The following is a 71,782-nucleotide window of genomic DNA, read 5'->3' on the forward strand; positions in this document are numbered from 1 at the left end:
TCCTATCTTTCTCTCCTATCTATTATCCCTCAATTTATCCCCCCTCTCTCTACATCTCCCTCTCTCATCCTCTCACTGTCTCTCTCTCTCTGTCTCTCCATCTTTCCCAATCCCATTTCTCCCTCCCCTTCCCTCTCTTTCTTTACCTCTATCCCCCCCTCTCTCTGTCTCTCTCTATATGCACACTCACAGGTCACTACCCACACAAACAGACACACCTACACTGACACTCTTGCAAATACACAGTTGATACACGCGTACACACACGCACGCACACACACACACACCACTTATGCTGCTGCCATACTGTTAACTATTATCATTATTTATCCTGCTACCAGTCGCTTTCTAATCCCAGCCTATACATCTACCTCAAAATACTCCAGTATCTCTGCACATTGTAAATGTGTTTTCTGGCACTGTCCCATATATTCTCATATTGTTTCTTCCTTTCTTTTTTCTTTTTTTAGTTAATACTATTTTGATGGAGAATACTGTTGGAAAGGGGGTTGCTAGTTCAGATTGTCACCGTACTTGTGCATGTAACAATAAAACGTGAAACTAGTAAAGATAGATTAGACACTTCTCCAAATAGACTGGAGGAGGAAAACATAACCAACATCCTGTATGAGGATACAAATTTAGCTGTACACTATATATATATATATACACAAAAGTATGTGGATAACCCTTATACTGACAGGTGTATAAAATCGAGCACTCAGCCATGCATTCTCCACAGACAAACATTGGCAGTATAATGGCCTTACTGAAGAGCTGAGAGACTTTCAACGTGGCACCTTCATAGGATGCCACCTTCCCAACAAGTCAGTTCTTAACATTTTGGCCCTGTTAGAGCTGGTCAACTGCAAGTGCTGTAATTGTGAGGTGGAAATGTCTAGGAGCAACAACGGCTCAGCTGTGAAGTGGTAGGCCACACAAGCTCACAACATAAAAATCATCTGTCTTCGGTTGCAACACTCACTACTGAGTTCCAAGCTGCCCCTGGAAGCAACATCAGCACAAGAACGGTTCGTCTGGAGCTTCATGAAATGGGTTTCTTGGCCAAGGAGTCACACACAAGCCAAAGATCACCCTGGACAATGCCAAGCACAAGCTGGAGTGGTGTAAAGCTCACCGCCATTGGACTCTGGAGCAGTGGAAACACGTTCTCTGGAGTGATGAATCACAGTTCACCATCTGGCAGTCCGACAGACAAATCTGGGTTTGGCTGATGCCAAAGAACACTACCTGCCCCAATGCATAGTTGCAACTGTAAAGTTGGGTGAAGAAGGAATATTGGTCTGGGGCTGTTTTTCATGGTTCGGGCCCCTTAGTGCCAGTGAAGGTAAATCTTAACGCTACAGCATAGAATGATATTCTAGACTATTCTGTCCTTTCAACATTGTGGCAACAGTTTGAGGAAGGCCATTTCCTGTTTCAGCATGACAATGCCCCCATGCACAAAGCGAGGTCCATACAGAAAAAGTTTGTCGAGATCGGTGTGGAAGAACTTGACTGGCCTGCACAGAGCCCTGACCTAAACCACAATGAACACCTTTGGGATGAATTGGAACGTCGTTTGAAATGCCCAACATCAGTGCCTGACCTCACTAATGACCTCACTAATGACCTCACTAATGACCTCACTAATGCTCTTGTGGCTGAATGGAAGCAAGTCCCCCCCCAGCAATGTTCCAACATCTAGTGGAAAGCCTTCCCAGAAGAGTGGAGGCTGTTATAGCAGCAATGTTCCAACATCTAGTGGAAAGCCTTCCCAGAAGAGTGGAGGCTGTTATAGCAGCAATGTTCCTACATCTAGTGGAAAGCCTTCCCAGAAGAGTGGAGGCTGTTATAGCAGCAATGTTCCAACATCTAGTGGACAGCCTTCCCAGAAGAGTGGAGGCTGTTATAGCAGCAATGTTCCAACATCTAGTGGAAAGCCTTCCCAGAAGAGTGGAGGCTGTTATAGCAGCAATGTTCCAACATCTAGTGGAAAGCCTTCCCAGAAGAATGGAGGCTGTTATAGCAGCAATGTTCCAACATCTAGTGGAAAGCCTTCCCAGAAGAGTGGAGGCTGTTATAGCAGCAATGTTCCAACATCTAGTGGAAAGCCTTCCCAGAAGAGTGGAGGCTGTTATAGCAGCAATGTTCCAACATCTAGTGGAAAGCCTTCCCAGAAGAGTGGAGGCTGTTATAGCAGCAATGTTCCAACATCTAGTGGAAAGCCTTCCCAGAAGAATGGAGGCTGTTATAGCAGCAATGTTCCAACATCTAGTGGAAAGCCTTCCCAGAAGAATGGAGGCTGTTATAGCAGCAATGTTCCAACATCTAGTGGAAAACCTTCCCAGAAGAGTGGAGGCTGTTATAGCAGCAATGTTCCAACATCTAGTGGAAAGCCTTCCCAGAAGAGTGGAGGCTGTTATAGCAGCAATGTTCCAACATCTAGTGGAAAACCTTCCCAGAAGAATGGAGGCTGTTATAGCAGCAATGTTCCTACATCTAGTGGAAAGCCTTCCCAGAAGAGTGGAGGCTGTTATAGCAGCAAAGGGAGGGACCAACTCCATATCAATGCCCATGATTTTGGAATGAGATGTTCAACGAGCAGGTGTCCACATACTTTTGGTCATGTAGTATATGTTCTCATGGCGGGGGGGGGGGGGTATCCCAGTCCTACATGTCTGATAGGGCAGCTAATGTCATGATGGACATTAGAGCAGTCGCTCCCTGGTCCACAGCCATCTACACTGAGCCCTGTACTAAATATAGTTCAACTTCCACCTTTGCCGTGATGGAGAGTAGCTATTATTAGTACACTGACTCAATAAATATGCAAACCATGTCAACTAGGGAATCCAATGATTGCCTACTTATTACATGACACTGGCACAAAAAAAAGTTACCTCTTTTCCCACTTCTGAACTGGCCTACTGCTGATGTATTTCAGATGTTGTCTGGGGGGAAAAAGCTACTTCTGTTGGGTCTATCTACTAAAAAAGCTAGTCATTTGCTCACAAACCAAAGCAGATCCTACTTTCAATTTCACATTCTGATTTTGGCACAATGGCATCGTCACAAATTTGAGAATTGTATATATATATATATATATATATATATATATATATATATATATCATTTTTTTGCATAGTTGAATTTCTAACCAATAACAGACTATCCTGAATATAGTTAAAATTGGAATACACTAGGATTTATATAATGTCCCAGAGGGTTTTTTTCCTGAGTAAAACTGCTTCAGCAAATATTGAAGTAATAGTAGGCCCAAGTCTGCTCTCTCATCACTTCAGATTACTATGTGAGATCCACTTCTCAGCAGAGAGAATCGTTGCAGTCGTCACTCTAGAAAATGGTAAAGGTGAAGAGTTTAGGGTAGCAGGCTAGCAGGCTAGTCAGATTCAGGTCAGGTTTCATTGAGGGGTGTTGAGAGCACAGCATGCACTTCTGGAAAGGTCCTTTGCAATCTACTGACTGAAGGCCTAACGCGGCCAAGCTATAACACTGATGTACTTCACTGTATATAAACTCAGCAAAAAAAATGGAAACGTCCCTTTTTTAGGACCCTGTCTTTCGAAGATAATTCGTTAAAAATCAAAATAACTTCACAGCTCTTCATTGTAAAGGGTTTAAACACTGTTTCCCATGCTTGTTCAATGAACCATAAACTATTAATGAACATGCACATGTGGAACTGTCGTTAAGACACTAACAGCTTACAGACGGCAGGCAATTAAGGCCACAGTTATGAAAACTTAGGACACAAAAGAGGCCTTTCTACTGACTCTGAAAAACACCAAAATCAAGATGCCCAGAGTCCCTGCTCATCTGTGTGAATGTGCCTTAGGCCTGCTGCAAGGAGGCATGAAGACTGCAGATGTGGCTAGGGCAATAAATTGCAATGTCCGTACAGTGAGATGCCTAAGACAGCGCTACAGGGAGACAGGATGGAATGCTGATCGTCCTCGCAGTGGCAGACCATGTGTAACAACACCTGCACAGGATCGGTACATCCGAACATCACATCTGTGGGACAGGTACAAGATGGCAACCATAACTGCCTGAGTTACACCAGAAACGCACAATCCCTCCACCAGGGTTATATCTGGAGTACTTCTCCTGTCCTATTCGGTGTCCTGTGTGAATTTAAGTGTGCTTTCTCTAATACTCTTTTTTCTTTCTTTCTCTCGGAGGACCTGAGCCCTAGGACCATGCCCCAGGACTACCTGACATGATGACTCCTTGCTGTCCCCAGTCCACCTGGCCATGCTGCTGTTCCAGTTTCAACTGTTCTGCCTTATTATTATTTGACCATGCTGGTCATTTATGAACATTTGAACATCTTGGCCATGTTCTGTTATAATCTCCACCCGGCACAGCCAGAAGAGGACTGGCCACCCCACATAGCCTGGCCACCCCACATTGCCTGGAGATGCACTGCAGTACTTAATGCAGCTGGTGGCCACAGTAGATACTGACTGTTACTTTTGATTTGACCCCCCTCCCTTTGTTCAGGGACACATTATTCAATTTCTGTTAATCACATGTCTGTGGAACTTGTTCAGTTTATGTCTCAGTTGTTGAATCTTGTGTTCATACAAATATTTACACATGTTAAGTTTGCTGAAAATAAACGCAGTTGACAGTGAGAGGACATCCGTCCAAAAAACATCAGGGGTGAGTTATTTGAACAATTTATTCCTAAATTAATGTCATCCATTCATATAAGCACTAGGCTACTTCAATAAAGATAATATATGCAAAACCCTCAATACTGCAGATAGGTAGTGTCTGCACAGAAATTTGAGAGAGACAGAGACAGAGACAGAGACAGAGACAGACAGACAGACAGACAGAGACAGAGACAGAGAGAGACAGAGAGAGAGAGACAGAGAGAGAGAGAGAGAGAGAGAGAGAGAGAGAGACAGAGAGAGAGACAGAGAGAGAGAGACAGACAGAGAGACAGACAGAGGAGAGACACAGAGAGAGAGAGAGAGAGAGAGAGAGAGAGAGAGACAGAGAGAGAGAGACAGAGAGAGAGAGACAGAGAGAGACAGAGACATAATGAAGGCGGTAACCAGGGATAAGCAGTGAATAACGGTTGTTTATTTAAGTCCTTTGTCAAACATAACAAGGTAATAAAATCTGTTTGCAAGACAAATATTTACCAGTGACTGGATCAAAAAGTAGATTAAGGCACTTCTTTCATGTGTTTGTGGGATTGCCGACTATGGAAAATGCAACTTACACAAAATAGACCTACCCTTCCCGTCCCAGAAGACAATTCACCTGTTTAAGGCCAAGGGACATTCTTCTAAACAAAATATATTTTTGGAGAATCTGACATATTACCTAGTGGCAACATCACCAATAACTTACGAATCAGTCAGAACAAGGGGTATTTTTGATGATATTGTAGTGGCATATTACAGCAGCCCAGAACCATAGGTAGGTTTGACTGAGAAGTTCTCTTTCTGAGGTGTTTTGTGGTCCACTCCGTATCTTAGTATTTAGACATTTAGATGAGGTGGAATCATCGTCCAACCCGCTCCTCGTCAGCCTCGCTTCCTTCGGCTGGTTCCAACATTTAAAGCGTCCCAGCATCCTTCAGTCAGTCACATGTGTTCAGGGTGGTTCTGCAAACAGGTGATGAACTCTTTGACGGGGTGTCCGTGGAAACAGATCTGGTTGACAGCATTGAACAAGGGGAACCTAGAAGGTGGAAAGCTGGGATATCAGTTTCAGTTTTAAAACAAAAATGCCTGATTCACACCAAAGTGCCAACCCAAACCCTACTGGCTTACAGTATATATATATATATATATATACACAGTGGAGTAAAGTACTCAAGTAAAAATACTTTAAAGTAATAAAGTAGTTTTTGGGGTATCTGTACTTTACTATTTATATTTTTGACAACTTTTACTTCGCTACATTCCTAAAGAAAATAATGTACTTTTTACTCCATACATTTTCCCCTGACACCCAAAACTACTCGTTACATGTTCAATACTTAGCAGGACAGGAAAATGGTCCAATTAACACGCGTTAAGAGAACATCCCTGGTCATCCTTACTGCGTCTGATCTGGCGGACTTACTGAACACACATGCTTCATTTACTTTCCGTAAATGAAAAGAAAACAAGAAAATCTGGTTTTGAATTTGGATTTGAAATTATTTGTACTTTCACTTTTGATACTTAAGTAGATTTTAGCAATTACATTTACTTCTGATAGTTAAGTACCCTTGTAAAACTGACCATCCTACCAATCCTCAACTTCAGCGATGTCATTTAGAAAATAGCCTCCAATACTCTACTCAACAAATTGGATGCAGTCTATTACAGTGCAATCCGTTTTGTCACCAAAGCCCCATATACTACCCACCATTGCGACCTGTACGCTCTCGTTGGCTGGCCCCCGCTTCTTACTCGACGCCAAACCCACTGGCTCCATGTCATCTACAAGACCCTGCTAGGTAAAGTCCTCCCTTATCTCAGCTCGCTGGTCACCATAGCATCACCCACCTGTAGCACACGCTCCAGCAGGTATATCTCTCTGGTCACCCCCAAAACCAATTCTTTCTTTGGCCGCCTCTCCTTCCAGTTCTCTGCTGTCAATGACTGGAACGAACTACAAAAATCTCTGAAACTGGAAACACTTATCTCCCTCACTAGCTTTAAGCACCAACTGTAAGAGCAGCTCACAGATTACTGCACCTGTACATAGTCTATCTGTAATTTAGCCCAAACAACTACCTCTTTCCCTACTGTAGTTATTATTTATTTTGCTCCTTTGCACCCCATTATTTTTATTTCTACTTTGCACATTCTTCCATTGCAAATCTACCATTCCAGTGTTTTACTTGCTATATTGTATTTACTTTGCCATCATGGCCTTTTTTGCCTTTACCTCCCTTATCTCACCTCATTGGCTCACATCGTATATAGACTTGTTTATACTGTATTATTGACTGTATGTTTGTTTTATTCCATGTGTAACTCTGTGTCGTTTTATCTGTCGAACTGCTTTGCTTTATCTTGGCCAGGTCGCAATTGTAAATGAGAACTTGTTCTCAACTAGCCTACCTGGTTAAATAAAGGTGGAAAAAAAAAATATATATATATATATATATTTAAAACCAAATACTATTAGACTTTTACTCAAGTAGTATTTTACTGGGCGACTTTCACTTTTACTTGATACATTTTCTATTAATGTATCAGCTCAGTTTGGCTCAGTAGTGTGAAAAGGTTATAAGGGTGGTTTGTCATTACATGTCATTGGATGATCAATTAAGAACATAACTCACTCTCAGAAGATTCTGAAGGCAAACTCATCAAATGTAACTCACTTGTCCACCAGGCCCTTCTTCTTCAGAATGTGGTTGACTTCAGCTGCAGTGGCCGGACCCTGGAGCTTCTGCCCATTCAACATCTCCTTCTCCAACTCCTCAATAGTCTACACAGGGAGACACAAATACAAAGACAGAGTGAGAGAGAGATATATAATATGACATTTGTAATGTCTTTATTGTTTTGAAACTTCTGTATGTGTGATGTTTACTGTTCATTTCACTTTATATATTATCTACCTCACTTGCTTTGGCAATGTTAACACGTGTTTCCCATGTTTCCCATGTCAATAAAGCCCTTGAATTGAAATTGAATTGAGAGATAAAAATGTAAAAAAGAAGGAAAGAGAGATATATATATATATATATATATATATATATATATATATATAGAGAGGACACACGAGAGAGAAATTTTAACATTTAGAATATCGACGACAACGGGTATGACAAATTCTTTCCACACTCCTCACCGCACCTTTCCGGTTTTGGCGAAGGCCTCTGCGATCTTACGGTTGCGTCCACCGTAGCAAGTTGTGATGAGGTCGGCGACGCCACAGCTCTCTAGGAAAGTGACGGGGGAGACGGTCCCAGCGGTGCAGAATATCCGGGCGAAGGCAATCATCTCCATCAGTCCCAGTCTGATTACCGCCGCCTTGGTGTTATCACCGAAGCCCAGGCCGTCACAGAACCCTGCTCCTACCGCCACTATGTTCTGGGGTGGGAGAAGAAGAGATCGTTTTAAACCATTACGATCTTATCTGTAAATAGAAATCTAAAAAAGCTATTTATCTTAAAAAGATTCTCTGACGATGGTCAACATGACTGAAACACGTCTGGTACATTACACTCCTTTGTTTGAGCACATATTAATACACACGATCAGCAGCCTTTTTTCATTTTTAAATCATCAGTGTCTGTTTCCTCCTTCCACTTTAAAAAAAAAAACTAGGCAAGTCAGTTAAGAACAATTTCTTATTTTTCAATGACTGGTCTAGGAACAGTGGGTTAACTGGTCTAGGAACAGTGGGTTAACTGGTCTAGGAACAGTGGGTTAACTGGTCTAGGAACAGTGGGTTAACTGCCTGTTCAGGGGCAGAACAACAGACTTTTACCTCATCAGCTCTGGGATTCGATCTTGCAACCTTTTGGTTACTGGTCCAACACTCTAACCACTGGGCTTACCCTGCCTCCCCATTCCGGTTAGAACATTGTAACACTTTCCCCCCTCTCCTTCCTGCGTAACTAAAGGCCCACCTTGAGAGCGCCACAGATCTCTACCACATCAGCTTCTTCCACCACGGTAACTCTGAAGTTCGTGGTCTGCATCAGTTTCTTCAGGATGGGGCCCCACTCTTTGTTCTTGCACCCTGTGTGACGAATACAAAACATGGAAAATGATTACACGTGAAAAATAACCTCAATACCATACCTGGGGTTGGCAGGTAGCCTTGTGGTTAGAGCGTTGGGCCAGGTTGCTAGATTGAAATGCTCAGCTGACAAGGTAAAAATCTGTCGTTCTGCCCCATGAACAAGGCAGTTAACCCACTGTTCCTAGACAGTCATTGTAAATAAGAATATGTTCTTACCTGACTTGCCTAGTTAAATAAAATATTAAATTAAATTAAAACAATTATTAAAAAAATAAATAAATCATGAAATACATTGATCTTTACTTATGTAGCACAAAAGCATTGACATGCTATTTTAATGGTCAGAGATATACTGTGTTCTATTTTTCTAAACAACCAAACACACACCCCTTACCGATTGTTGTTTCGCAGAACTTCTCCTCCGCGACTTCGTTGGCTATGTTAGCTCCCATCAGCACCGTCATGGTGACGCCCAGCTTCTCTCTGATGACATCAGAGATCAGCTTCAACCCCTCTGGTCCCTCATCCACACCCTGAAACATAGATCACCATGGATACGTCTATTCATATCATCTCCCTCATCGACATCCTACAACAACCGATCACCAGGAATGTAGGCCTCGTCGTCCTATTTACAGCAACAAACAACAATCAGAAGCAGCAGTATTAAATTCTGTAAATTCAATCAGAAGTTTGCCCTTCAAAAAGGTAATTGTTTGCTGCTGGCTTTATTCAAAACAGGCCCTGAAAGCAAAAAACCACTCACTTTGATAAGAGACATGCCCACAGCATCCTTCTTGATGTGTTCTTTGATGGTGTCACAGATTCTGTTGATGAACTGGTGTGGAATAACGAAGATCAAGATGTCTGCTCCCTTCACAGCATCCGTCACCTCTGGAACTGCCACCTACACGGGCGAAGACAGATTCATCGGGTGGATGTGTGGCAGACTAAAAAATCTAACAGTTGGTAATAATAAATTATTAGGTACTGATTTGTTAATAATCAGGTAATAATCAAATTTGTTTTTTATTGAACCGAAAAGGTGATACATGCATTGTTGTGTTTTCTATCGTGACAAACTGTAAAAAAAAAAAATGTTATGTTAGATTTGAGATTTGGTTACATCTAAAATTATTAATACACTATTTTTTCCCCCAGAGTATTTTGAAGGTCTAAAATGAAATGTATTTATTTTACCTTTATTTAACCAGGCAAGTCAGTTAAGAACAAATTCTTATTTTCAATGACGGCCTAGTGGGTTAACTGCCTTGTTCAGGGGGCAGAACGACAGATTTGTACCTTGTCAGCTCGGGGGTTTGAACTCGCAACCTTCCGGTTACTAGTCCAACGCTCTAACCACTAGGCTACCCTGCCGCCCCAATGAGTCTTACGATGTTTGGGGGAAGCTTGTGTCCAGGCAGGTACTTGACGTTCTCATGGTCTGTGTTGATGATCTCTGTGAGCTTACGTCCGTTCACGGTCTCCTCAAATACCCACATGTTCACTGTCGTGTCGAACACGTCAAGCTTTCCTGCATTGACGCCTACAATCTTGGCAATGGCAGAGCCCCTGTAGATGTGAAACAAAATATGTCCATTTCAAACATTGATATTGTTTCAGTCATGTTCTCCACATTTTAGGATCTTAAGAAATGACTCAGGGTGCAAGATCCAGTGAGGTAATCCCACTTTGAGAGATAAACAGGCTAGCAAGTGAGATGTTAGGATGTTGAATGTCTTGCAATTGTATTTGGTTAGTGAAGCCTGTCTCTAACTGCTGCCAATCAGTTATGCTTTCTAGCACCGCATATTATGTAACAGATGCTGGAGAGAGATCAGGGAAGAAAATTACGTCATAATTAATTCTTAAAAAGTGGACTCAAATCATTATTGAGTCAATAATTTAACATTCACCGTTTATAATGAATATAAACCACACCTAATGAGTGTAATGGCACAGTAGTGATTACTCAAACATTATTTTACGTCAATCAATGAAGGCAAGAGTTATTTTAAAGATCAGACAACTCAATATTGATTCAGCTACTTTCCCCCCATTGTACTAGTAAGCCTACATAACAACACAATACAACACAATCTCAGAGAACATAAGAGCATTCCCGAGGAAGTCAATCCAAGGCCCTACAATGCAGCAGTTCAAAGCGTCTGTTGTTATAGGAGGCGCACAATTAGGCCTAGCGTCGTCCGGGTCCGGGGAGGGTTTGGCCGTCATTGTAAAATAAGAATTTATTCTTAACTGACTTGCCTAGTTAAATAAATTAAGGTTACATTAAAAAAAAATAGAAATAGCAGCACGGCTACTGGACATACCACCACCACCACCCTTCAAGTTCATCACATAATATGATACGATCAGCCCTTGTGTGAGAGAGAAACTATAAGGAGTTGAACTGCATTCTGCATGAGCCAAACGTCCAATGCAGTCACTGTGGCTGAAACGTCAATAATCCAGCAAGTCTACTAGATTAAATCAACTCTATTGAGATTATAAATTAAATTCTGATATTTGCCCCAGTTATGTTGCATTATCACCATAGGCCCAATTGAGACAATTACAAATCGTATTATTATTACTGGTCTAATAAAGCAACAAGGAAATCAGGGAAAATCTAACACGAACAGGGTAACAGCAGTTTACTGTTGTCCTATCTTTCAAACTGTCATCTTTTTCTGGTGAGATCACATCGAGCAAAAAAAAACAACACACTCACAGTTTCAATTCTACGACCTACACAACCGATCCAAAGATTCAGTGTTATCACCGCCTCAAATTAGTCCTTTAAGTGAGGCATTTGAAAACCGCTGACATGCAAAAACTGCCCTCTCGTGTACATTAAGATCATTCTGCATCATCAGCTCAGAAAGAGCTAAATATGTTTAGAATGAATTAATATTTAAAAAATGCTTACCAGTTGCCAGAGCCAATGATGCATACTTTCTTGAGTGCCATGATGTACAGTGCGATAGTCCACGGTGTCTGTAGCTCCTCCTGAAGTGCTTGGTGCGAGACGCGTCTGAAGCCGAGACGAAATGTATTTATACCTAACACGTGGTCTAGCAGACCGTCTGGGTCACGCCCCCTCGTAGCTATTGGTCAGCGCGGTCAGGAAGAGGACCACTTCTAATCCCATTAGGAACAATGTGTTGCGTTAGAAAGGAGTCTCACATCGTGTCCTTTAGCACACCTCAATGTTCGGAGAGGTGAGTCTTTGACCAAGAATGATTAGGATAATGTCAAAGAGCAAAAAAAGTTTGGTGAAGCAATATCTATCATTTCTAAACTCCTTATCCCATGAACACGATATGCTGACCTGCAGGTCAATGACCAGATCGTCCCCCTGGTTGTTATACTATACCCTCTCCTGCATCACCCCACTTCTCACAGCAACGACACAGGAGTGTGTTATCAGAACTAAACGGTGATGCTAACGGTGATGCTGAGGTGAGCACTAGGCAGGTAACATCTTTAAAATGGTAAGAATGCCAGTTTGTGCATCAAATGGTTCAACTTTAAATAATTAATTCACAACCGAGAAGTTATCATTGACGATATCCTTTATTATAGCACAAGGTTCAAAACATACAGGAAGAAAATAGGTTTGGTCCATGAAATAAAAAATACAATTCATGTCTGAAGATTTAAAGATCTGTCAACAGTATCATCCTTTTACAGGTTCGGGGTCAATTCAGCATGAAATCAGAACATTGATTGAAATTACACTCAATATTGGAAAAACCAAATAAAAATACCTATTGAAAATATATGTATTTAAATGAACTTACTGAACAGATACTGAATTGAGCACAACGATAAAGCTTCTTACATCCTCTACATGTCATATCTAAACAGAAATACCTACAAGCCTAAAGCAGTCTACCATGCTAGCAAAAAAAGCTTGAAATTCGTGAATGTCACAGCTAAAGAAAGTGAACCCAGCTCTACGCTTCTCTTCCTAAGGTGTTGATAGCTTCTGCACACTAACAAATAAAGAAGGAACACCCAGAGCAATTGATCTGAACAGAGAACAGTAGAAGCCTAAAACGTTGTTCTCCCTCTTCCACACAGGACCAACAAACAACTGCAACTTGCTGCTAGGTTATAGAGAATGTTCTGGATTAAACCATTGGGGTCACTTGAGGGGGAACGTCTTGGGCAAACGGAGCATTAAGACAATGAGTCAAATTGATGGTATGTCCTTTAAAAACAGACATTTTCCCCTTCACATCAGATTATTCTGTTCATTATTTACAAAAACTAGATCAACTTGAGGTAATTACTACTAAACACTACTTCCTTAATATTCTTTACTTCTAACTAAACAAGACTTCATACTTTCTAAACTTTTTATTTTTTTATACAAACAAAGCTCCACCAAAATAGTTTAAAATGAAAAGGCCACTTAAATGAGTAACTAACCAATATAGTGAAGTTTCACAACATTGTACAGCCTTGCATGTCATTACCATTGCTTTGAAGTGTTCATAGGGGGAATTTTGAAGCACACAAGATTCTAAAAGTAGAATTTTTGAAGCACACAAGATTCTAAAAGTAGAATTTTTGAAGCACACAAGATTCTAACAGTAGAATTTTTGAAGCACACAAGATTCTAAAAGTAGAATTTTTGGAGGTACACAACATTCTAGAAGCATTTAAAATAATCTCGGTAAGAAACGAACAGCCAGCGAGGCAATAAAAGGCCACGGAATACTCACACAACCCTATCAATACCAAACAAACACTGAATATCAATTCCAGACCAAAGGCAGAATGGTAGTGTGCGTAGGTAGTGTGTGTAGGCTATCACCTGATCAGTTATGAGTTAGTTTGGACTCAGAGCGGGGTAGATAGATAGTCCCAAGCATTTAAAATTAACCCAATGCTCTTTCACCTTAGCCAAATGTTACAACTTTAATTTAAGCCCCTTACACTTAAAATAACCAATATTAGTTATTGTGAAGTAGCATCAATACTTAGTTGGGGGTAATTTCAACCTCACTTAGGCCTGAATATATAGATTCAAGATCTGTGAGAGAGTTCAGCACAGAAAATAAATGCTTTGGGGGTTAAACAGAGATAGACCATTGAAAGAAAATAAGTCAAAATATATTTTAGTGGGACAATGGGACAAATATAAAAAAGTAAGTAGCAATCAAACATTTATACATAACCATAACAGCTGCTAGTTGATGTTAAAATATATCCTACAGTTACCATCAAGAGTAAAGCAGTCTATATCTAAGATGTTTTATCTAAGCGTTTTGCAAAAATCAGCGGTGTATTTATAAATATGAATGTCCCAAACTTCTCTTTTCGTCCTCCCAGAGAGAACAGCCACTTCTTTTACTCTGTTGACCTGCTCTTCTTTGACATAATCTTGTCGTCTAGGTGTTTCTGATTCCCAGGGCCTGTTCCAGCTCCTGACGCCTCTGTTGGACCTGAAATACATTTTAAAGAAACACAAAAATTAAGAGATTAAAAATGTAGACAAAGAACGATATTACATTTCAGAAATCCAATTTTCAATTTCATAGAGCACTTTAGAACAGATTAGAGCATGTGTTATAAGTGAAAGGAATAGCAGGTAATGCTAGGTCAATAGCAGGTAATGCTAGGTCAATAGCAGGTAATGCTAGGTCAATTCCAGGTAATGCTAGGTCAATTCCAGGTAATGCTAGGTCAATTCCAGGTAATGCTAGGTCAATTCCAGGTAATGCTAGGTCAATTCCAGGTAATGCTAGGTCAATTCCAGGTAATGCTAGGTCAATTCCAGGTAATGCTAGGTCAATTCCAGGTAATGCTAGGTCAATTCCAGGTAATGCTAGGTCAATTCCAAGTAATGCTAGGTCAATAGCAGGTAATGCTAGGTCAATTCCAGGTAAATACCAGGAAACATAAGTAAATAGCAGGTAAATAGCAGGTAATGCTAGGTAAATAGCAGGTAATGCTAGGTAAATAGCAGGTAATGCTAGGTAAATAGCAGGTAATGCTAGGTAAATAGCAGGTAATGCTAGGTAAATAGCAGGTAATGCTAGGTAAATAGCAGGTAATGCTAAGTAAATAGCAGGTAATGCTAAGTAAATAGCAGGTAATGCTAGATCAATTCCAGGTAAATACCAGGAAACATAAGTAAATAGCAGGTAATGCTAGGTAAATAGCAGGTAATGCTAGGTCAATTCCAGGTAAATACCAGGAAACATAAGTAAATATCAGGTAATAGATTAGGTAAATAGCAGTGGGAACAGTACCGTAAAATAAAGTATAATTAAGAATCTCCCTTAGATAATGATTGTATTTAGTAGGGCAGAAAAACCGGGTGGTATGACTCAGCAATGATGACCCTTCATGGGGAATGAGTGGCAGAGGGGAGGAGGTTACCTTGGGAGTAGAAGTAGCAACATACAGAATGGAGAGAGGTGAGGACGTTACCTTGGAGTAGAAGTAGCGACACACGGCCTCCTGGGCCCAGGGTTGGAAATAGAACTCGGCTCTCCTCTCTTCTTCTGGGTTCGCAACAACATCAGTCATAGTCTGTAGAAAAATAATGACATGTACATTAGAAACTTTAAACTTTTAGCGACACTCCATTAAAAAGTCTACAGGTATAACGTGGTGTTGTTGACGCACTAAAAGCATCATGCATGTTATCTATATTTATCTTTTCATACAAGTAAACCATCTCTGTGTAAAGCATACTAGGTTTGGTTTGCTCCTAGCAGGACTCCCTTAAAATAACTTTGCTTGAAAAAAAAAGCAGCAATATTAATGTTTGTCCCTCGAGACACCGTAGCAACATAGCCAGTATACACTTCCCCAAAATAGTCTTAATTAATCTAAGATAAATCTGTCTCTCGTTGAATGCCAACAAACATTTCATTGCCACTCCAACTAGGAGTATTACTGTTGGCCAATCACAGACGAATGAACGTAGACTTCAGGTACTAAAAACTTAAGACTTTCCTCAATAAATAATATTGTGTGCTCTAACAACCGGAAAAAAATAAACAGCAGAACATCAAAACGAACACAAACGTCACAATTGTCGACATAGTATAATGACCAAACTGTTTCGAATGGGAAGCATGCCACAGGATCATAAAACACATCTGCATTCACTCTGGCATGTTCTTGCATAAGGACAACTAAGGTTACTGGGTGCCAGGTAACCATGCGGAAGGCTGCATTTTCAGGGGGGGGGAGAAGAAATATCCATGAACTTTGGACTGGATTCAGCTAGATTCACCCCTTGGTTTCGTTGTCATTGGCAGTCCAGTCAGTGTGGTGTTTGGTCCTCCTCCAAGAATCAGCTGAACAAAACACTATATGTGGAACATCCATGGCAGTTAGCTAGTGCTAACGGCTAACATACATCCATGGCAGTTAGCTAGTGCTAACATACATCCATGGCAGTTAGCTAGTGCTAACATACATCCATGGCAGTTGGCTAGTGCTAACATACATCCATGGCAGTTAGCTAGTGCTAACATACATCCATGGCAGTTAGCTAGTGCTAACGACCAAAATACATCCATGGCAGTTAGCTAGTGCTAACGACCAAAATACATCCATGGCAGCTAGCTAGTGCTAACGGCTAACATACATCCATGGCAGTTAGCTAGTGCTAACGGCTAACATACATCCATGGCAGTTAGCTAGTGCTAACATACATCCATGGCAGTTAGCTAGTGCTAACATACATCCATGGCAGTTGGCTAGTGCTAACATACATCCATGGCAGTTAGCTAGTGCTAACATACATCCATGGCAGTTAGCTAGTGCTAACGACCAAAATACATCCATGGCAGTTAGCTAGTGCTAACGACCAAAATACATCCATGGCAGCTAGCTAGTGCTAACGGCTAACATACATCCATGGCAGTTAGCTAGTGCTAACGGCTAACATACATTCATCCACGGCAGTTAGCTAATGCTAACATACATCCATGGCAGTTAGCTAGTACTAATGGCTAACATAGATCCATGGCAGTTAGCTAGTGCTAATGACTAACATACATCAATGGCAGCTAGACTGTGTTAATAGCCAACATTCGTACATGGCAGTTAGCTAGTGCTAACGGCTAACTAAGTCTATTACTACACAAGGAAAGGGTCATGTTCAGTAAGACACAGAGCAAAATGCTTTGCAAAAGAAAACAATCTGTGTTTTTATTGGACAAGTTCAAGTAGTACCTCTCCATTTGAGTTTCAATGCATTTTCTTGTTAATGAACATGACCCAGATGGGAGGTATTACGTAAAGTGTAATCAGTAACTGGGCAGCACTAGAGAGCCATTTGATTTACCTTGTAAGTTAAGAAAAGAGGCCTGTACACATAACATTGCTGCTCCCCCACACATGGGGGCCTCATTTCTTCATCTGAAGCACCAGTTCACCAGAGTTCAGTTCATAGTTTACCTTGAGGTCCCATAGAGAGGTGTTTTCCTGTTAGGTTACCTTGAGTTCCCTGCACTGTGACCGCAGCCAGCCATTGATAAAGCCCAGAAGTACCTCTCTCTCTCTGTCTGTGTGGTGTGTGTGTACCTTGAGGTCCCGGCACTGTGATTGCAGCCAGTCGTTGATGAAGCCCTGGGGGTCTCTGGCGAAGCTCAACATGAACTCTCTCTGGGTCTTCAGCTGGTTGATCGTCTCTATGGTCTCATGGATCTACAGGGGAAGAAGAGCGATCCGAGGGTCAAGCCTAGCTCAACATTTAAATACACTATTGTTTTAAGGCGTCTGCATGCTTCCCAGCCTGAAACAGTTCAGTAGAGTTCGACATTGTGTGACGCATTTATTAGTTTAGTACTTCGGTGAGTTTTTCCTGGACGCAAGCTGAAGTTCGGAGCAGACTTCAACTCCCCTTCGTCGGTGATGGGAAAAATACTGCATCAAACACACTTAAGATCTTGTCGCAGAAAAACAAAATTAATGACATATTTCTCGATTTCTTAAGATTAATTTGGACTATTGTGAGGAAATGTATACTGACGACGGCGTTTTAAAAATGGACAAACTACTACTGGCCGCTTTTTTCTTTAAGGTCTTTTTAAGGGAGTATGCGAGCACACTCGTTCGGTTCGTCTAGGCGCCAGCCAAACTGAAGCAAGCTGACGCCTTTATGGATCTGAACGGGGAAAATATTGCTGGATGGACATCCAAACCAAGATGGATTAAGTAGAGTTACTTGGCTTTGTACAGGGACACAATTCAAGGCCCTATAAAATCTGCGATGCAGAGAACACGGACGGAATCCACACAAACATCATCATAAAATAAATAGGCATCGAGAATGCCCCCGTCTGTGTACGGGGGTGCACGCGTCTACCGTTAGCGATGATAGTAATGAAAACAGTCAAGATAGATGGAAAGGCTTTGTTAAACACCATCATTGAAACGTTATCTACAGACGGCATTTAGACCGGCAGCACAATTCAGAGATTTCTTTTAGTAATTGATATTTTGACACACCCCCCCCCCCCCCCCCAACAAAATTTTTTCCCCCTTCTGATGTGATTGGTCAAAAGACCAATTAGTGAGGGAAAGATCAAAATTGGGCTGCCTGTCAAAACGCAGCCGTAGCAGCTCATGATATCATTCTGCCAGGTAAACATGATTATTTTAATCAATCCAGTGGGTAATTGCTTTGCCAACTCGACCATCATGTGTGCTAGAAACACAACTAAACAGCAGCCTCATGCTCGGCGCAAAACCGGAAATGAAAGGGGAACTACAAACTAAAATAAAATATCCGTTTTTTCCCCAGACCTCAAACGTGGTCTCTTGATGTGGTTTTAAGCATTTTTGTGGACTTTCACCATCCAATTTTGTTGTTTATCTATTAACCCCCTAGAGTCGATGTCGGCGCCTAATGATCTAAATCAGCATAATAAAATAAAAATAATAAGATGTGTTTTTTGTATTGGATGATTTCGCATCTGCGGTGAAAGAGGTCGAGCGGTGTTCGTCAGACTACATGAGACTTCTCACAGAAATTGTCTGTAGTGTCTTGAACAGCCTACAAACTATTATGACCCCCCCCCCCCCCCTCTATGGAGAGATGAGACTCCCATGAACACCATGGTGTTCTCCGTTTTGCTCCACGTCCCCCCACAAGCATCTTGGGGACTCGTCTGAAGTCTGTACAGCCGATCTGCCAACGTCTGTAGCGTCCGAACAGCTAGGGCTTCACACTAGTATGATCCATCTGTGATCCACAGGCCTCACAAGACTCGTCTGAAGGAAGGGTCCCCCGGTACAAGATTTTAAAAAATTAATGGAAGTTTATATGGAGACTTTAGTGCCAAAAATATGGGGTTAAATAACAAAAAAAGGGAGATAAGAAAGATCGGGAACCTTTTTGTTTCTCTCTCAGATATAGGACAGGCACTTCAGAACAAACTTACTTTAGTAAGGGGGGGGGGGGGGGGGTCTGTTGTTCCATGTAGTTAATCTGTTCATTGCATTTGTTAAAATGTATGTAATTCTGTCCTTGAGCTGTTCTTGTCTAATGATGTTCTGTATTATGTTGTTGTTGTTGTTGTTGTTGTTGTTTCATGTGGACCCCAGGAAGAGTAGCTGCTGCTTTTGCAACAGCTAATGAGGATCCTAATAAAATAACCCCAAAATGGTATGGGGCTAATAGCAGTAAGGCCAAATGAAAACATTAATCTTTTATTTTTTATATTTTTTTTTAATACTATTTTTTTTTTTTTATACTTCAAGGGGTCTTAAAATTCCAAATCAAATTGCTAAATGATCCTTGGTATGACCTTAAAACAATTACATGTAGTTTAGTAGGATACACCCCCCCCCCCCCAGTTTAGACAGGGCTTAGATTTATGGGCTCATTTTTAAAAGCTAATTTGAGTGTAAAAACATACACATTTTTTGGGGAAAAACTGAAACCTGGAAAAAGAAAACGGAATTTGGTGAAAGGAAAAAATAACAAACAGGCAACAAAATAAATGAATCGGGCCCTAAACAATGCAAATTTATACTTCTTTAAAATTTTCCAGATTTAGCTAGCCACCTGTAGTCCCTGTAGTAGAACATTATGTTATCGAGTGCTCCTCACTCAGTCAAGTAGTACCGTGACAGTTGTCTTGTACATTTGCTGTGTTTCATTGGCCTTTGCCACAGCAGCTAGCCAGGGTCTCTCTGACCTTACTCTGCACTAGTTACCTCAGCTCTGCTCTCTCTACAATCACAGCAATGAGACATGCAGCCAATGCTAGTAACAGTGTGTGTGTTTGTGTGTCAGAGTCCATCCTGTGGGGTCTTGTTCTTTATTAACAGTCTGACCTTGAAGTAGGCTGCTGGAAGTTGTAGAGGGGGAGGAGGGCTGTCTATTGGTTGTTTGATTTCAGGTTCAGTGAGTTTCTCTGTACAGTCTGTTCCTAGTTCACCTCTATTTTTCCACTCTTCCACCGTCTGTACAATAGCAGAGTGTATTAAAAAGGAGTGTGGAAGAACAGCTGTTTATTGCCTCAGTCACACAGCCTCAGAATAGCTTACCATTAGTTCTAGGCTAGATTCAGTCCCTTGAAAACCAATGAAACACGGAAGACTTCAACTATGAGCTCCATACATACCTTGTTGTCCAGACCAGCTATCTCCTGCTGGCTGGCGGTGGAAAGGAGGAAGGAGTTCATCTGGGTCTTTAGAGTGTCGTCCACCTCCACATCGATGTCATAGCAGGCCGTCTTCTTCTGGTCGTTGGGATCCACACTGTAGACACAGAGAGAGAGTTAGATCATGCAGTCGTCTATCTGTAGAGACAGAATTTAGTTCATGCAGAGTCCATTTTATTGGGTTCGTTCCAGCCTGTCATTTCTTGCAGTCACGCTGCACATCTCAGAAGAGTTCTATATCATATTAATGTGGTTCCTGAGACACTTGAACAATTCCTTAGGCATTGATATGATCTGATCTGAGCTTCGAGTTATGAAAAAGGGCCCAGAGTTTTTCCCAGGACCACGCAAACACTCTGGACCCTAGTGACGAGGACAAAACGAGGCGTTGACCCTACTGACGAGGCCTACCTGACGACATGGTTAATGATGGGTTAGAGGCCTACCAGGCCTACCTGACGACATGGTTAATGATGGGGTAGAGGCCTACCTGACGCCATGGTTAATGATGGGGTAGAGGCCTACCTGACAACATGGTTAATGATGGGTTAGAGGCCTACCAGGCCTACCTGATGACATGGTTAATAATGGGTTAGAGGCCTACCTGACGACATGGTTAATGATGGGTTAGAGGCCTACCTGACGACATGGTTAATAATGGGTTAGAGGCCTACCTGATGACATGGTTAATAATGATGGGTTCTGGAGGCATCAGGAGAGCATGGAGACGCTGGGGGATCTCGGAGAACTTCATACGCTGGGCCTCAAAGATCTAGAACAAAATAGATAAACAGAACCTTATTAATTTACTCAAGAACCAGACATGCAAAGATTCAGCATTGTGCGTTGTATGTTTCAGCCTTGGACAGTTCATAAGGATTGCTATTTGTTGGAGGTCTAGAGTGTGTTTAGGCTAAGGACAGTTCATAAGGATTGCTATTTGTTGGAGGTCTAAGAGTGTGTTTAGGCTAAGGACAGTTCATAAGGATTGCTATTTGTTGGAGGTCTAGAGTGTGTTTAGGCTAAGGACAGTTCATAAGGATTGCTATTTGTTGGAGGTCTAGAGTGTGTTTAGGCTAAGGACAGTATTCCCTGGCCCATTTACCCTTAACCATAAAGATTATGAAATGGCAAATTACATTGCATAACGTCCATTAGATTATTTAACTGTGCCTTAACATTACAGATACAAAACGTGGGGAAAAGATACTCTCCCTAAGAAAGCCTTGTATCTTCCAGCTGTGAACATAGGACACGGTTTTGTACTGGTCCCGCATGGGAATCAAACCCACAACCCTGCCGTTACAAGCGCCGTCCCCTACTAACTAAGCCACACGGGGCCATTTGCTGCTCACTGACCTGCTGCAGGTACTTGTCACAGTTGATGAACTCTCTCACCTGCTGCAGGTACTTGTCACAGTTGATGAACTCTCTCACCTGCTGCAGGTACTTGTCACAGTTGATGAACTCTCTCACCTGCTGCAGGTACTTGTCACAGTTGATGAACTCTCTCACCTGCTGCAGGTACTTGTCACAGTTGATGAACTCTCTCACCTGCTGCAGGTACTTGTCACAGTTGATGAACTCTCTCACCTGCTGCAGGTACTTGTCACAGTTGATGAACTCTCTCACCTGCTGCAGGTACTTGTCACAGTTGATGAACTCTCTCACCTGCTGCAGGTACTTGTCACAGTTGATGAACTCTCTCACCTGCTGCAGGTACTTGTCACAGTTGATGAACTCTCTCTCGTGGGGGTCCTGCAGCTTGTGGGTCTTAACATACTGCCAAAGTGCCTGGATGATGACCGGCCTGGTCTGGGTGTGGATCCCCAACATACGGGCCAGGCGAGGGTCCAACTTGAACTGAGGGGGCTGGGAAAGGGGAAGGTATGGAGAGGTGAAATTAGCAGTGACATTACACCATCAAATTGAAAAGTCTCTGAAAAGAGACTCAAATGACAAGAATGTATTTGGGAGAGATATAGAAAGGCCCTGCTGCCAAAACCACCTGGTTCATATTGAATAAAAAAATATATTTAAAAAATGAACAGAACATCAACATGACACCATTTAAAGTGTAACTGAGTGTTTTTTAAATCAACATTAAATCATATATAATGTTATGTATAATGTTATCATATATATATATGTTCATATATACCCCAAAGAAGAATATGATACCTTTGTTTACATTCTGAAGCAAGCACAGACAACGTCATTTACACATTTTCAGAAATTCATTGAATGTTTGGGAATGACGTTATAGTCAGGCATTTGAGGAAATTCTATAGCAATATAGAGTGGGAAAGTGGCCGTACATTTGGACAAATAATAGACACTGCAGTAAATAAAACCTAATAAAAGCCTGTCTTGTCCGGGACCGGACTCAGAGCGGTGCATCATAGCCAATCAGAGCTACAGTAGGTATATATGCAAATAAGCCATTTGCTATAAGGTCCTGCGATCATTCACTTTGAACTGGACTGTGTGTTTACAGCAGTAGGGCCTGTCATCATTCACTATGAACTGGACTGTGTGTTTACAGACAGTAGGGCCTGTCATCATTCACTATGAACTGGACTGTGTGTTTACAGGCAGTAGGGCCTGTCATCATTCACTATGAACTGGACTGTGTGTTTACAGGCAGTAGGGCCTGTCATCATTCACTATGAACTGGACTGTGTGTTTACAGGCAGTAGATCCTGCCATCACATTCACTTTGAACTGGACTGTGTGTTTACAGACAGTAGGGCCTGTCATCATTCACTTTGAACTGGACTGTGTGTTTACAGGCAGTAGGGCCTGTCATCATTCACTATGAACTGGACTGTGTGTTTACAGGCAGTAGGGCCTGTCATCATTCACTATGAACTGGACTGTGTGTTTACAGCAGTAGGCCTGTCATCATTCACTATGAACTGGACTGTGTGTTTACAGACAGTAGGGCCGGTCATCATTCACTTTGAACTGGACTGTGTGTTTACAGGCAGTAGATCCTGCCATCACATTCACTTTGAACTGGACTGTGTGTTTACAGACAGTAGGGCCTGTCATCATTCACTTTGAACTGGACTGTGTGTTTACAGGCAGTAGGGCCTGTCATCATTCACTTTGAACTGGACTGTGTGTTTACAGGCAGTAGGGCCTGTCATCATTCACTATGAACTGGACTGTGTGTTTACAGCAGTAGGGCCTGTCATCATTCACTATGAACTGGACTGTGTGTTTACAGCAGTAGGGCCTGTCATCATTCACTATGAACTGGACTGTGTGTTTACAGGCAGTAGGGCCTGTCATCATTCACTTTGAACTGGACTGTGTGTTTACAGACAGTAGGGCCTGTCATCATTCACTTTGAACTGGACTGTGTGTTTACAGGCAGTAGGGCCTGTCATCATTCACTTTGAACTGGACTGTGTGTTTACAGGCAGTAGGGCCTGTCATCATTCACTTTGAACTGGACTGTGTGTTTACAGACAGTAGGGCCTGTCATCATTCACTATGAACTGGACTGTGTGTTTACAGGCAGTAGGGCCTGTCATCATTCACTATGAACTGGACTGTGTGTTTACAGGCAGTAGGGCCTGTCATCATTCACTATGAACTGGACTGTGTGTTTACAGGCAGTAGGGCCTGTCATCATTCACTATGAACTGGACTGTGTGTTTACAGGCAGTAGGGCCTGTCATCATTCACTATGAACTGGACTGTGTGTTTACAGGCAGTAGGGCCTGTCATCATTCACTATGAACTGGACTGTGTGTTTACAGACAGTAGGGCCTGTCATCATTCACTTTGAACTGGACTGTGTGTTTACAGCAGTAGGCCTGTCATCATTCACTATGAACTGGACTGTGTGTTTACAGCAGTAGGCCTGTCATCATTCACTATGAACTGGACTGTGTGTTTACAGCAGTAGGCCTGTCATCATTCACTATGAACTGGACTGTGTGTTTACAGCAGTAGGCCTGTCATCATTCACTATGAACTGGACTGTGTGTTTACAGCAGTAGGCCTGTCATCATTCACTATGAACTGGACTGTGTGTTTACAGCAGTAGGCCTGTCATCATTCACTATGAACTGGACTGTGTGTTTACAGGCAGTAGGGCCTGTCATCATTCACTTTGAACTGGACTGTGTGTTTACAGCAGTAGGGCCTGTCATCATTCACTATGAACTGGACTGTGTGTTTACAGGCAGTAGGGCCTGTCATCATTCACTATGAACTGGACTGTGTGTTTACAGGCAGTAGGGCCTGTCATCATTCACTATGAACTGGACTGTGTGTTTACAGGCAGTAGGGCCTGTCATCATTCACTATGAACTGGACTGTGTGTTTACAGACAGTAGGGCCTGTCATCATTCACTTTGAACTGGACTGTGTGTTTACAGCAGTAGGCCTGTCATCATTCACTATGAACTGGACTGTGTGTTTACAGCAGTAGGCCTGTCATCATTCACTATGAACTGGACTGTGTGTTTACAGCAGTAGGCCTGTCATCATTCACTATGAACTGGACTGTGTGTTTACAGCAGTAGGCCTGTCATCATTCACTATGAACTGGACTGTGTGTTTACAGCAGTAGGCCTGTCATCATTCACTATGAACTGGACTGTGTGTTTACAGCAGTAGGCCTGTCATCATTCACTATGAACTGGACTGTGTGTTTACAGACAGTAGGGCCTGTCATCATTCACTTTGAACTGGACTGTGTGTTTACAGGCAGTAGGCCTGTCATCATTCACTATGAACTGGACTGTGTGTTTACAGCAGTAGGCCTGTCATCATTCACTATGAACTGGACTGTGTGTTTACAGCAGTAGGCCTGTCATCATTCACTATGAACTGGACTGTGTTTACAGCAGTAGGGCCTGTCATCATTCACTTTGAACTGGACTGTGTGTTTACAGATAGAAGCAACAGCGTGACTTTAGATTATTAAAAAAAGCATTTGGCAAAAGCCACCTGAATGGATTTCTGCAAATATGTAAATACCACCGGAGTCCACTTAGATTTGGGAACTGTACAGTCCTATTGATCAAACAACCATTAAAAAGAGGTAGTTGCTTATGCACATCAACAACAAGATCAACAACTAAATGTTAGCCAGAGCGAGATGAGCTCAAATCTAACGAGGGAACAGTAGATAACGCAAACTTTTCCAGCTAGTTGGCCGTCATAATTGCACTGATAAACGATGGGGAATTAGTAGCCTGCTCGTCCTTCTGCAGCTTGCCTACCAAAGCATGCTTGTCCCAACCAACATTTTGACAACTGAATGGGATCTGCCTGCCCGCCCATTCGATTGATGCCAAATACATTTGATTGACAACTAAGAGATATGTTAACTGTAGATAACAGTTGTTCAAGTTCAGCATAGCTAGCAAAGTGATTCACATTTCTTGCTAACCAAATGAAAAAAGAGACAGAGGGATACGAATGCCTTAAACTGAAATGTGTCTTCTGCATTTAACCCTCAACCCCTCGGAGTCAACTGGCAACTGGACCTCTAGCTGTAGCCATAGAAAAACATTATGGGGGGGGTGGGACTGACGTCCTCCCAGCAGCTAGCTAGCTAGCTAATGTTAGACTCCGTGTTATTAGCTACTAAATAAATAGATATGCTAGCCTATTAGCCATGTTATAACTGACTTGTGATCATTGCCCTTGCTAGTTTGATTGTATTGACATTCCCAGCATTGGGTTACATTCGTCTGTTTTTGTCCAGAATATTGAGTCATCGAAACTGAACCAGTGCATCCCGAATGGAGGCAGCAGACGATGTACCAGGCCAGCTGTGATTTACAACCTGATTGTAATATGTTTTGTACTACCAAGAAATGTATTGGTGAGTTATATGAATGCATTGAACTGCAATCAATCTATTCTGCCAACAATGCCCGACTCTACATCATGGGATTTGGAATAAAATTCGACCCATTTTAAAACCTCTTGTAAAGTTGTTTTGTTGCATGAAGTGGGAATTTGATATTTTTGAGAGATTTTTACGATTGTCCGTTTCATATCTGTAAAGTAGTTAAAATTCTGTCAGTTTCCCTTTAAAAGGAAAGATTACCTAATTTTTTATGTTGTCGTTATGCAAAACTCGTCATACCGGCTGTATTTCTGCCTGCTTGAACGGCAGATGCTGAAATACACATGAAATGACCCTGGGAATAAATATAACATCGCTCAAAGATGCACAATAAGAGTAAAATTCAAAATGGCCGAATCTTTCCCGTTAAGAGATGAATCGTTTTGTTTTTGCCGAAGTGTCTCTTTAAAACTACAGTGACACCTAGAGGATGTATATGAGAGGTCCCAAGTTGCGATTATTATAAAATGTTTTTACATGGTAGTCTAGTATGAGTAGGACAGAACTAATAGGATGGTTATTACCTGGTAGTCTAGTATGAGCATGACAGAACTAATAGGATGGTTATTACCTGGTAGTCTAGTATGAGCAGGACAGAACTAATAGGATGGTTATTACCTGGTAGTCTAGTATGAGTAGGACAGAACTAATAGGATGGTTATTACCTGGTAGTCTCGGGTGGGCTAAAGAGGGAGGCTCTCGGGTGGGCTAAAGAGGGAGGCTCTCGGGTGGGCTAAAGAGGGAGGCTCTCGGGTGGGCTAAAGAGGGAGGCTCTCGGGTGGGCTAAAGAGGGAGGCTCTCGGGTGGGCTAAAGAGGGAGGCTCTCGGGTGGGCTAAAGAGGGAGGCTCTCGGGTGGGCTAAAGAGGGAGGCTCTCGGGTGGGCTAAAGAGGGAGGCTCTCGGTTGGTACTAGCAGATCAAATACACAGCTGGAACTCCGATTAAGGTATTTACATGTCCTAATCATTTGAAAGAAAACCAGGTGTTTAACTTCAATTTTGACCGAACGCCGATTAAGATAAGCCGAGTAAGGTGTTAAAGACTATCGCATAATCTGTTTACTGCCATAATCAGTTTAATATGGAATTATTACTGTGCATGTAAACGTACTCAGTGTAATGATGTGTGTTTACCTGGTAGTCCAGCATCAGCAGGACAGTAGTAATAATAATGTGTGTTTACCTGGTAGTCCAGCATCAGCAGGACAGTAATAATGTGTGTTTACCTGGTAGTCCAGCATCAGCAGGACAGTAGTAATAATGTGTGTTTATCTGGTAGTCCAGCATCAGCAGGACAGTAATAATGTGTTTACCTGGTAGTCCAGCATCAGCAGGACAGTGCAGCGTACCCCGACATCACCTGGCCTCTTCACCTGGAACCCATCTGTCTCCTGAGTGGTCGCAGTCCGGTGCCACTATTAACAATAGAAATAACTTTAGTAGTTATTTTTTGGTTTTTTTAGAACACAATCTCATTACTAAGACTACAATAGAGAAAGTGGTTAAGAAGGGTGGAGGTGGCAATTCGCTTTACAATGTTCATGAAAATACATTTGAATCATAGATTTTTGTTTTATATCTGAACATTAAACCGTTTTTTATTTTTATTACCTCGACCAAGTGATTGTCAGGCCCATAGAGGTCCTTGTCCAACTCGATGACCAGAGACTTGAAGAAGGAAGAGAACTTTCTCTTCTGCTTGGTGGCTTCATACTTGGACACAGCAGTCTGAGAAAGAAAAACATTTTTATCAGACACATTTCACCAAGTTACATAAAAAACACACAGACACTAACCGTCAACACACAAACATATACAACTAGTAAATTAGTCTTACATCTTCAAGCAGGCGTCCTTCGACACGCAACTCCCACGATGCTACAGTGCCATCCCCGTCTTCTGCGTCGGGCTTGGCAGGGTTGAACGTGTTGGATATGAAGATACGAAGCTTTCGCTTTTGCTGAAACACACAAAACAAGTTCAGTCGTGTTGAAATTTCACTATGAACATGTGTATAATCTTCAGAGGGAAACGTGGGAAATGATGAGCAGGGAAAACTCAACCCGGACTTGAGCCTTGATCCGAAAGAGAAAAAGGCGACGAAAAAAAAAGGCCGACGTGGCGGGCGCCCTGACAAAACTACTGCCTCTACCCTCCATTCTATTGGCAAACGTACAAATCACCGGAGAAGAAACTGGATGAGCTCCGTTCGAGACTATCCTATCAACGGGACCTGAAGAACTATAATATTCTGTGTTTCACGGAGTCGTGGCTAAACAAACACACACACGCTGTTTTTTTGATGCAGCGGCCGGACAGACCGGCAGTGCCGGGTAAGCCCACCGGTGGACATGTCTTTTGAGATGCGATCTCTAACATTAGGGATTCTCGAGGTTCTGCCTGACTAAATTAGAATATTTCTTCATAAGCTATACACTGTTTGCCAAGCGAGTTCATCTAGATTTTCACGTAGCCGTCTATTTTCCACCACAAACTGATGCTGGCACTATAAGACCGAACTCAACGAGCTGTACAGGGCCATAAGCAAAATATCTAATCCTCATCGAGGCGGCACCCCCTAGTGGCCAGGGACTTTAATGCAGGAAAATGTAAATCAGTGTCACCCAATTTCCTCCAGCATGTTCACGTGTGCAACTAGAGGCAAAAAAATAATCTATATCACCTTTACTTTACACACAAACTCATAAAACGCTCTCCCTTGCCCTCCATTTGGCAAATCTGACCACATCTCCTGTTAACAAGCAAAAACAGGAAGTACCAGTGACGCGCTCAATACAGAAGTGGTCCGACGAAGTGGTTGCTAAGCTACAGGACTGTTGTTTCGCTAGCACTGAATAAAATATGTTCTCGGGATTCATCCGATGGCATGGAGGAGTTCACCACATCAGTCACTGGCTTCATTAATAAGTGCATTGACGACGTCGTCCCCACAGTGACAGTAGGTACACGTATATATATATATATATATATATATACACACACAAAAGTATGTGGACACCCCTTCGACAACAGACACACCAGTCTCTACATTGCTGATGAGCTGAAGGCAGGCATCAAGGACCTTGGACCATAGAAGGTATTTGCACTGGTGAGACAATGCTGCGAACATGAAGGCTGCTTGGTCTAAAGTGGAGGAGTCCTACCCTCACATCACACCCATTGGCTGTGCTGCTCATGCATTGAATCTGCTCATCAAGGACTTCAATGGATACACTCTACAACATAACCAAGGAAATGGATAGGTATGTGAAGGGTCATCAAGTTATATAACAGCAATCTACCTCACCAAGCAAAGTGAGAGGAATAAGAGCACTACATTGAAGCAGCCCAGCAACACCCGTTGGGGTGGTGTTGTCATCATGTTTGACAGTCTCCTGGAGGGGAAGGACTCTCTCCAAGAAATGGCCATATCACAGTCTGCCGATTTGGACAGCCCCATCAAGAGGATCCTCCTGGATGATGTATTTTGGGAGAGAGTGGTAAGCACCCTGAAACCTATAGCAGTAGCCATTGTATGGATTGAAGGAAACAATGCCATCCTGTCTGATGTTCAGACTCTGTTTGCAGATGTAAGAGGAGAAATATGTACTGCCCTGCCCACTTCACTGTTGCACCAAGCAGAGGAAACTGCAGTTCTGACATACATCAGAAAGCGTGAAGAACTCTGCCTGAAGCCCGTACACGTCGCAGCGTACATGTTGGACCCCAAGTCTGCTGGCAAGAGCATCCTGTCTGGTGCAGAGATCAACAAGGCCTATGGTGTCATCACTACTATGTCTCACCACCTTGGCCTGGTAGCTAGGCAGGGTAGCCTAGTGGTTAGAGTGTAGAGGCGGCAGGGTAGCCTAGTGGTTAGAGCGTTGGACTAGTAACCGAAAGGTTGGAAGTTCGAATCCCCGAGCTGACAAGGTACAAATCTGTCGTTCTGCCCCCTGAACAGGCAGTTAACCCACTGTTCCTAGGCTGTCATTGAAAATAAGAACTTGTTTTTAACGGACTTGCCTAGGTAAATAAAAGAGGGGGGAAAGGGCAAGGTTCTTGGCAGTCTGGCGAAGTACACTTCCAAGCAAGGGCTTTGGGATGGAGATGCAATATCTCTCCATCTCTTTGGGATGGAGATGCAATAGATGTTGGCAGTCTTGCCAACATATCTCCTCAGCCACCTGGTGGAAGGGACTTTGCTTTCCCCTGTTGCGTCCATCATCCTCCAAATCCCACCAACATCAGCAACTGGTCCTTGTTTGGGAACACACACACCAATGCATGCTGAACAATTAGTGGTAATCCAGGCAAATGGGGCTTTTTGAGACTGACAACGAGCCATCCAAGGTTGGAAAGTGACAGTGAAGATGAGGCCTGATGTTCAAGAGGTGCTCCAGGGAGAAGACATTTAGTTTCTAGACTATCATTTTACAGATGTATGTTGAAAAAGTTTTTGGGGGGAGATGGCGTGGATAACTGGGGATCATTCAATATTCCTTTTTGTTCAGTGAAATCGTCCCATGTGCAGAGTCAAGAATTGAACTTTAATCAAATGAGTTAACTAAATGTATTTCTATAGGAAGGATTTAAACATTTGCAATTATGTCTACTTATGATAACGTAAAAGGTTTATGTTTCTGTCTCCAAATGATATGGTAAATATATCCAATGCAAAAAAACATCTACATGTAAATGGTAGTAATATTAATTTGCATATGTTCCTGTTAGTTTATATGAGAATTATCACAGATTACAAAGGGAAACCCAGCCGTGAGCAAGCAACACCAAAACATGCATGAGAGCAGCTGCTGTTCCAGACGGATGTGTGATCAGACGTTTAAACAGGTTAACATTCACAAGGCCGCAGGGCAGACTGATTATCCGAGTAAGTGCTAACCAGCTGACAAGTGTCTACACTGACATTTTCAACATCTCCTTGACCCAGTCTGTAATACCTACATGTTTCAAGTAGTCCACCATAGTGCCTGTGCCCAAGAACGGCAAGGTAGGCTGTATAAATGACTATCACCGTAGCACTCACATCTGTAGCCATGAAATGCTTTGAAAGGCTGGTCATGGCTCACATCAACACCATTATCCCAGAAACCCTGGACCCTCTCCAATTCACCTACCACCCCAACAGATCCACAAATGATGCAATCTCTATTGCACCCCACACTGCTCTTTCCTACCTGGACAAGAGGGACACCTATGTGAGAATGCTGTTCATCAACTACAGCTCAGCATTCAACAGCATAGTGCCCTGTGAAGCTCATCACTAAACTAAGGACCCTGGGACTAAACACCTCCCTCTGCAACTGGATCCTGGACTTCCTGACGGGCTGCCCCCAGGTGGTGAGGGTAGGTAACAACACATCCGCCACGCTGACCCTCAACACGAGGGGCCCCTTAGGGGTGCTTGCTCAGTTCCCTCCTGTACTCCCTGCTCACCCACAACTGTGCGTCCACGCACGACTCATTAAGTTTTCCAACGACAACTGTGGTAGGCCTGATCACAGACGACGATGAGACAGCCTATAGGGAGGCGGTCAGAGACCTGGCAGTGTGGTGCCAGGACAACCTGTTCCTCAATGTCAGCAAGACAAAGTAACTGATCGTGGACTTAAACCCTGTTCATATTATGTTATTCCGTAGGATCTAAAAGGAAACAATGATCCTAGATCAGCACTGTTACTTTGAAGTGCTTTATGAATACAGGCCTTGGCCCCTAGTGAGGAAATAAGCCCATCGGTTTACCTTGATGGGTCTCTTGAGTGCCTCCTGGATGTCCAGACGTTTCCTCATGATGGTCTGATCCAGCTTCCTCTCAAACGCCAGCAGGTCCATGTAGGCCTGAGACTCTGGCACCAGCTCCCGGATCCTCTGAGGTAAAATCTTATCCGCCATCTTCTTCTTCTTGGTGCTGCAACAGAAGATAACAATAGTGTGAGTTGATAAGAAATGAAGAAAAAAAAAAGGCCAATATGCATTATGTATACATGTTCATTTCCCCCTACAAAAGACACGGTCAACTCTTAATGAGGACAAATAATCACAGTAATCTAATAATCATTTTTAACGTCCCTCCCTTATACCCTGGTAACAATGTGAAAACCTGCTGTTGAAATGAACACAGTCAAGCCTAAAATAATACGTAGTCAGATTTTACTGTTGGTTGCGCTGCTGTTGGACCTGCTGGATCTGCTGGGGGGCCGGCCTTTTACGGGAGGGGTCCATGACACTGGGCATCCCTGGTCGGGACACAGGGCTGGAGCCGTAGCCTGGAGGCCCCATGGGCGGGCCCTGGGGGGTCATACGGCTGGATGGGGGCATCCCACCTGGTCTCTGGAAGAGAGGCGAAAAGAGACAGGGGAGGGGTTAGAGTCTGGAAGAGAGGCGAAAAGAGACAGGGGAGGGGAGAGAGTCTGGAAGAGAGGCGAAAAGAGACAGGGGAGGGGTTAGAGTCTGGAAGAGAGGCGAAAAGAGACAGGGGAGGGGTTAGAGTCTGGAAGAGAGGCGAAAAGAGACAGGGGAGGGGTTAGAGTCTGGAAGAGAGGCGAAAAGAGACAGGGGAGGGGTTAGAGTCTGGAAGAGAGGCGAAAAGAGACAGGGGAGGGGTTAGAGTCTGGAAGAGAGGCGAAAAGAGACAGGGGAGGGGAGAGAGTCTGGAAGAGAGGCGAAAAGAGACAGGGGAGGGGAGAGAGTCTGGAAGAGAGGCGAAAAGAGACAGGGGAGGGGAGAGAGTCTGGAAGAGAGGCGAAAAGAGACAGGGGAGGGGTTAGAGTCTGGAAGAGAGGCGAAAAGAGACAGGGGAGGGGTTAGAGTCTGGAAGAGAGGCGAAAAGAGACAGGGGAGGGGTTAGAGTCTGGAAGAGAGGCGAAAAGAGACAGGGGAGGGGTTAGAGTCTGGAAGAGAGGCGAAAAGAGACAGGGGAGGGGTTAGAGTCTGGAAGAGAGGCGAAAAGAGACAGGGGAGGGGTTAGAGTCTGGAAGAGAGGCGAAAAGAGACAGGGGAGGGGAGAGAGTCTGGAAGAGAGGCAAAAAGAGACAGGGGAGGGGTTAGAGTCTGGAAGAGAGGCGAAAAGAGACGGGAGGGGAGAGAGTCTGGAAGAGAGGCGAAAAGAGACATGGAGGGGTTAGAGTCTGGAAGAGAGGAGAGGAAAAGATGGATGGCATTTGATGGTAGGAGAAAATAGGATTAAAGAGACGAAATGTAGGACAAGAGGCAAAGAAAAAGAAGTAAAGAAAATGTTTTTTATTGTGGGAGAGAAGACGAAGGTTGTATGGATGGTTGAGATGTGAGAAACAAAATGGCTTATTTTCCATCATCTACAGGTATATTATATTTCTCCTTGCAGGTGTTATTGCTGCCTTACACAAAACAGAGCAAGGTTGTACTCTCCTGACGTGGCGTACCGAATGTGTTCTGTTCTGTCCCGCAGTCAGGGTCAAGGATGTGTTCTGTTCTGTTCCGCAGTCAGGGTCAAGGATGTGTTCTGTTCTGTTCCGCAGTCAGGGTCAAGGATGTGTTCTGTTCTGTTCCGCAGTCAGGGTCAAGGATGTGTTCTGTTCTGTTCCGCAGTCAGGGTCAAGGATGTGTTCTGTTCTGTTCCGCAGTCAGGGTCAAGGATGTGTTCTGTTCTGTTCCGCAGTCAGGGTCAAGGATGTGTTCTGTTCTGTTCCGCAGTCAGGGTCAAGGATGTGTTCTGTTCTGTTCCGCAGTCAGGGTCAAGGATGTGGCTAGGTGAGGACGGTAGTGGAAGGAATTACTACTAACAATGGCCCAGCCCCTGACAAATCATTTTATGTTTGAGCCAAGCATCATCTATCGCAGGGATGGACAACTGGCGGCCCTTGGATCCATACTGTTTAAGGAACTCAGTCGGAGTTTCAACTTACTGTGGTGCCTCTCTGTTTTTTTATTGTGGGAGCCTCTCTGACCGCTAGGGCTACCTGCCTCTCTGACCGCTAGGGCTACCTGCCTCTCTGACCGCTAGGGCTACCTGCCTCTCTGACCGCTAGGGCTACCTGCCTCTCTGACCGCTTAGGGCTACCTGCCTCTCTGACCGCTTAGGGCTACCTGCCTCTCTGACCGCTAGGGCTACCTGCCTCTCTGACCGCTAGGGCTACCTGCCTCTCTGACCGCTAGGGCTACCTGCCTCTCTGACCGCTAGGGCTACCTGCCTCTCTGACCGCTAGGGCTACCTGCCTCTCTGACCGCTAGGGCTACCTGCCTCTCTGACCGCTAGGGCTACCTGCCTCTCTGACCGCTAGGGCTACCTGCCTCTCTGACCGCTAGGGCTACCTGCCTCTCTGACCGCTAGGGCTACCTGCCTCTCTGACCGCTAGGGCTACCTGCCTCTCACCGCTAGGCTACCTGCCTCTCTGACCGCTAGGCTACCTGCCTCTCTGACCGCTAGGCTACCTGCCTCTCTGACCGCTAGGCTACCTGCCACCCCGACCGCTAGGCTACCTGCCTCTCTGACCGCTAGGCTACCTGCCACCCCGACCGCTAGGCTACCTGCCTCTCTGACCGCTAGGCTACCTGCCACCCCGACCACTAGGCTACCTGCCACCCCGACCACTAGGCTACCTGCCTCTCTGACCACTAGGCTACCTGCCTCTCTGACCGCTAGGCTACCTGCCACCCCTATCACCAAGGTCAGGACCCTACTGATTCTCTAGATAGAGGATGGTTCAAAGGCGTGAAAATGACATTTAAAAAAATCGCCGTTATTTATGAATAACTATAAGAGACTAGTAAATAGAGAACATTGGTAAGCAGCAACAAGTGGATAAAGATCCATGTGTTGAAATACAGGCAGGAGTGCTTTGTGATAGATCGGAACTGAACGATCATTGAAGGACACCATAAACATCGGCACTAGCCAACAACAACAGATTGAATTAAAAACAACCTTGTATTGAGAATAAAGGCCACCTTATTTTGCATTCACAAAACAATATCACTCACCATCCTAAAAATGTGCAATTTGCATCAAAGTTTTTTTTTAAGAAATCAAATGCATGTAGTACCCCATACAATGCACATACTTCCTAATATATATAGGGGTATAGATGAATTTATAACCTGTAAATATTATACCAAATTCACCCTTAAAAAAATCATACCAAGCAATGGTTACGGAAACAGGCACGACTTGCAGGTGCACAATAAAACCCCCCTCCACATCACTCACCAATCCATGTGCTAGGAACTCAAACAGGCGACTTCGTGTTTCTGAATGCATGAGTGCTTCTAGAAGTTGTAGCGACAGTAGCAGGCTGAAGAATAAAAACAGATCAGCGAGGCTAAAGCCAGAGACACACCCCTCTCTCTCCCTCTCCGACAGCCTTCAAGGGGAGTGCTGTGTTCGGCTGTCATCAACGCTGATGCACTCTACCCTCTCCTGTTCTCTACTGTAAGGCAAGCTACAGCCTCACACTGTCTGCAGATCACAACACACCTGGGTCGTGTTCATTATGCAATGACGTAACAAAACATTTTGAAATGGAACAATGCATTTCTTATTTGACAAGTCCAGGTAGTCCGCTCCCCGTTTTCAGTGTGTTTGGAATCTCATGACCCTGCTTTCAGCACCCCGCCTTCAGCCTCTGCACCCCGCCTTCAGCCTCTGCACCCCGCCTTCAGCCTCTGCACCCCGCCTTCAGCCTCTGCACCCCGCCTTCTGCACCCTGCCTTCTGCACCCTGCCTTCTGCACCCTGCCTTCTGCACCCTGCCTTCAGCCTCTGCACCCTGCCTTCAGCACCCTGCCTTCAGCCTTCTGCACCCTGCCTTCTGCACCCTGCCTTCAGCACCCTGCCTTCAGCACCCTGCCTTCTGCACCCTGCCTTCTGCACCCTGCCTTCTGCACCCTGCCTTCTGCACCCTGCCTTCTGCACCCTGCCTTCTGCACCCTGCCTTCAGCCTCTGCACCCTGCCTTCAGCACCCTGCCTTCAGCCTCTGCACCCTGCCTTCAGCCTCTGCACCCTGCCTTCAGCCTCTGCACCCTGCCTTCAGCCTCTGCACCCTGCCTTCAGCCTCTGCACCCTGCCTTCAGCCTCTGCTGAAAAGCTGCCATCTGGCCTCTTCTATTTATTCCTTAGTTTTCACAGCAGAGAAGGTATTCTCACATTCGTCACCATAGTGATTTCAATGAGACACGTAGATAGAACAGGTTCTAAAGCAGAGGTTTGTAAAAAAAATTTAAAAAAAGATTTTTAAAGGGTAGCTGGAAGAGAGCTAGCCACTGAAAAGGGTAGCTGGAAGAGAGCTAGCCACTGAAAAGGGTAGCTGGAAGAGAGCTAGCCACTGAAAAGGGTAGCTGGAAGAGAGCTAGCCACTGAAAAGGGTAGCTGGAAGAGAGCTAGCCACTGAAAAGGGTAGCTGGAAGAGAGCTAGCCACTGAAAAGGGTAGCTGGAAGAGAGCTAGCCACTGAAAAGGGTAGCTGGAAGAGAGCTAGCCACTGAAAAGGGTAGCTGGAAGAGAGCTAGCCACTGAAAAGGGTAGCTGGAAGAGAGCTAGCCACTGAAAAGGGTAGCTGGAAGAGAGCTAGCCACTGAAAAGGGTAGCTGGAAGAGAGCTAGCCACTGAAAAGGGTAGCTGGAAGAGAGCTAGCCACTGAAAAGGATAGCTGGAAGAGAGCTAGCCACTGAAAAGGATAGCTGGAAGAGAGCTAGCCACTGAAAAGGATAGCTGGAAGAGAGCTAGCCACTGAAAAGGATAGCTGGAAGAGAGCTAGCCACTGAAAAGGATAGCTGGAAGAGAGCTAGCCACTGAAAAGGATAGCTGGAAGAGAGCTAGCCACTGAAAAGGATAGCTGGACGAGAGCTAGCCACTGAAAAGGGTAGCTGGAAGAGAGCTAGCCACTGAAAAGGGTAGCTGGAAGAGAGCTAGCCACTGAAAAGCTGGTTTCTAATTATTTCTTTATTGCCAATGCCATTTTGTTTGAAAACCTCTTGCCCATTGTGTTCAAGGTAGAAGGAGATTGGAGTTAACATACGAAGACAAATCCAAGTGGGATGCATCTTTTCACTAATAAACTGCCCACACATTTGTAAACGTGGCCATTAATGTGTGCGAGGCGACTGAAGAATGCAACAAAAAATCCATTAAAATTTCTATAAATCATTTTTCACTCAATTCACCACATCTCTGTGCAACCTTGGTCTTCTACAGAACAATTGGGGAGTGCTTCTAAGGCTAACAGAATGTGTGGCTGAGTGACTATGAAGTGAGGCTGGCGTTTGTGTTCCACGTAGTCAAGGACACGAGAGAAGATTAGAACATCCTTTCACTGAGAAATGTTTTTCCAGTTGAATTGTTGTAATAACAACAACAAAATGGGTGTGTGTGTGTGTGTGTGTACACTGTGTCAAATTCAATGACCACATACTGACCCCCCCCCTCCCCAAACGTTTAGCTAGCAGTACTTCTGTTTTTTACGTTACTAAAGCACCGAACACATTTTTGCTCTGCCAGAATTACCCCCTCTCATCTGCAACTGTAGCTGACGGCATCAAACGGTTTGCATCGTTAGCTGTGATAACCATTGATATCAAACAGCTGTATAGCCGTAGGAGGAGATTCTTTTTTTTCCCGACCAACCTTTTCTTGCCAATACTCAGTTAAAAATACTCGATTTGGAAGTCACCGTTTTGCCCCATGAAGTAATCCAACGATGTACACGTCCTGCCATTTTGTCTATTTCTCATCTTCTCTCATTGAGACAGGTGCAAAGCCATCAATGATTTCTGAGTCTCACTCAGTGTATCACACCCACACGTCTCAACCAACGGGAGAAAGTAAGAAATAGACAAGATGGTAGCGTATACATTATTGGATTACCTCATGGGGCAAACATTTGATGAATTAAGGTTGTTTCGAGGGGATAAGTGATGGGAGCAACTCAATATTAGGAAGGTGTTCCTAATGTTGTGTACTCAGTGTGTGTGTGTGTGTGTGTGTGTGTGTGTATATATATATATATAAACAAAACAAAATAAATATCTAATACAAAATGTTTATAATGGTCAACATTTCATATTTATTAAAACAATGTTTAATATGGAACAAAATAAATAATTTTTAAAAATGTAAATGATTGGTGGTATTTATATTGTCTATATACTATAATTATAGTACACAGAGAAAATAGTACATTTGATGTTTCCTCCCCCCTTGTGGCTGTGACATACTGTGCTGCCAACAATATAACACTGTTCCCCCAAAGGTATACAAAGTTTACCTTTCTTTGATTGTTTCAAAATGTGTAGACATTTCCATTGTGACTTTGGGGAAGGACTCTAACTAATATATATGTAAGACTAGAACTTACATTCACCGAACACAACAGGTGAAATACTTACTTATATATAAGCCCTTAACCAACATTGTTGCTGAGAAAATACCTTAAAAAAAGGAGGTAAGAATAACAAATAATTAAAGAGCAGAAGTAAATAACAATAGTGGGGCGATATACAGGGGGCAATGATGGGGGGGGGGGGTAGAAGCTGTTTAGAAGCCTCTTGGACCTAGACTTGGCACTCCAGTACCGCTTGCCATGCGGTAGCAGGCAGAACAGTCTATGACTAGGGTGGCTGGAGTCTTTGACAATTTTTAGGCCTTCCTCTAACACCACCTGGTATAGAGGTCCTGGATGGCAGGAAGATTGGCCCCGGTGATGTTCTCGGTCATGCGCACTACCCTCTGTAGTGCCTCGCAGTCGGAGACCTCGCAGTTGCCATTCCAGACAGTGATGCTGTAAAATATTTTGAGGCTCTGAGGACCCATGGAACATATTTTCAGTCTCCTGAGGGGCAACAGGTTTTGTCATGCCCTCTTCACAACTGCCTTGGTGTGTTTGGACCGTGTTAGTTTGTTGATGACGTGGACGCCAAGGAACTTGAAGCTCTCAACCTGCTCCACTACAGCCCCGTCGATGAGAATGGGGGCTTGCTCGGTCCTTCTTTTCCTGTAGTCCACAATCATCTCCTTTGTCTTGATAACGTTGAGGGAGAGGTTGTTGTCCTTGTACCACAGGCAGGTCTTGGACCTCCTCCCTATAGGCGGTCTCATCATTGTCGGTGATCAGGCCTACCACTGTTGTCATCAGCAAACGTAATGTTTTTTTTTGTCGTGTCTGGACGTGCAGTCATGAGTGAACAGGGAGTACAGGAGGGGACTGAGCACGCACCCGAGCAGCCCCAGTGTTGAGGATCAGTGTGGCGGATGTGTTGTTACTTACCCTTACCACCTTGGGACGGCCCTCCAGGAAATCCAGGATCCAGTTGCAGAGGGAGGTGTTTAGTCCCAGGACCCTTAGCTTAGTGATGAACTTTGAGGGCACTATGGTGTTGAACGCTGAGCTGTAGTCAATGAATAGCATTCTCGCATAGGTGTTCCTTTTGTCCAGGTGGGAAAGGGCAGTGTGGAGTGCAATATAGATTGCATCATCTGTGGATCTGTTGGTGCGGTATGTAAATTGGAGTGGGTCTAGGGTTTCTGGGATAATGGTATTGATGTGAGCCATGACCAGCCTTTCAAAGCATTTCATGGCCACAGACGTGAGTGCTACAGGTCGGTTTATCATTTAGGCAGGTTATCTTAATGTTCTTGGGCACAGGAACTATGGTGGTCTGCTTGAAACATGTTATTACAGACTCAGACAGGGAGAGGTTGAAAATGTCAGTGAAGACACTTGCCAGTTGGCCAGCGCATGCTCGGAGTACACGTCCTGGTAATCCGTCTGACCTCGCGGCCTTGTGAATGTTGACCTGTTTAAAGGTCTTACATCGGCTGCGGAGAGAGTGATCAAACAGTCGTCTGGAACAGCTGATGCTCTCATGCATGTTTCAGTATTACTATCCTCGAAGAGAGCATAGAAGTTATTTAGCTCGTGTCACTGGGCAGCTCTCGGCTGTGCTTCCCTTTGTAGTCTGTAATAGTTTGCAAGCCCTGCCACATCTGACGAGCGTCGGAGCCGGTGTAGTACGACTCAATCTTAGTCCTGTATTGACGCTTTGCCTGTTTGATCATTCGTCGGAGGGCATAGCTGGATTTCTTATAAGCTTCCGGGTTAGAGTCCCGTACCTTGAAAATGGCAGCTTTACCCTTTAGCTCAGTGCGGATGTCGCCTGTAATCCATGGCTTCTGGTTGGGGTATATACGTACAGTCACTGTGGGGACGACGTCCCCAATGCACTTATTGATAAAGCCAGTGACTGATGTAGTGTACTCCTCAATGCCATCGGAAGAATCCCAGAACACGTTCCAGTCTGTGATAGCAAAACAGTCCTGTAGTTTTGCATCTGCTTCATCTGATCACTTTTTTAATAGACCGAGTCACTGGTGCTTCCTGCTTTAATGTTGCATTTGTAAACAGGAATAGGGAGGATAGAGTTATGGAGAGATTTGCCAAATGGAGGGTGAAGAAGAGCTTTGTACACGTCTCTGTGTGTGGAGTAAAGGTGGTTTAGAATTTTTTTTCTCCTCTGGTTGCACATTTAACATGCTGATAGAAATTCAAACTGATTCCCTGCATTAAAGTCACCGGCCACTAGGAGTGCTGCCTCTGGATTTGTGTTTTCATGTTTGCTCATGGCGGAATAGAGCTCATCGAGTGCGGTTTTAGTGCCAGAGGTCGGTCTGTGGTAGTAAAATGAAAAATACAGAAACTCTAGGTAGTTAGTGTGGTCTACAGCTTATCATGAGATACTCTACCTCAGGCGAGCAAAACCTCGAGACTTCCTTAGATATCGTGCACCAGCGGTTTACATAAATGCATAGGCCCCCGTGTCTTACCAGAGGCTGCTGTTCTGTCAATGGAGTGTATAACCTGACAGCTATATGTTCTTAATGTCGTCGTTCAGCCACGACTCAGTGAAACATAAGATTATTATCATTTTTTATGTCCCATTGGTAGGATATACATGCTTTCAGTTCGTCCCATTTATTTTCCAGCGATTGAACATTAGCTAGCAGAACGGAAGGCAAGGGCAGATTAGCCACTGGTTGCCTGATCCTCACAAGGCATCCTGATCTCTTTCCGGGAAACCAGTTTCCTTTTCCAGCGAATCACAGGGATCTGGACCTGGTCTGGTGTCTGTAGTATATCTCTCACGACAGTTTGAGGTGAGTAATCCCAGTTCTGATATCCAGAAGCTCTTTTTGGTCATAAGAGATGGTGGCAGCAACATTATGTACACAAGTTACAAACAACGCGAAAAGACAAACAAAATAGCATGGTTGGTTAAGAGCCGATAAGACGGCAGCCATTCCCTCCGGCGCCATCAAAAGATCTTACCCTCCAAAGGGAATCTATGCAGCCGGCTATACACTTGTATCCCCCGTGGACCTGTTCGTAGATAAAACATGCAAAGGCGTCGATTTCCTAATTAACCCGATATAATGGCAAGTAGGTGGGGAAATATGCTTACTTTCTTTATGAAGCACCATTTTCCACCATGCTATGGTGGCTAATGCTACTTCCTGACATTACAACACGCAACATCTGGGACTAGCATTTAGCCCCTCTAGCATGGTGGAGAATATCGTTTCATAAAGAAATTACGCATAATTTCCATCTTGTCATCGTTCAAATCGGGTTAAGGAGGAAATCGATGCATTTTCAGCCTGAATGGAGACTGTTTTATGTAAGAACCGGTCCACAGGGGATACGAACGTATAGCCAGCTGCATAGATTCCCTTTGGACGGGAAAGATGAAAGGACTCAATATCGCCAACTTAGCTGGTTCATTGTTGCTCATGTGAGGAAGTTAGGCTACCTAGCTAAAATGCTTGCTAGCCTATGAGAGCAACTAAAAGCTAACAGAGCCGTAGCCCGCTTTGCCAACATGAAAGAGTTGAGGACAGCATTGTCATTCAACTAGTCTACAAGTAGGGTGAATCCCCAAAACTGTTGTTTTACTTGGGCACCCAGACCGAAATCAGTACCATGGACAGCCACATGATATTTAGTAACATTAATTGGACTAAATTGTCTCTGGTATCTTTAAATTTGTTTTCAGTGTATTAAACTAAGCATATATAGCCCTTGTTGATTTGATGTGAATGTTTAAGTTGAAATGGTGCTGGAATAACAGAGTATTGGAATAAATGAGGCGATACTCTCGTCGTCTTTGTGCTGACTTGCGGAAACTCTGTGGTTCTAAATGAGTAGTAAAACTGTCAAACATTAACTTGTTGGACCATGTTCCAGGTCATGTAACTGTTACATGCAATATTTGCTTTGTGGACTTCACAGGACAGATGTTGCTCTCCAGTTTTTGTGATGAAACAAACTTGTGTGTAGTTGAATTTATTCCGCCACCGCAAACATTGCAATTATCGTTGTAATATGGCTGTTTCACTGGCTTGGCCACGCACCGCTACTGAAAAGAAGAGTCCATGGTTATTAAGACCAGATCGTTCTTCCAAGATGTTTAGACCTTCATTACATTTAAGTCATTTTGCAGACGCTTTTATCCAGGGTGATTTACAGGAGCAATTAGTATTAAGTGTCTTGCTCAAGGGCACATCGACATTTGTCACCGAGGCAGCTCGGGGATTCGAACCTGCGATCTTTCGTTACTTTAAGCTATGAAATATGAATCCGTGGTTATTCAAGGGTGCAACAGGTCACCTCAGGAGTAAAATGTCAGTTCGCTTTTCATAGCCGACACAGAGCAGAGGTGGAGACAGCAGGTGCGGTAGAGACCCACACACCATCCACTTTTCATTCAAACTAACGTAACTTTACAAGCTTAATGTTATCTGTGTAGCTAGCAAGCAAACAAGCGCCAAACAACTAGCAAATGGGCTAGCTAGCTAGCTACTGTACCACTTGCAGACCGAACAGCTCATCATACTAGGTGGTCATCGACAGTGTAGTTAGCTAACTAATTATGCATAACCATGCCACTGGAAAAAGCCACAAAAACAATCAACCAACAACGACAATCAGTAAATTAGGGGGTCTTTACGAGTAAGGGCCCACATCGCTAACTAGATACTGTTAGCATAGGCTAGCTACCGCTTTGACAAAGGCTTTGTTCTAGCTTGCAGCTAGCTAACGTAACGTTAGCCGTTAAGTCGTGGCTCACCGGGTATCCAGGCCCGGGCATCGGAGAACGATAGAGGTGGTTCTGTGCGCCCGATGAGGGTCCCATCCTTCCTCCAGGAGTTCCAGGTCCCATGCCTGGTCCTCCACCTTGTACCGGGGGTCCGGGTCCCATTCCCCCGCCACCACCTCCCGTTGAAGCTGATTGAAAACTACCTCTGGCCGCCATCTCTTCTGGGTATCTCCTTCGCCGGATAGTGGAATGGAACTATCGCGAGAAGAGTGGAGTAGCGGAGTGATTATTTTAACAACAACGACCTCTGGTGTTTAATTTAAATTCCAACCAACCCTTATTGTGGTATAGATCGTTACATTCTACATTTTACATTCTACATAAAAGCAGTCTCTCAAAATGAAAGCAACCAAAATCTTTCTGTATGGGGGCATACTAATATGTCTTTGCCAACCGGTCTCTGGACCTTTACAATTGGCACCAGGCATGCCAGGTGTTGACTGGGAACTGGTGTGAACTGACTGGGATATTTTTTATTTATTTATTTATTTAACTAGGCAAGTCAGTTAAGAACAAATTCTTAATTTCAATGATGGCCTAGGAACAGTGGGTTAACTGCCTGTTCAGGGGCAGAACGACAGATTCGTACCTTTTCAGCTCGGGGATTTGAACTTGCAACCGTTCAGTTACTAGGCCAACACTAACCACTAGGCTACCCTGCTACCCTGCCACCCCAATTAACCTTCAAACAGGTACAGGTTAAAATGTTAATATTATTGTATCTCTAGTATCTCTACTGTATTGAGAGGTAAAGAAATCCTATTTTAAAATGGTAAACATACACATGGATACACGTATTTGACAAACATCTCATCTCATGAGGTAATTCTGGATTATTGACTTGTTCTTTGATTAGCACTTTTAAAGGCACTTGATCAGCCTGCATGGCTGCCTGCCATCGGTTTCATTATAACATCAATGAGGGAAGACAAAGGGGGGGGGGGTAGAAAAAGAGAGGGAGAGTTGTAAGTTCTAGTCTTCTCCCCCATATATATATATATATTAGTTAGAGTCCTTCCCCAAAGTCACAATGGAAATGTCTACACATTTTGAAACAATCAAATAAAGGTAAACTTTGTATACCTTTGGGGGAACAGTGTTATATTGTTGGCAGCACAGTATGTCACAGCCACAAGGGGGGAGGAAACATCAAATGTACTATTTTCTCTGTGTACTATAATTATAGTATATAGACAATATAAATACCACCAATCATTTACATTTTAAAAAATTATTTATTTTGTTCCATATTAAACATTGTTTTAATAAATATGAAATGTTGACCATTATAAACATTTTCTATTAGATATTTATTTAGTTTTATTTGTTTATATATATATATATATATACACTGAGTACACCAAACATTAGCAACACCTTCCTAATATTGAGTTACTCCCAACATTGACCTTGTTATTCATGCCATTAAAGCCTTTGAAATGAGAATTTGAATACATTTTTGAATTTGAGAGAGACAAAGATAGAGGGACAGAGAGAAATGGCTCTGATGGAGAGAGATAGAAAGAGGGGGAAGGAGAAAGAGAGAGGGGGAGAAAGGATTAGGGAGGAGTTAATTGTTTGTTAACAAACAGTCAGTTCAGCTTGCTTGGTCAGCTTGTTTGATCACCGGGCTGGACATGACTCAACACGGAACATCTGGCAGCTGAAATATAATCTTGGTTGGGAAAACATTGTATACTGTATGTACTTTTATTAATCCAATAAATGGCACAGCGAGAGAGAGATAGAGAGGATTGGGGACTGAGTGTTGTTTATTAACAAACAGTTAGGTACTTTCTCTCTCTTCCTGTCTGGAACAAGACTCAATGCTGAAACAGCGTGCAGTGGCTGAAATAAAATCATTGTTGCACACTGTGTTCATTTTCACAAAAACAACAGGATTTATTGGTTGGCTAACCACGCGGAAAGTATCATAGATTCATGGTACGTATGCAGAGAGAGAGACAGAGACAGAGACAGAGAGAGAGAGAGAGAGAGAGAGAGAGAGACAGAGAGAGAGAGAGACAGAGAGAGAGACAGAGAGAGAGAGAGTTAGACAGTTAGACTTCAGCAGGCAGGTGGGCAGACAGAACAATGTTGTCATTCTCCTGCCCAGTGAAACTCTTTGTTCTGCTTGGCTGATGAAACTGTCTGCTAGCTTCCTTCCTGTAGGCGGAGCAGAGCTGAGAGTGCACCATACCCATCAACGTGACTTGAGACGTCAGGTGATGGTTGGGCCCCGTGTGTGTGTGTATTAATGGCAGGCCAGTGTCCAGACTGGACCTAAGTCAGCATTGAGTCTTGTATAACTCACTATAGTGTAATGGCCGGGAGTTAATCAACACAATATACACCCTTTTACAGACTCACTTTGATGATGTCCTTAATGATGTCATGAAACTCCCGGCCCATTAGCAGGCTTGCAGTCTTTAAAAAAAATCAATACCATTTTCTCTTCTCCTGGGCCGTTTTACACTGGGATAAACGTGTGTGTGTGTGTGTGTGTGTTGTGTGTGTGTGTGTTGTGTGTGTGTGTGTGTGTGTGTGTGTGTGTTGTGTGTGTGTTGTGTGTGTGGTGTGTGTGTGTGTGTGTGTGTTGTGTGTGTGTGTGTGTGTGTATGTGTGTGTGTGTGTGTGTTGTGTGTGTGTGTGTGTTGTGTGTGTGTGTGTGGTGTGTGTGTGTGTGCGTGTGTGCGTGTGGTGTGTGTGGTGTGTGTGTGTGTGTGTGTGTGTTGTGTGTGTGTGTTGTGTGTGTGTGTGTGTGTGTGTGGTGTGTGTGTGTGTGTGTGTGTATTAAAGCTTCAACTACCTGCATTTACAGTAACAAATCATACTACTGATTTTAAACGAATGAACTGAAAAGAAGAACCCCAAATCTGAAATAATAGAAAGTCTCTCCCTATGCACACTTGGAAGGCGGTCCCAAATGGCTCCCTCTTCCCTATATAGTGCACAGTAATGATTTTTTACCAAGGCTCTGCACTATATAGGGAAGAGGTTGCCATTTTATTTTAAACATTTATTCAACTAGGCAAGTCAGTTAAGAACAAATTCTTATTTACAAAGATGGCCTACCCCAGTCGACAATGGGCGCACCACCAGCATGTGTGTACGAGACTACCAATCACAGCCAGATGTGATACAGCCTGGATTTGAACCAGGGACTGTAGTGACGCCTCTCGCACTGCAATGCAGTGCCTTAGACAGCTGTGCCACTCGGGAGCCTGCCTATATAGTGCACAGTAATCCAGGCTGAATCACATCCGGCTGTGATTGGGAGTCCCATAGGGCAGCGCACAATTGGCCCAGCGTTGTTTGGGATGGCCAGGGGTAGTTCGTCATTGTAAATAAGAATTTGTTCTTAACTGACTTGCCTAGTTAAATAAAGGTTTAAAATAAAATGGCACCCTCTTCCCTATATAGTGCAGAGCCTTGGTCAAAAGTAAGAGGGTGCCATTCAGAATGTATACCATGTCCCAATTGTAATTGCTAATCCTCTTATCTACAGCTCTTAATGAACAGGATGCAAAGTCGAGCCTCTGTGACCACTAGAGCACTGCTGCCGTCTTATCTAAGACATACGGCTGGGCCCACTAATTGCACTGCGAGATCTGACAGGATAAATTAATACTTAGGTGGAAACGATTTTGCCTGGAAAACTGACAAATATTATGAGGTCGGAACCTGGGATACTTGTTTCTGTCCTAAAACACATCAATTCCACTTGTGATCAGAAAAGGGATGTTGAATAGTCTGGTACAGTATATGAATGTGAATGTACCGCAGCAGTGAAGAGAATTTTACCATTCCTAGATAGGCTTGGAAGAAAACATTAGACATTACCTCTGTAGTTATCTATTCTATAATACAGTACAGTATATTAACACTAAATTGAGTAGACAACTGCATAAATCATGTAGCCTACATACAAAACTCACAAAGCATATGATTGTATTCTCTGAAAAACTTCATAAATAGAATAATATGTTCTGGAAAGCGTGTCGAATGCACTAACATAGACCCCTAAAAAAACATCAATCATTGAAAAGTGCGATGCTACAGTTCAATGGATGTATGTATTAAAGTAATGCATCCATAATACATTATTATAATTTAATTTTTTTATCTTTATTTTACCAGGCAAGTCAGTTAAGAACAAATTCTTATTTTCAATGACAGCCTGGGAACAGTGGGTTAACTGCCTGTTCAGGGGCAGAACGACGGATTTGTACCTTGTCAGCTTGAACTTGCAACCTTCCGGTTACTAGTCCAACGCTCTAACCACTAGTAGTCTTTTATTCAAGGTAAGTCTGGGGTATGATGATCACTCGGTTGTAGGACAGTCTTTATTCAAGGTAAGTCTGGGGTATTAATATCACTCGGTTGTAGGACAGTCTTTATTCAAGGTAAGTCTGGGCTATTATGATCACTCGATTGTAGGACAGTCTTTATTCAAGGTAAGTCTGGGGTATTATGATCACTCGGTTGTAGGACAGTCTTTATTCAAGGTAAGTCTGGGGTATTATGATCACTCGGTTGTAGGACAGTCTTTATTCAAGGTAAGTCTGGGGTATTATGATCACTCGGTTGTAGGACAGTCTTTATTCAAGGTAAGTCTGGGGTATTATGATCACTCGGTTGTAGGACAGTCTTTATTCAAGGTAAGTCTGGGGTATTATGATCACTCGGTTGTAGGACAGTCTTTATTCAAGGTAAGTCTGGGCTATTATGATCACTCGGTTGTAGGACAGTCTTTATTCAAGGTAAGTCTGGGGTATTATGATCACTCGGTTGTAGTAGTCTTTATTCAAGGTAAGTCTGGGGTATTATGATCACTCGGTTGTAGGACAGTCTTTATTCAAGGTAAGTCTGGGGTATTATGATCACTCGGTTGTAGGACAGTCTTTATTCAAGGTAAGTCTGGGGTATTATGATCACTCGGTTGTAGGACAGTCTTTATTCAAGGTAAGTCTGGGGTATTATGATCACTCGGTTGTAGTAGTCTTTATTCAAGGTAAGTCTGGGGTATTATGATCACTCGGTTGTAGGACAGTCTTTATTCAAGGTAAGTCTGGGGTATTAATATCACTCGGTTGTAGTAGTCTTTATTCAAGGTAAGTCTGGGGTATTATGATCACTCGGTTGGAGGGCAGTCTTTATTCAAGGTAAGTCTGGGGTATTATGATCACTCGGTTGTAGGACAGTCTTCATTCAAGGTAAGTCTGGGGTAGCAACATGTGTGCTCTCCCCCCGTGCCATCATTCACTTCCCTCCCGTTATAGATCTGATAGGACTGGGCAAGTATAAGGGCACAAGGCGAGACTGAGATGCAGACACGGGAGGAAGATGGTTTGAGTCTTTGATATTTATTACATCCAAAAGGGGTAGGCAAGAGAATGGTCGTGGACAGGCCAAAGGTCAAAACAAGTTCAGAGTCCAGGAGGTACAGAGTGGCAGACAGGCTTGAGGACAGGGCAGGCAGACTGGCCAGGCCGGCGGGTACAGAGTCCAGGAGGTACAGAGTGGCAGACAGGCTTGAGGACAGGGCAGGCAGAATGGTCAGGCCGGTGAGTACAGAGTCCAGAAAACAGGCAAGTGTCAACACCAGGAGGACTAATAAAAGAGAATAGAAAAGGCAGGAGCACGGGGAAAAACACGCTTGTTGACTTGGAACATGCAAGACGAACTGGCACAGAGAGACAGGAAACACAGGGATATATACACTGGTACAGAGAGACAGGAAACACAGGGATATATACACTGGTACAGAGAGACAGGAAACACAGGGATATATACACTGGTACAGAGAGACAGGAAACACAGGGATATATACACTGGTACAGAGAGACAGGAAACACAGGGATATATACACTTGCACAGAGAGACAGGAAACACAGGGATATACACACTGGTACAGAGAGACAGGAAACACAGGGATATATACACTGGTACAGAGAGACATGAAACACAGGGATATATACACTGGCACAGAGAGACAGGAAACACAGGGATATATACACTGGTACAGAGAGACAGGAAACACAGGGATATATACACTGGTACAGAGAGACAGGAAACACAGGGATATATACACTGGTACAGAGAGACAGGAAACACAGGGATATATACACTGGTACAGAGAGACAGGAAACACAGGGATGTATACACTGGTACAGAGAGACAGGAAACACAGGGATGTATACACCAGGGATAACGAGTGACACCTGGAGGGGGTGGAGACAATAACAAGGACAGGTGAAATTGATCAGGGTGTGATAGTGAGATTAATATGGTAGGAAACTAGGTGGAGCTATTATGGTAGGAAACTAATTGGAGCTATTATAGTAAGAAACTAGGTGGAGCTATTGTGGTAGGAAACTAGGTGGAGCTATTATAGTAAGAAACTAGGTGGAGCTATTATAGTAAGAAACTAGGTGGAGCTATTATAGTAAGAAACTAGGCGGAGCTATTATAGTAAGAAACTAGGTGGAGCTATTATAGTAAGAAACTAGGCGGAGCTATTATAGTAAGAAACTAGGTGGAGCTATTATAGTAAGAAACTAGGTGGAGCTATTGTGGTAGGAAACTAGGTGGAGCTATTATAGTAAGAAACTAGGTGGAGCTATTGTGGTAGGAAACTAGGTGGAGCTATTATAGTAAGAAACTAGGTGGAGCTATTATGGTAAGAAACTAGGCGGAGCTATTATAGTAAGAAACTAGGCGGAGCTATTGTAGTAAGAAACTAGGTGGAGCTATTATAGTAAGAATCTAGGTGGAGCTATTATAGTATGAAACTAGGTGGAGCTATTATAGTAAGAAACTAGGCGGAGCTATTATAGTAAGAAACTAGGCGGAGCTATTATAGTAAGAAACTAGGTGGAGCTATTGTAGTAAGAAACTAAGTGGAGCTATTATAGTAAGAAACTAGATGGAGCTATTATAGTAAGAACTAGGTGGAGCTATTATAGTAAGAAACTAGGTGGAGCTATTATAGTACGAAACTAGGTGGAGCTATTATAGTAAGAAACTAGGTGGAGCTATTATAGTAAGAAACTAGGTGGAACTATTGTGGTAGGAAACTAGGTGGAGCTATTATAGTAAGAAACTAGGTGGAGCTATTATAGTAAGAAACTAGGCGGAGCTATTATAGTAAGAAACTAGGTGGAGCTATTGTAGTAAGAAACTAGGTGGAGCTATTATAGTAAGAAACTAGGTGGAGCTATTATAGTAGGAAACTAGGCGGAGCTATTATAGTAAGAAACTAGGCGGAGCTATTATAGTAAGAAACTAGGCGGAGCTATTATAGTAAGAAACTAGGTGGAGCTATTGTAGTAAGAAACTAGGTGGAGCTATTATAGTAAGAAACTAGGTGGAGCTATTATAGTAAGAAACTAGGTGGAGCTATTATAGTAAGAAACTAGGTGGAGCTATTATAGTAAGAAACTAGGTGGAGCTATTGTGGTAGGAATCTAGGTGGAGCTATTATAGTATGAAACTAGGTGGAGCTATTATAGTAAGAAACTAGGCGGAGCTATTATAGTAAGAAACTAGGCGGAGCTATTATAGTAAGAAACTAGGTGGAGCTATTGTGGTAGGAAACTAGGTGGAGCTATTATAGTAAGAAACTAGGTGGAGCTATTGTGGTAGGAAACTAGGTGGAGCTATTATAGTAAGAAACTAGGTGGAGCTATTATGGTAAGAAACTAGGCGGAGCTATTATAGTAAGAAACTAGGCGGAGCTATTGTAGTAAGAAACTAGGTGGAGCTATTATAGTAAGAATCTAGGTGGAGCTATTATAGTATGAAACTAGGTGGAGCTATTATAGTAAGAAACTAGGCGGAGCTATTATAGTAAGAAACTAGGCGGAGCTATTATAGTAAGAAACTAGGTGGAGCTATTGTAGTAAGAAACTAAGTGGAGCTATTATAGTAAGAAACTAGATGGAGCTATTATAGTAAGAAACTAGGTGGAGCTATTATAGTAAGAAACTAGGTGGAGCTATTATAGTACGAAACTAGGTGGAGCTATTATAGTAAGAAACTAGGTGGAGCTATTATAGTAAGAAACTAGGTGGAACTATTGTGGTAGGAAACTAGGTGGAGCTATTATAGTAAGAAACTAGGTGGAGCTATTATAGTAAGAAACTAGGCGGAGCTATTATAGTAAGAAACTAGGTGGAGCTATTGTAGTAAGAAACTAGGTGGAGCTATTATAGTAAGAAACTAGGTGGAGCTATTATAGTAGGAAACTAGGCGGAGCTATTATAGTAAGAAACTAGGCGGAGCTATTATAGTAAGAAACTAGGCGGAGCTATTATAGTAAGAAACTAGGTGGAGCTATTGTAGTAAGAAACTAGGTGGAGCTATTATAGTAAGAAACTAGGTGGAGCTATTATAGTAAGAAACTAGGTGGAGCTATTATAGTAAGAAACTAGGTGGAGCTATTATAGTAAGAAACTAGGTGGAGCTATTGTGGTAGGAATCTAGGTGGAGCTATTATAGTATGAAACTAGGCGGAGCTATTATAGTAAGAAACTAGGCGGAGCTATTATAGTAAGAAACTAGGCGGAGCTATTATAGTAAGAAACTAGGTGGAGCTATTGTAGTAAGAAACTAGGTGGAGCTATTATAGTAAGAAACTAGGTGGAGCTATTATAGTAAGAAACTAGGTGGAGCTATTATAGTAAGAAACTAGGTGGAGCTATTATAGTAAGAAACTAGGTGGAGCTATTGTGGTAGGAATCTAGGTGGAGCTATTATAGTATGAAACTAGGTGGAGCTATTATAGTAAGAAACTAGGCGGAGCTATTATAGTAAGAAACTAGGCGGAGCTATTATAGTAAGAAACTAGGTGGAGCTATTGTAGTAAGAAACTAGGTGGAGCTATTATAGTAAGAAACTAGGTGGAGCTATTATAGTAAGAAACTAGGTGGAGCTATTGTAGTAAGAAACTAAGTGGAGCTATTATAGTAAGAAACTAGATGGAGCTATTATAGTAAGAAACTAGGTGGAGCTATTATAGTAAGAAACTAGGTGGAGCTATTATAGTAAGAAACTAGGTGGAGCTATTATAGTAAGAAACTAGGTGGAGCTATTATAGTAAGAAAGTAGGTGGAGCTATTGTGGTAGGAAACTAGGTGGAGCTATTATAGTAAGAAACTAGGTGGAGCTATTATAGTAGGAAACTAGGCGGAGCTATTATAGTAAGAAACTAGGCGGAGCTATTATAGTAAGAAACTAGGCGGAGCTATTATAGTAAGAAACTAGGTGGAGCTATTGTAGTAAGAAACTAGGTGGAGCTATTATAGTAAGAAACTAGGTGGAGCTATTATAGTAAGAAACTAGGTGGAGCTATTATAGTAAGAAACTAGGTGGAGCTATTATAGTAAGAAACTAGTTGGAGCTATTATAGTAAGAAACTAGGTGGAGCTATTGTGGTAGGAAACTAGGTGGAGCTATTATAGTAAGAAACTAGGTGGAGCTATTGTAGTAAGAAACTAGGTGGAGCTATTATAGTAAGAAACTAGGTGGAGCTATTATAGTAAGAAACTAGGTGGAGCTATTATAGTAAGAAACTAGGCAGAGCTATTATAGTAAGAAACTAGGCGGAGCTATTATAGTAAGAAACTAGGCGGAGCTATTATAGTAAGAAACTAGGTGGAGCTATTGTAGTAAGAAACTAGGTGGAGCTATTATAGTAAGAAACTAGGCAGAGCTATTATAGTAAGAAACTAGGCGGAGCTATTATAGTAAGAAACTAGGCGGAGCTATTATAGTAAGAAACTAGGTGGAGCTATTATAGTAAGAAACTAGGTGGAGCTATTATAGTAAGAAACTAGGTGGAGCTATTATAGTAAGAAACTAGGTGGAGCTATTATAGTAAGAAACTAGGCGGAGCTATTGCTTAGTTCCACTTACCCAGTTGTCTCAGATCCACTAAAGGAAGGGAACGAGGGTAGAAGTAGAGGGGGGAACATCTTGGAATGAAACACAGCCGAAGTGATGAAGAAGAGGCAGTGCCTCATCAGAATGCAACGCAGGGCACCCACTGAGTTTTGGTTGTTGACAGCATCTCCTCTTCTGCTTCCAAAATGAGCCCCATGGGCTTCATGGGCAAAAGTAGTGCACTTAATAGGGAATAGGATGCCATTTGGGAAACTCCCCTCCTCTCCTCACACTCCTCCCCCCCAGTCTTCTGAGAAGCAGAGACGTTTAGACAAAGACACAGACGCCAGCAGAAAACTCATAACATCATAATTTATCCTTTACTCTATCTATTTGCTTGGCTAATGTAATAGGGGGAAAACAAATTAATGTTGCGAGGTTAAAAATAACTGAGAAAGGACATTTCCCTAAGTAATTCTATTGGAGCCTTAGCTTGGTTGAAGGAAGCCCTGTACAAGTGTTTGTTTTTGTGTTTGTGTGTGTTTGTGTTGGTGTGTGTGTGTGTGTGTGTGTGTGTGTGTTACAGGAACCTAATGAATGATGGGCTGTGGTATATATATCATATTCAGTATTGTCATACCTTGGTGGTTCCATCCGGAGTAATTGCTAAAATAATAATCAGTCACACTTGAACTACCTCTGTGAGTTATAGTGGAGGGCTGACTATAGCAGTCTATAACAGACTACAACAGACTATAGCAGTCTATATCAGACTATAGCAGTCTATGATAGACTACAACAGATTATAACAGACTATAACAGACTATAACAGACTATAACAGATTATAACAGACTATAACAGACTAGTACAGACTATAACAGACTATAACAGATTATAACAGACTATAACAGACTATAACAGACCATAACAGACTATAACAGACTATAACAGACTATAACAGAGTATAACAGATTATAACAGACTAAAACAGACAGTAGCAAGGTATAGCAAAATATAACAGACTATAACAGACTATAACAGATTATAACAGACTATAACAGACTAGTACAGATTATAACAGACTATAACAGACTATAACAGACTATAACAGATTATAACAGACTATAACAGACTATAACAGACCATAACAGACTATAACAGACTATAACAGACTAAAACAGACTAATAACAGACTATAACAGACTATAGCAGACTATAGCAGTCTATAATAGACTATAACAGACTATCGCAGACTATAGCAGACTATAGCAGTCTATATCAGACTATATCAGACTATAGCAGATTATAACGGACCATAGCAGACTATAGCAGGCTATAGCAGTCTATAACAGACTATAACAGACTACTTTCTTTTAAGACTCTAAGTAAAAGTTCTGGATTTATTCCTACCTCTGCTTGCTGTGTTTCTCTGTACCTGGGTTCGTGTTCGTACAAGCATTTCTGTCACAGTACTTCCTGTTTGAGTTTCTGCATATAGGAAGGGAGGAGCAAAAAGGAGTTGTGATCTGTTTTCCCGAAGGGAGGGCAGGGGAGGGCCTTGTAGGCATCCCCGAAGGGGGAGTAACAGTGGTTGAGTATTTTAGCAGCTTGAGTACCTCTGTCAATGTGTTGAAATAACTTTTGTAGTGTTTTCCTCAAGTTTGCTTTGTTAAAATCCCCAGCTACAATAAATGCGGCCTAAGGATATGTGGTTTTCAGTTTGCACAAAGTCCAGCATAGTTCCTTGAAGGCCGTTGTGGTATCAGCTTGAGGGGGAATATACACGGCTGTGACTATAACCGAAGATAATTGTCTTGAGAGGTAAAACGGTTGGCATTTGATTGTGAGCTATTCTAGGTCAGTTGAACAAAAGGACTTGACTTCCTGTACGTTATCACAATCACACCATGAGTAGTTAATCATGAAACATACACCACTGCCTTTCTTCTTCACGGAGAGTTCTTTATTCCTGTCTGAGCGATGTACTGAGAACCCAGCTGGCTGTATGGATGGGGACCGTACATCCAGAGAGTTCTTTATTCCTGTCTGAGCGATGTACTGAGAACCCAGCAGGCTGTATAGACAGGGACAGTATATCACGGAGAGAGCCATGATTCCGTAAAAAAGAGTATGTTACGGTCCTTGTTGTCTCTCTGGAAGGAGATCCTCGCCCTGAGCTCGTCTACTTTATTCTCCAGAGACTGAACATTAGCGAGTAATATACTGGGAAGCGGTGGATGGAGGTCACGCCTCCTGAGTCGGACTAGAAGTCCACTCTGAATACTCGGATTAGCCTCTGGGATAAGTTCAATTGCCCTGGGGGGTACGAACAAAGGATCCAATTCGGGAAAGTCCTATTCCTGGTCGTAATGCTGGTGAGTTACCGTCGCTCTGATATCCAAAAGTTATTTCTGGCTGTAAAAAAACAAAATACTGCAAAGTTCCTGAGGAGCTAGAAGCAGAGCTGTCATGTATGTCGGCACCATTGGTTTAACTAATGTTGTGGTGTACCAATATACTAACCCCCACCCCTCAAATACCAATGTTGTGGTGTACCAATATACTAAACCCCCCCCTTCAAATACCAATGTTGTGGTGTGTCAATATACTAACCCCCCCTCAAATACCAATGTTGTGGTGTGTCAATATACTACCCCCCCTCAAAAACCAATGTTGTGGTGTACCAATATACTAACCCCCCCCTCAAATAACAATGTTGTTGTGTGTCAATATACAAAAATCCCCACCTCAAATACCAATGTTGTGGTGTGCAACTACACTGAAATGCCCCTGTTACAGGTTTTTGTTTTCCCACTTATGTTTTGAGGTTGGACTTTCAGCACGTTAGCACGTATAGCACGTTAACGCGTATAGCACGTTAGCACGTTTTGCATGTTAGCACATATAGCATGTTAGCACATATAGCACGTTAGCACGTATAGCACGTATAGCACATAGGGCGCACCGATTGCTGTCACCTCGTTAGCCAGCATGTGCTGGCTTGTCCATCACGTTAGTGGGAAGGTATTTGACCTGTGCTGGCCCAGGTGCTTTTTAAGAGTGGCTGGCCCAGTGTTCCAGCTGTCTTGAGAGATGTGGAAGGTCAACACATTTAGTTGGTGCTCCCTATTTGATTTCGAGAAAACAGTCCTTTGTCTGGTCTTCCTGTTTTTGTTTTGTAAGATGTTTTATTTGTTTATTTTCTTTAGGTTTGGTGTGTGTATTGTTTGCCTGTGCTTGGGCACATTTAGTGGGTCTCATTGTGGAGTTTTTTTAGGACCCAGATGTTGTTACTAATCAACTTTCAGTGGACACCCCTATGAGTGTCTTTCAGAACCCCTCCTAAAACCACACCTGTTTAGTTTTGGTTGTAGTCAGTGACTCTTTGTTAGTTCCCCTTCTGTTTGAGTGACATTTTCGGTTTTCTTGCTGGGGAATGTAACACCCCTCAAAATACCAATGTTGTCTTGTGCCACTATTGCACCGGTGTGCAATTACTGAAATGGTGTGCAACTACTGAAATGGTGTGCAACTACTGAAATGGCTTTCAACTACTGAAATGGTTTGCAACTACTGAAATGGTTTGCAACTACTGAAATGGTGTGCAACTACTGAAATGGCTTTCAACTACTGAAATGGTTTGCAACTACTGAAATGGTTTGCAACTACTGAAATGGTGTGAAACTACTGAAATGGCTTTCAACTACTGAAATGGTTTGCAACTACTGAAATGGTGTGAAACTACTGAAATGGTTTGCAACTACTGAAATGGTGTGCAACTACTGGAATGGTTTGCAACTACTGAAATGGTTTGCAACTACTTAAATGGTTTGCAACTACTGAAATGATTTGCAACTACTGAAATGGTTTGCAACTATTGAAATGGTTTGCAACTACTGAAATGGTGTGCAATTACTGAAATGGTATGTAATTACTGAAATGGTATGTAATTACTGAAATGGTATGTAATTACTGAAATGGTATGTAATTACTGAAATGGTGTGCAACTACTGAAATATCCACCCTTCCCCTCAAATGAAGCAGAGTTTAAAAAGATAATCAACTCAGTCTGATGTCCCACTCCCTCTCTGTCTAATGGAACTGGAGGGGGTAATAGGTGACTCCCTCTCTGTCTAATGGAACTGGAGGGGGTAATAGGTGACTCCCTCTCTGTCTAATGGAACTGGAGGGGGTAATAGGTGACTCCCTCTCTGTCTAATGGAACTGGAGGGGGTAATAGGTGACTCCCTCTCTGTCTAATGGAACTGGAGGGGGTAATAGGTGACTCCCTCTCTGTCTAAGGGAACTGGAGGGGGTAATAGGTGACTCCCTCTCTGTCTAATGGAACTGGAGGGGGTAATAGGTGACTCCCTCTCTGTCTAATGGAACTGGAGGGGGTAATAGGTGACTCCCTCTCTGTCTAATGGAACTGGAGGGGGTAATAGGGGACTCCCTCTCTGTCTAATGGAACTGGAGGGGGTAATAGGTGACTCCCTCTCTGTCTAATGGAACTGGAGGGGGTAATAGGTGACTCCCTCTCTGTCTAATGGAACTGGAGGGGGTAATAGGTGACTCCCTCTGTCTAATGGAACTGTAGGGGATAATAGGTGACTCCCTCTCTGTCTAATGGAACTGGAGGGGGTAATAGGTGATTCCCTCTCTGTCTAATGGAACTGGAGGGGGTAATAGGTGACTCCCTCTCTGTCTAATGGAACTGGAGGGGGTAATAGGTGACTCCCTCTCTGTCTAATGGAACTGGAGGGGGTAATAGGTGACTCCCTCTCTGTCTAATGGAACTGGAGGGGGTAATAGGTGACTCCCTCTCTGTCTAATGGAACTGGAGGGGGTAATAGGTGACTCCCTCTCTGTCTAATGGAACTGGAGGGGGTAATAGGTGACTCCCTCTCTGTCTAATGGAACTGGAGGGGGTAATAGGTGACTCCCTCTCTGTCTAATGGAACTGGAGGGGGTAATAGGTGACTCCCTCTCTGTCTAATGGAACTGGAGGGGGTAATAGGTGACTCCCACTCTGTCTAATGCAGATTGAAGGGCTGGGTGAAATACTATAATCGCAACATGTAAAGTGTTGGTCCCATATTTCATAAGCAAGTAAAAGATCTCAGAAATGTTCCATACGCACAAAAAAAGCTTATTTCTCTCAAATTTTGTGCACAAATTTGTAAACATCCCTGTTTGTGAGCATTTCTCCTTTTGCCAAGATAATCCATCCACCTGACAGGTGTGGCATATCAAGAAGCTGAATAAACAGCACAATCATTACAAAGGTGCACCTCGTGCTGGGGACAATAAAAGAATACTCTAAAATGTGGAGTTTTGTCACACAACACAATGCCACAGATGTCTCAAGTGTTTAGGGAGTGTGCAGTTGGCATGCTGACCGCAGAAATGTCCACCAGAGCTTTTGCCAGATAATTTAATGTTCATTTCTAAGCCGCCTCCAATGTCGTTTTAGAGAATTTGGCAGTACATCCACCAGGACTCACAACCGCAGATCACGTTTAACCACGCCAGCCCAGGACCTCCATATCATAGCTTATTCACCTGCAGGATCGTCTGAGACCAGCTACCCGGACAGCGGATGAAACTGAGGAGTATTTCTGTCTGTAATGAAGCCTTTTTCGTGAGGAAAAACTAATTCTGATTGGTTGGGCCTGGCTCCCCAGTGGGTGGACCTATGCCCTCCAAGGCCCACCCATGACAGCATCCCTGCCCAGTCATGTGAAATCCAGAGATTAGGGCCTAAAGAATTTATTTCCTTATATGAATTGTAACTCAGTAAAATAAATTGAAATTGTTGCATGTTGTTTTTATATTTTTTTGTTCAGTATAAATGACCCCCTCTTTGTCTAATGTAGATTGAATGGAATTGGAGGGCTGAGTAATTGCAGATAGGGTGGAGAATGCGATGAACATAGTTAATGAAGTCAAATGCTTTAGCTACACAAATTGTTGCATATTGAAATCAGTTAAGGGGCAACTAAAAGTTGAAATCAATTCAAGAATGGGTCTGATTCAATCAAATGTGCTTTGGCAAGGTGTTTTATGCATTCACACACGCACGGATGCAAGCACACTATAACCTTCCTCTGCTTATATTGAAAACATAATTTCCATAACAAGTCAGAAAACACGAGAAATGAGACCTCCATTAAAATAACAAATGTTAAAAATGATATTTTGAAATTTATTATAACATGTTTTATTAGATAAATAGAACAGTCTGTCAAATGTTTCTGTAGTCGGGTTTGAAATTCCCAGGTCTTCTGAAGATCCCCGGTCGGCGGGTTCCCAACAGGAAGATCCCTCCTGATACCGGGAATCTTCCAACTGGGATTTCTGAAAACACCTGGACATTTTGGGGAAATTTACTGCGAATTTTGTAACTCTATTCTGTAGTAAAGAAAACAAAAGCTAAAAAGTCTATACAGTAATAATAATGAGATTGGTAATATGAGAATATCCATAAGAATTAATCTCCTATTTATTTTACATCACCACCTCTACATTTCGGTGTAATTGTGCTTTGATAGAACAACTAGAACACAGTTACAGAACATTTCAAAATCCTCACAGAATTACAAGACTGAAATGAACAGATTTCTCAAACTCCCCTCACACCCCTATGTCAGTTAAACTACCCACACACCCCTATGTCAGTTAAACTACCCACACACCCCTATGTCAGTTAAACTACCCACACACCCCTATGTCAGTTAAACTACCCTCACACCCCTATGTCAAACTACCCACACACCCCTATGTCAAACTACCCACACACCCCTGTCAGTTAAACTACCCACACACCCCTATGTCAGTTAAACTACCCACACACCCCTATGTCAGTTAAACTACCCACACACCCCTATGTCAGTTAAACTACCCTCACACCCCTATGTCAAACTACCCACACACCCCTATGTCAGTTAAACTACCCACACACCCCTATGTCAGTTAAACTACCCACACACCCCTATGTCAAACTACCCACACACCCCTATGTCAGTTAAACTACCCACACACCCCTATGTCAAACTACCCACACACCCCTATGTCAAACTACCCACACACCCCTATGTCAGTTAAACTACCCTCACACCCCTATGTCAAACTACCCACACACCCCTATGTCAAACTACCCACACACCCCTATGTCAGTTAAACTACCCACACACCCCTATGTCAGTTAAACTACCCACACACCCCTATGTCAGTTAAACTACCCACACACCCCTATGTCAGTTAAACTACCCTCACACCCCTATGTCAAACTACCCACACACCCCTATGTCAGTTAAACTACCCACACACCCCTATGTCAGTTAAACTACCCACACACCCCTATGTCAAACTACCCCACACACCCCTATGTCAGTTAAACTACCCACACACCCCTATGTCAAACTACCCACACACCCCTATGTCAGTTAAACTACCCACACACCCCTATGTCAGTCAAACTACCCACACACCCCTATGTCAGTTAAACTACCCACACACCCCTATGTCAGTTAAACTACCCACACACCCCTATGTCAGTTAAACTACCCACACACCCCTATGTCAGTTAAACTACCCACACACCCCTATGTCAGTTAAACTACCCACACACCCCTATGTCAGTTAAACTACCCACACACCCCTATGTCAGTTAAACTACCCACACACCCCTATGTCAAACTACCCACACACCCCTATGTCAGTTAAACTACCCACACACCCCTATGTCAAACTACCCACACACCCCTATGTCAAACTACCCACACACCCCTATGTCAGTTAAACTACCCACACACCCCTATGTCAAACTACCCACACACCACTATGTCAGTTAAACTACCCACACACCCCTATGTCAAACTACCCACACACCCCTATGTCAGTTAAACTACCCACACACCCCTATGTCAGTTAAACTACCCACACACCCCTATGTCAGTTAAACTACCCACACACCCCTATGTCAGTTAAACTACCCACACACCCCTATGTCAGTTAAACTACCCACACACCCCTATGTCAGTCAAACTACCCACACACCCCTATGTCAGTCAAACTATCCACACACCCCTATGTCAAACTACCCACACACCCCTATGTCAAACTACCCACACACCCCTATGTCAGTTAAACTACCCACACACCCCTATGTCAAACTACCCACGCACCCCTATGTCAGTTAAACTACCCACACACCCCTATGTCAAACTACCCACACACCCCTATGTCAGTTAAACTACCCACACACCCCTATGTCAAACTACCCACGCACCCCTATGTCAGTTAAACTACCCACACACCCCTATGTCAAACTACCCACACACCCCTATGTCAGTCAAACTACCCACACACCCCTATGTCAGTTAAACTACCCACACACCCCTATGTCAAACTACAAACACACAACCCTATGTCAGTTAAATACCCACACACCCCTATGTCAAACTACCCACACACCCCTATGTCAGTCAAACTACCCACACACCCCTATGTCAGTTAAACTACCCACACACCCCTATGTCAAACTACCCACGCACCCCTATGTCAGTTAAACTACCCACACACCCCTATGTCAAACTACCCACACACCCCTATGTCAGTCAAACTACCCACACACCCCTATGTCAGTTAAACTACCCACACACCCCTATGTCAAACTACAAACACACAACCCTATGTCAGTTAAACTACCCACACACCCCTATGTCAAACTACCCACACACCCCTATGTCAGTCAAACTACCCACACACCCCTATGTCAGTCAACTACCCACACACCCCTATGTCAGTCAAACTACCCACACACCCCTATGTCAAACTACCCACACACCCCTATGTCAAACTACCCACACACCCCTATGTCAGTTAAACTACCCACACACCCCTATGTCAAACTACCCACGCACCCCTATGTCAGTTAAACTACCCACACACCCCTATGTCAAACTACCCACACACCCCTATGTCAGTCAAACTACCCACACACCCCTATGTCAAACTACCCACACACCCCTATGTCAAACTACCCACACACCCCCATGTCAGTCAAACTACCCACACACCCCTATGTCAAACTACCCACACACCCCTATGTCAGTCAAACTACCCACACACCCCTATGTCAAACTACCCACACACCCCTATGTCAAACTACCACACACCCCTATGTCAGACTACCCACACACCCCTACTTTATGTCAGGAATATGGTACATGAATTGGCCGATCACATCTGATAACTCATTATTTTTAATTCAAAATATGAATATAATAATACTAACATAATAATACTAATATAATAATACTAATCTGTTGTTGTTATGATGATTGTTATTTTGATGATTATTGATCTAAATCCATATATCTACCTGTAGCCCCTATCACTACTCCCATTGTGTTGAACAGAGGATTGGATAGCTGTACCAATGTCAAACCTCTATTAAGCCAGGTGACCAAGTGATCAGGTGACCAGGTGATCAGGTGACCAAGTGATCAGGTGACCAGGTGATCAGGTGACCAAGTGATCAGGTGACCAGGTGATCAGGTGACCAAGTGATCAGGTGACCAAGTGATCAGATGACCAAGTGATCAGGTGACCAGGTGATCAGGTGATCAGGTGACCAAGTGACCAGGTGATCAGGTGACCAAGTGATCAGGTGACCAGGTGACCAAGTGATCAGGTGACCAGGTGATCAGGTGACCAAGTGATCAGGTGACCAAGTGATCAGGTGACCAGGTGATCAGGTGACCAAGTGATCAGGTGACCAGGTGATCAGGTGACCAAGTGATCAGGTGACCAAGTGATCAGGTGACCAGGTGATCAGGTGACCAAGTGACCAAGTGACCAGGTGATCAGGTGATCAGGTGACCAAGTGATCAGATGACCAGGTGATCAGGTGACCAGGTGATCAGGTGACCAAGTGATCAGGTGACCAGGTGATCAGGTGACCAAGTGATCAGGTGACCAGGTGATCAGGTGACCAAGTGATCAGGTGACCAGGTGATCAGGTGACCAAGTGATCAGGTGACCAAGTGATCAGATGACCAAGTGATCAGGTGACCAGGTGATCAGGTGATCAGGTGACCAAGTGACCAGGTGATCAGGTGACCAAGTGATCAGGTGACCAGGTGATCAGGTGACCAAGTGATCAGGTGACCAAGTGATCAGGTGACCAGGTGATCAGGTGACCAAGTGATCAGGTGACCAAGTGATCAGGTGACCAGGTGATCAGGTGACCAAGTGATCAGGTGACCAGGTGATCAGGTGACCAAGTGATCAGGTGACCAAGTGATCAGGTGACCAGGTGATCAGGTGACCAAGTGATCAGATGACCAGGTGATCAGGTGACCAGGTGATCAGGTGACCAAGTGATCAGGTGATCAGGTGATCAGGTGATCAGGTGACCAAGTGATCAGGTGACCAAGTGATCAGGTGACCAAGTGATCAGATGACCAGGTGATCAGGTGACCAAGTGATCAGGTGATCAGGTGACCAAGTGATCAGGTGACCAAGTGATCAGGTGACCAGGTGATCAGGTGATCAGGTGACCAAGTGACCACGTGACCAGGTGATCAGGTGACCAAGTGATCAGATGACCAGGTGATCAGGTGACCAGGTTATCAGGGGACCAGGTGATCAGGTGACCAAGTGATCAGGTGATCAGGTGATCAGGTGACCAAGTGATCAGGTGACCAGGTGATCAGGTGACCAAGTGATCAGGTGACCAAGTGATCAGGTGACCAGGTGACCAAGTGACCAGGTGATCAGGTGACCAGGTGACCAGGTGACCAGGTGATCAGGTGACCAGGTGGAATTGTCTCTATACAAGTACGTACAGGCATAGTTGCTAGGGCATGATTTGGGATTATGGGATAGTACACACATTCAACATGAATAAAATATAAAAAAGCATATTGATGGGATGAGGTACAGCTAGCTGGTGGATCCAACCAGGGTGGTCACACAAACCAACACTATTCATTACACACGCACGCACGCACGCACGCACGCACGCGCACGCACGCACGCACGCACGCACGCACGCACGCACGCACGCACACACACACACACACACACACGCACACACACACACACACACACACACACACACACACACACACACACACACACACACACACACACACACACACACACACACTTAATGAATATGAGGGGAGCATCATATTCCTTTACTTGTATCATTGAGGCAAACTTGGCAATAATTATAAAATAAACTAAACTAAATACAAAATGGAATACATGCAGAGGACCATATACAGGCATGCGCTTAAAAGATCAAACCTGAAAAGTTTACCATATGTTTTATTTCTCCTCTAAACGGTAGATCTCTCTACCATTCTCTCCCTCTGAATGTTTTCACTTACTCATCTTGGTTGTAGTTGATTTAAACCATTGTAGACAGAGCTACATCATTCAAGATGAGATACAGCAACACTGGATCTGAGGAGCAGCATTTACACTGCTACATTTACACTGGAGTTCAGTGAAGCATTACATTTCTCTACTGACCAGGGTTGGGGTCAATGGCATTTCAATTCGGTCAATTCAGGAAGTTAAAAGGCTACATTTAAATGGAATTGATCCCAACCATACTACTATCCTAATAGGATACTCAGTGACATCTGAGTGTTGCTGATACCGTATACAGTAAAGGCATGGGGCTCTGTTGATGTTGTCTGTACAGTGTTGTGTCTGTACAGTAGTTAGTTACATTTCCCATATCTGTCTGTTTTGAGTGAGTGAGTGAGAGGACCATATTTGCAGTGTGTTCTTGAAGAGTAGAGTCTTTGCTTCCTGGTTCTATTCCAAACATAGACATAGAACATTCAGGATTTACTTCTAGGATTCCAAATTCCCCAAAATGTTCCAGAACAAACTTTTACAGATATTTAAGTTTGGAATAAGTCTTTATCTTCTCTACTTCTTGCCATTGTTGATATTTTCCCCCTCCTCTCAGATAGTAAGAAACGTTTCCATATTGACAATCCGTTTTTCATTTCAATCCCTTATATAGAGTGTTCACGTCAGATATTCTTGTTGTATAGTTGACTTTGGTTGCATACTGCCAGATTCTTCCTCCTTCTTCCTCCTGCCCTGATTGGCTCAGGTACTTGGCTCAGCACGTGAAGTCTTCGACGTTGCCCTGCGCTGGATGGTGAGGTAGCATGTTGGCAGGATATGTACCCGGTGTATGCAGGTTCTCACAGGGCGCCTGAGTGAAGAGAGGAGAGAGAGGAGGGAGATAGGGATAGAGGAGGGAGAGGGGGGAGAGAGGAGGGAGAGAGGGAGGAAGAGAAAGTTGAGGGAGGGAGAGAGGGAGAGAGGAGAGAGAGGGGGGAGAGAGGAAGGAGAGAGGGAGGAGGAGAAAGTTGAGGGAGGGAGAGAGGGAGAGAAGAGCGAGAGGGGGGAGAGAGAGGAGGGAGAGAGAGGAGGGAGAGATAGGAGGGAGAGAGAGGAGGGAGAGAGATAGAGGGGGGAGAGAGGAGCGAGCGAGAGAGAGGAGGAAGCATAGTGGGAATGAAACCAAAGAGAAAATAGTCTACAAAATCACCCTATTAATTTTATAGTGCACTACTTGGTCAATGTTTTTTATTTATTTGTATTTACCCCTTTTTCTCCCCAAGTATCCAATTGTTTTTAGTAGCTACAATCTTGTCTCATTGCTACAACTCCCGTACGGGCTCGGGAGAGGCGAAGGTCGAAAGCCATGCGTCCTCCGATACACAACCCAACCAAGCCGCACTGCTTCTTAACACAGCGCGCATCCAGCCCGGAAGCCAGCCGCACCAATAAGTTGAGGAAACACTGTGCACCTGGCAACCTTGGTTAGCATGCACTGTGCCCGGCCCGCCACAGGAGTCGCTGGTGCGCGATGAGACAAGGATATCCCTACCGGCCAAGCCCTCCCTAACCCGGACGATGTTAGGTCAATTGTGCGTCGCCCCACGGACCTACCGGTCGCGGGCGGTTACGACAGAGCCTGGGCGCGAACCCAGGGTCTCTGGTGGCACAGCTGGCGCTGATCTGCAGCTGCACCACCCAGGAGGCCACTTGGTCAATGTTTTGGGGGCAGGATGAAGGGAAGAAAGAGGAGAGGAAAGTAATGATGCAATGAAGAAAGATGATAAGATGCAGAGACGTACAGGCTGGACTGGATGAAGGAGAAGATTATCTCTCACTCTCTCTCTCTCTCTCTCCCTCTTTCTCTGTCTTTTTTCTCTCTCACTCTCTCTCTCTCTCTCTCTCTCTCTCTCGCTCTCTCGCTCTCTCTCTCTGTCTCTCTCTGTCTCTCTCTCTCTCTCTCTCTCTCACTCTCTCTCTCTCTCTCTCTCTCTCTCTCTCTCTCTCTCTCTCTCTCTCTCTCACTGTCTCTCTCTCTCTTTCTCTCTCTCTCTCTCTCTCTCTCTCTCTCTCTCTCTCTCTCTCTCTCTCTCTCTGTCTCTCTCTCTCAACACTGAAAATACTTAGCCTACTGACATGGCGTTTGACGTCGTCCAGACTCAGCACTGCTCCCCGGTTATTGTTGTTGTTGTGTTTGTGTTTCTTATTTGAGCATCGACACAGCTTGTACTTGATCACCTGCAAACAAGCAAACATAGTTGCTCGTCTTTGAAGCAGTGCCTCAGAGGACCACACGTTTGGAATGCAGCCAACTGACTGTTGGCAAATGGTTTTCTTTTTTAAAATCCTATGCTAGATTTCAAATTGAGACCAATCGAGAGCATGGGACTTTAAGGTTCTATCTGCAAAAAACAGGATTCTGGGATAATTGTCTTTAAAGTTCCCGAAACCTCATTGGTTTGAATGGTGTCAGCATTCAATCTTGCATTCTTTTGAACTTAACAACAAGAATTAGGGGCTATTTAGAGTACTATATAGGTAGAGAACATTGAACAAAAATGTAAATGGAACATTTTAGTCCCAAGTTCTCGTAATGACTATTGTAATGAGAAAGTTTTATAATTCAAAGAAGACTGATGGTCCACATTTATAAATGATTATCAGTGATGTGTCAAATAATAAGATGAGCTACAGATCCCAGTTTATTTAAATTGAAACATTTTATATAATTAATCATGAGGACATGAACAAACTGTAAACAGAAAGAGCAAATCTGGAAACAAATCCTTGCAGAACAGGCAGCTAGCTATTCTACACACGGAGGTTGTTACTCTGATACAAATCAACAGGAAGAGAAGCATCCTAACTGAATCCCAAATAAAATATGGCTAAAATGGTAATGTATTCAACAGTGGTGCAACAGTGCATGTGCCCGAGAGATGAGCTGCTTTTCAGACACCTGGAAATGAATGATCTGCAAGCTCATTTTACGTTGGCTGGATAGTTTCAAAGGGATAGGAAATAATGTGAAGGATATTTACATACAGTGACTCTAAATTAATCTGGGGGTGAACTTTCTCTAGGGAGCCTAGATGCATGCAACAAAAAAAACAAGACTTAGGCAAAGAACTAAGTTTGTCTTCAGGGAACATTCCGGATTCGAGAATGAAGAAAGATCTGACAAGAAACATTAGACGGAATGAAGGCTCACCTCATATAGGTAGTCAAAGAGCTCCAGGATGGTGAGGATACTGGCTCCTATGAAGAGACCCATCTGACCACCGATATCACCTGAAAACACATGGAGAGACCCACCTGACCACCAATATCACCTGAAAACACACGTAGAGACCCACCTGACCACCAATATCTCCTGAAAACACACAGAGAGACCCATCTGACCACCAATATCACCTGAAAACACACGGAGAGACCCACCTGACCACCAATATCTCCTGAAAACACACAGAGAGACCCATCTGACCACCAATATCACCTGAAAACACACGGAGAGACCCACCTGACCACCAATATCACCTGAAAACACACGGAGAGACCCACCTGACCACCAATATCACCTGAAAACACACGGAGAGACCCACCTGACCACCAATATCACCTGAAAACACACGGAGAGACCCACCTGACCACCAATATCACCTGAAAACACACGGAGAGACCCACCTGACCACCAATATCACCTGAAAACACACGGAGAGACCCACCTGACCACCAATATCACCTGAAAACACATTAAACATGAAACATACCTGACACACAAGATGAGAACACACACGATGAAACATACAGAACATAGTACAGACGATCAAACATACAGAACACGGTACAGACGATCAAACATACAGAACACGGTACAGAGGTTGAAACATACAGAACACGGTACAGAGGTTGAAACATACAGAACACGGTACAGAGGATGAAACATACAGAACACGGTACAGAGGATGAAACATACAGAACACGGTACAGAGGATGAAACATACAGAACACGGAACAGAGGATGAAACATACAGACGATGAAACATACAGAACACGGGAACTCCTGAAGAAAGCATTAGGTTCATGGAACCTGAAACATACAGAACACGGTAACTCCTGAAGAAAGCATTAAGGTTCCTGGAACCTGAAACATACAGAACACAGGAACTCCTGAAGAAAGCATTAGGTTCCTGGAACCTGAAACATACAGAACACGGGAACTCCTGAAGAAAGCATTAAGGTTCCTGGAACCTGAAACATACAGAACACGGGAACTCCTGAAGAAAGCATTAGGTTCCTGGAACCTGAAACATACAGAAAACGGGAACTCCTGAAGAAAGCATTAGGTTCCTGGAACCTGAAACATACAGAACACGGGAACTCCTGAAGAAAGCATTAAGGTTCCTGGAACCTGAAACATACAGAACACGGGAACTCCTGAAGAAAGCATTAGGTTCCTGGAACCTGAAACATACAGAACACGGGAACTCCTGAAGAAAGCATTAGGTTCCTGGAACCTGAAACATACAGAACACGGGAACTCCTGAAGAAAGCATTACGGTTCCTGGAACCTGAAACATACAGAACACGGGAACTCCTGAAGAAAGCATTAGGTTCCTGGAACCTGAAACATACAGAACACGGGAACTCCTGAAGAAAGCATTACGGTTCCTGGAACCTGAAACATACAGAACACGGGAACTCCTGAAGAAAGCATTAGGTTCCTGGAACCTGAAACATACAGAACACGGGAACTCCTGAAGAAAGCATTAGGTTCCTGGAACCTGAAACATACAGAACACGGGAACTCCTGAAGAAAGCATTAGGTTCCTGGAACCTGAAACATACAGAACACGGGAACTCCTGAAGAAAGCATTAAGGTTCCTGGAACCTGAAACATTGGTTCCACAATAAATGAAGTCATATTGAGTAACCTTTTTTTTATTCAGGGGCAAAAACATAATTGAAAAAGTTTGGCGAATCAATACGTAAAAAGTATCAAAATGTATGCACTCACTGTCAGACGATCTGGGTAAGAGCATCTGCTAAATTACTCGAATGTCATTGTAAAATGTTTATAGTAATCTAATTAAAACCTATAATAACAGTTTTTGGCAATTTTGTTCATCAATTTCCATACAACTGGTGAAAACAGCGTTTTTCTTACCCAGCAAACCTGCGAACTCGTAAGCTTTCGTCTGCTCGATGGTCTCGTAGTTCAGAGCCTCAAAGAAGATATCCAGAACCAGGATGTTATCACTGTCAACCAAGAGGGGAGGAAGAAGGAGAAGATAACTTACTGTCTATTGTAAAATGACACAGTTATTTGTCTTTGTGGTTCATTCTAACCCCCTAAGACACACTCCAACCTTATAGCACAGGGTCAGCCACCAGGCACTACCCTTGGAGCAGTTTAGGGTTTAGGGGTTCAGTGTCTTGATCAAGGGCACAACAGCAGGAGTCGGCATCTAGGACACTTAGGTAAAACCTTTCATCACCAAGTCCACGTCACACTTAATACCCTTATAAAACGCCAAACATTGATTGGCACGGCAAGGCTTTGTCCACATCCTTGCCTGCGTGACTTCCTGTTTCTAATCTGTTTGTCCCCCTCCTCGCCTGCATGACTTCCTGTTCTAATCTGTGTGTCCCCCTCCTCGCCTGCGTGACTTCCTGTTTCTAATCTGTTTGTCCCCCTCCTCGCCTGCATGACTTCCTGTTTCTAATCTGTTTGTCCCCCTCCTCGCCTGCATGACTTCCTGTTTCTAATCTGTTTGTCCCCCTCCTCCCCTGCAACATACAGAGGAAACATACAGAGGAAACAAACAGAGGAAACATACAGAGAGGAAACATACAGAGGAAACATACAGAGAGGAAACATACAGAGAGGAAACAAACAGAGGAAACATACAGAGAGGAAACATACAGAGGAAACAAACAGAGGAACATACAGAGGAAACATACAGAGAGGAAACATACAGAGGAAACATACAGAGAGGAAACATACAGAGGAAACAAACAGAGAGGATACATACAGAGAGGAAACATACAGAGGAAACATACAGAGGAAACATACAGAGAGGAAACATACAGAGGAAACAAACAGAGGAAACATACAGAGGAAACATACAGAGGAAACATACAGAGAGGATACATACAGAGAGGAAACATACAGAGAGGAAACATACAGAGAGGAAACATACAGAGAGGAAACATACAGAGGAAACAAACAGAGAGGAAACAAACAGAGGAAACATACAGAGAGGATACATACAGAGAGGAAACATACAGAGGAAACATACAGAGAGGATACATACAGAGAGGAAACATACAGAGGAAACATACAGAGGAAACATACAGAGGAAACATACAGAGGATACATACAGAGGAAACATACAGAGAGGAAACATACAGAGAGGAAACATACAGAGAGGATACATACAGAGAGGAAACATACAGAGAGGATACATACAGAGAGGAAACATACAGAGAGGAAACATACAGAGAGGATACATACAGAGAGGAAACATACAGAGAGGATACATACAGAGAGGAAACATACAGAGGAAACATACAGAGGAAACAAACAGAGGAAACAAACAGAGGAAACAAACAGAGAGGAAACATACAGAGGAAACATACAGAGGAAACATACAGAGAGGAAACATACAGAGGATACAAACAGAGGAAACATACAGAGGAAACATACAGAGGAAACATACAGAGAGGAAACATACAGAGGATACAAACAGAGGAAACATACAAAGGAAACATACAGAGGAAACATACAGAGGAAACATACAGAGGAAACATACAGAGGAAACAAACAGAGAGGAAATATACAGAGGAAACAAACAGAGAGGAAACATACAGAGGAAACAAACAGAGGATACATACAGAGAGGAAACAAACAGAGAGGAAACATACAGAGAGGAAACATACAGAGAGGAAACATACAGAGAGGAAACAAACAGAGAGGAAACATACAGAGAGGAAACATAAAGAGGAAACAAACAGAGGAAACAAACAGAGAGGAAACATACAGAGAGGAAACAAACAGAGAGGATACATACAGAGAGGAAACATACAGAGAGGAAACATACAGAGAGGAA

The 71,782-nt window shown here is 43.4% G+C and overlaps 3 protein-coding genes across 8 annotated transcripts in view; all 3 read right to left on the reverse strand.

Annotated features, from left to right (window-relative positions):
* Positions 1 to 5,096: 5,096 nt before the first annotated feature.
* LOC109899938 (glycerol-3-phosphate dehydrogenase [NAD(+)], cytoplasmic) lies at positions 5,097 to 11,799 on the reverse strand. The gene is made up of 8 exons (XM_020495600.2): positions 11,672 to 11,799; positions 10,134 to 10,311; positions 9,506 to 9,646; positions 9,134 to 9,272; positions 8,624 to 8,736; positions 7,845 to 8,081; positions 7,367 to 7,473; positions 5,097 to 5,724 (listed from the first exon to the last, which is right to left on the reverse strand). Exons 1-8 carry the CDS (start codon positions 11,710 to 11,712, stop codon positions 5,628 to 5,630), a joined length of 1,053 nt encoding a protein of 350 aa, XP_020351189.1. The 5' UTR covers positions 11,713 to 11,799; the 3' UTR covers positions 5,097 to 5,627.
* Positions 11,800 to 12,299: 500 nt separating this feature from the next.
* LOC109899944 (SWI/SNF-related matrix-associated actin-dependent regulator of chromatin subfamily D member 1) lies at positions 12,300 to 43,606 on the reverse strand. Of its 5 annotated transcripts, none has more exons than XM_031815311.1 (12): positions 43,376 to 43,606; positions 32,440 to 32,615; positions 32,028 to 32,193; positions 28,105 to 28,227; positions 27,879 to 27,995; positions 27,581 to 27,682; positions 22,101 to 22,262; positions 21,065 to 21,162; positions 20,352 to 20,487; positions 17,302 to 17,424; positions 15,190 to 15,291; positions 12,300 to 14,198 (listed from the first exon to the last, which is right to left on the reverse strand). In XM_031815311.1, the coding sequence occupies exons 1-12, from the start codon at positions 43,559 to 43,561 to the stop codon at positions 14,145 to 14,147; spliced, it is 1,545 nt and encodes a 514-aa protein (XP_031671171.1). In that variant the 5' UTR covers positions 43,562 to 43,606; the 3' UTR covers positions 12,300 to 14,144. The 5 variants fall into 5 exon arrangements, 4 of the variants coding, with proteins under 4 accessions (XP_031671171.1, XP_031669944.1, XP_031671700.1 ...); XM_031814084.1 differs by having other exon boundaries at positions 21,789 to 22,262; positions 43,376 to 43,601; XM_031815840.1 differs by lacking the exon at positions 43,376 to 43,606 and adding an exon at positions 35,470 to 35,549.
* A 20,854-nt stretch (positions 43,607 to 64,460) lies between these two features.
* The window catches only part of LOC109881109 (acid-sensing ion channel 1), a 414,829-nt gene continuing 407,507 nt past the window's right edge, over positions 64,461 to 71,782 (reverse strand). For both annotated transcript variants that reach the window (XM_031816930.1, XM_031816581.1), the window contains 4 exons: positions 69,838 to 69,929; positions 67,882 to 67,961; positions 66,807 to 66,908; positions 64,461 to 65,541 (listed from right to left, as the gene is read on the reverse strand). In XM_031816930.1, coding sequence (XP_031672790.1) covers positions 65,446 to 65,541; positions 66,807 to 66,908; positions 67,882 to 67,961; positions 69,838 to 69,929 — 370 coding nt within the window. In that variant the 3' untranslated portion in view covers positions 64,461 to 65,445. The remainder of the gene's footprint in view (positions 65,542 to 66,806; positions 66,909 to 67,881; positions 67,962 to 69,837; positions 69,930 to 71,782) is intronic.

Source organism: Oncorhynchus kisutch, linkage group LG1 (genome assembly GCF_002021735.2).
Source record: "Oncorhynchus kisutch isolate 150728-3 linkage group LG1, Okis_V2, whole genome shotgun sequence".
In the NCBI taxonomy this organism is placed as follows: domain Eukaryota; kingdom Metazoa; phylum Chordata; class Actinopteri; order Salmoniformes; family Salmonidae; genus Oncorhynchus; species Oncorhynchus kisutch.

Bases quoted from the DNA above. Each gene is read 5' to 3' on its own strand.
- LOC109899938 (XM_020495600.2), bottom strand. From the start codon at position 11,712: ATGGCACTCAAGAAAGTATGCATCATTGGCTCTGGCAACTG. The intron at 8,737-9,133 runs GTAAGGGGTGTG...TTCGTCACACAG, and splicing joins GTTCTGCGAAACAACAATCG to GGTGCAAGAACAAAGAGTGG. The intron at 5,725-7,366 runs GTGAGTTACATT...TCCACCTTCTAG, and splicing joins AAGAAGGGCCTGGTGGACAA to GTTCCCCTTGTTCAATGCTG.
- LOC109899944 (XM_031814084.1), bottom strand. From the start codon at position 43,561: ATGGCGGCCAGAGGTAGTTTTCAATCAGCTTCAACGGGAGGTGGTGGC. The intron at 28,228-32,027 runs GTAAACCGATGG...TGTGTGTTTCAG, and splicing joins CACTCAAGAGACCCATCAAG to CAAAAGCGAAAGCTTCGTAT. The intron at 21,163-21,788 runs GTGAGAGAGTTC...ATTTTGTTCTAG, and splicing joins GTGACAAGTACCTGCAGCAG to ATCTTTGAGGCCCAGCGTAT.